We start from the raw sequence: 72089 nt of genomic DNA on the forward strand, positions 1-72089 counted from the left end.
TGGCCAACAGAGTCGAGCTTGGCTCCTCGCCTCCACCTCTGGCCTTGATACAGAGGCCTTTATATGACCCACGAATTCTAGCGGAGGCAGCAGTTGCGTTAAGTGATCCTAAAACAGTACGGAAGGTTTGCATTCTGGAGATGAACGCTCTGCGTTCTCAGTGTCAGCCGGTATGCATCATTTCCATTATAACCCGTCTTTTCCGTTGTAATCCGAGTGTTTTATAAACATATATAAATATAGCAGGGTGTCTCAGGCGTTTGTTCAAACCACCGTAGTAACCTGATGTATTGTACTGTAGCAATTTAATATATTCCACTGTATAACTGCCCCAAAAACCAGATATCATGACATATGTGAGTGATGATAGCCCTGATTATGATGTAAGTCTCTAATGTGGACTGAGGTGGAAAGTTGGCAAGGAGAAGGGTATCATTTCTGGGGGAAAAGAGAAGAGGAAGGGATGGGAATAGAGAGATTATGTAACGATCAATAAGCCAATTGTCTGGAATTAAATTACTTTGCCCGATATCTTGGGGCTAGATCTGTCTGCTTCGGTGTGAACCCCGTCCCAGGTACTCCTTCTTTGCACCTGTAACACACCGCTGCAACAGGTATCCATCTACCGTTTCCAACATCCAATGTCCCAGCAGATTTGCAATCTAGTTCGGCGCTCCACGTTGAAAAGTACAGTGCTGTGCAAAAGTCTTATATACACACACACGTATGTTGAGACATATTTGTGTGTGTGTGTGTGTGTGTGTGTGTGTGTGTGTGTGTGTGTGTGTGTGTGTGTGTGTGTGTGTGTGTGTGTGTGTGTGTGTGTGTGTGTTTGTCTGTGTGGGAGTGTGTGTGTGTGAGCGTGTGTGTGTGTGTGTGTGTGTGTATACAGCACTCTACTTCCGATGAAAAGGCTTTGGGAATATATTTATCTATTTCTCTACGTAATCGCTGCCAATACTGTGAATTGCACGCCTGTTTCACGGTCTGCTGCCTGCCATATTTACCCCATTAGCTCCGCGTGTATCTATGTATAGTCCCAACATTGTGTTGCGTCCTTGCAGGGGATACTGACGTCGCTTTCGCTTTTTCTATCAATGGGTTTGAACGATTTTAGGGCATTTTGGAGTAATGGCCATGGGAATTCCCTATCACTCCTGGACTGTGCAGAACTGGAGGAGGCAATATAAAAAGAGAGAGCGTGTTGAAATTAATTGCCCCGCCGGAGTTTTTGAGATTTTGATTTCTCAAGTGTTGCTTTCAAAAGAAGGGCAACAATAACATTCGGACTCCATTGAAATTCATGGGAGCCACTATAGCGCCCAGGTTATCGAGACGAATGTAATAACGACTCAGGCGCTGGAGTTCAGAACTCAATGTTCTATCGTTATGATCCGACATCAATGAATATATGATTGAGACAGTTTTTTATAACAAATAAAACATTTATTAAACACTGCTAAAAAAAACCCTAAAAGTAAACAAACGACTAACTTAACCGGAAGTCAGCTGCGATACAACAGCTCGAACAGTTCTTAAAGCGCTAATGCAAAAACAGTTCTTAGGAGTAATAATGCGAAATTCCAAATGTTTACCCAGTCGCTTAGGAGAGACTTTTCTTGAAATATTTTAAGAATCTCTTTCGTGGCGTTAATGTTGATCCCAGACGAAGTATGCATTGATCAAAAGATTTACGATGAAGTAAATGAAACGGCTTAAAGGCACTGAACTTTCCTTGGCGAACTCTGCACCCAACACTTTCTGCCCCTTTTAGCAGGAGTTATCTCGGCTTGCAGGTTACTAATTCTTCGCACGAAAATTAAATAAGGTGGTACCGGTTTCACCGTCGAAACCAACTTCCCCGATCCTCCGGGAATTTCCAAACTTCGACGAATCTTCACTCTCCGACTTGATTTTAACTGGCAGTATTGTAGTAAAACTGCCGGCAATAATCTTTCACTTAAGGCAGAAAGTAAAACTCCACTTTAAAGTAAAACTGCGTCATAACATAGAATACACAGCAACATGGAATCGCAGGCCAATTCAGCAACGAACTGCCCACGTCACAGGGAGGGGTTCTCCTTTTATACCCTGTTGAAAAAAACTATCACATGACCTCTCACTGGCGGGGAAATGACGTCACTCCACCATCAAAAGACCATTACCTCATGTCCAGCATAGTCTCAATTACATCATGGTCATGTGACAAGTACAAGATACGCACGGGTACGTAACACTGTAAGTCCTCAACCTGAACCGCGAGTGCTTACCCCAGGCGCACAGATTTTTTTCCTGCAGAGCAAAGACGTGCCAGGTCGGTTATTTGATCATTGTAAATTGTACCGTGATTAATTTTGGGTTACGTCGGGATTGTCGTGGAGTGATGGGTAGGCGCGTACCCAAGGGCGTAATTCGCGCTGCATCACTAATAAATAAATAAACATATCTACGTTTGCCTAATCCAAGTGTGATCTACAAAAGCAAAATTGTTTTCTCGACCTGACGATGTTCATCAAGACCAATGTTATGTATCGTGTTTGTTGAGTGTGAGGGTCAATCTCTCATAACTTTCCAAGAAAGTTATGATAATAATCATAATCATTAATATTGGAGACCCCTTCTCAGAAGCAGAATGGATTCTTTTGGCAAATTGAGGACCAGGACCAGGTGGTTAACAAAAAATACATGGTAATACATAAGAAGAGATCAACAGATCCCAGACGACAAATGCAGAAAATGTGAAAACAAATGCCAAGAGAAATCACAGGACCATTAGACAAAAATGCATAGCAGCAGAATTACAGCACCTCGAGTTCGCTCCGCCATTCCATCACTGCTGATCCTGGATCCCTCTCAACCCCATATACCTGCCTTCTCACCATACCCAATGATGCCCTGGTCGATCAGGAAACTATCAACTTCCGCGTTAAATATACATACCTACACCGTAGTCTGTAGCACAGCATTCCACAAATTCACTACTATCTGTCTAAACAAAATACTCTTTACCATTATTCTAAAAGGTCGTCCCTCATTCTTGAGACTGTGACATATCGGTCTGAATACCCACACATTAGTATCAATCTTTTCCACCTCCACCCTATCTCGTCTTTTCACATTCGGTAAGTTTCATGAGATGCCCCCGTATTCTTCCAAATCCATTAGTACAGGCCCAATGCTGCCAGATGCTCCTCACATGTCAACGTATTCATTCCCGGAATCATCCTCGTGTACCTCCTCTGGACCCTCTACAATGACAACACATCCTTTTGAAATATGAAGCCTAAACTCTCGACAATACTTCAAGTGTCTTCTAAAGTCTCAGCATTATCCCTTTGCTTTTATTTTACATTCCCCTTAAAATAACTGCCAACAGTGCAACTGCCTTCATTACCGCAAAAACTGCAAACTGAGTCTTGCACAAGAACCCCTAAGTCTCTCTGCATGCTTGTTGTTTGAACCTGCTCCCATTTGGATAACAGTCCCAACTATTGCACCATTTACCAAAATGCGTTATTGTACATTAACCAATACTCTATTCGCTCTTTGAAAAGTAGCGGTTCCAAAACTAACCCCGAAGGAACACCACTAGTCGCTGTCACCCAACCAGAACAGGTCCACTTTACTCCCACTCACTGCCTCCTGCCTATCATCATTTTCCAACACTTGTCTTCTTTCTTTGAAAAGTAGCGGTTCCAAAACTAACCCCTAGGGAACATCACTAGTCGCTGGCACCCAACCAAATAGGCCCACTTTATTCCCACTCACTGCCTCCTGCCTATCATTCATCACTCTATCCATTCAAGTATCTCTACTGTGTCGCCTTGGGATTTTATCTTTTTCAAGCAGGCTCAAATGTGGCACCATATTAAATGTCTTCTGAAAATCCAAGTAAGTAACAACGGCTGCCTCCCCTTTGGCCGCCCTGCTTATTTCTTCCTCGAAGAACTAGAACAGATTTGTCAGGCAAGACTTCCCTTCACTCAAACCATGATGACGTGGACTTACATTGTCACTATTCTCCAAGTACCTCAAAACCTCATCCATAATAATAGATTCCAACACTTTCCCAATAACTGACGTTAGATTAACTGGTCGATACTTCCCTTTATTTTGCCTTCTTCCCTTCTAAAAGAGTTGGCTGATATTTGCAATCTCCCAGTTCTCCAGGACTATGACAGAATCCAGTGATTCTTCAAAGCTCAGGACCGGTATATCAGTTATCTCTTCAGCAATATTTCTCAAGACTCGGTGATGTAGTCCATCTGGTCCAGCTGACTTATCTAACTTAAAACCTTGGCGTTTGGCTCGCACCTTTTCCTTTATAATAGCAATGCACGCACACCTGCTCCCTGGCACACTGCTAGTGTCTTACACAGTGAAGAATGATGTAAAGTACTTATTGTTCATCTGCCATTTCTTTCCCCCATTACTACATCACCAGCCTCATTTTCCGATGTCTCACCTCTCGTGTACTCTTTATACAATTAAAAAAAAACTTTCAGTATCCTCATTCATATTCTCTTCCAAGTTGCCCTCATATTTCCACTTTTTCCTCCTTATAGCTATTTTACTTGTATTTTGTTGTATTTTAAAAGGTTAGATTCAAACATTTTTGCTGCCTTATGTGCAGATGTGGCCATCGGGAGGAGTGGTGAGATTGGAAATCACCTTGAAATCCTACATCTGGCACCCAGAACGGAAAACTAGCTATCTAGGCGTACCCTATATTCTCGCAAGAATAAATATGAATATGAAAAAGAAATAAGAAATAATCAATGAACTTACCTACTTATCAAAACATTCCAACACATTACAGGCTCCTGCAGCATTTCAACTCAATCTGATTACCTACATAGGCAGAATTAATCGGAAAAATTCAATCGTCAATAGCCTGATTTAAAATATAGCCTTATATCAGAAACCATAACATTCTGTAAATGCTGAAAGTCAGGGTCCCAGAGATTATATAATGACGGATCTCATTTGTTCTCCATTCTGATAACTGGTCTGAACAACAATTGAACCTGTTGACCATGTCAGCATTCTTTTATTAATTTAGCTCCTGCCATACGAATGGCTGATTACATATTTACATCAACCGGCAGGTGTACCGATGTACTGAATAAAGTGACCATTCTTTAGAGAACGTCACGCACAGAAACAATAAATAACAAAATAACAGCCAGAACCTTCAGGCTCCTCTTGACTAATTTATTACAGATTGCTATAGTGTCATTACACCAGTGGTAGCCATGACGAATTCCCTCTGACGACAGTTTAAGACCAGACAGCCTTAAACTTCTTGGCCAGCGTCTTGGAGGTTGGGCTCCACTGTAGCATAGCGGTTAGGCGACGCTATTACAACCCGAGGCGTCGGGTTTCGGAGTTCATTTGCCGGCGCCATTGTCTTTGTACGTCCATCCTGACAAAACGTGGGGTTCCCCCTGTTACTCTGGTTTTCTCCCACAGTTCAAAGATTTACCGGGTAGGTTAATAGGGCAGTGTGAGTTGTCCCGTGGCTAGCTGAGGCTTAAATCGTGGTTATCCGGAATTGCCGGAGTGGAGAGGTCGCAGGATTTGAAAAGCTTCCTCCACGTTGTTCAAAGAAATAACTGAATGAATGAATGAATAAATAAATAAGAAAATCAAAGATAAATAGAATGGTAAATAAATAGATAGACCGTAGATAGATAGATAGATAATAAATGAAGAGCTAAAGAATTTCAAGCTAAAGACGACTACTGTTAGGAGCCAGTTTTTAATGGTATTTAATTTTGCATTAACATCAGCTTTTGGAAGAAGGATCACCCCGTTATTTTTTTCCCCATCCAAGTAGTTATTTTACGCACTTTAATCAAATAAGAAAGATAACTGCTTTTTCATTTTTGACAGGTCGTCGATCTATCTTCGGCCGATTATGTTGTACCACCCTATCGAAATCTAGTCCACGACCAATGTAACAGTCCCCATCCCCTACAGGGCTATAATCCTCCATTATTATTTCATATTCTTAATGCGCCAAGTGCGAGTGTCTTTTATCTCTCCAGTGAATATGATAGAATACCTCCCTCGAAGGTACGTTCCAGATATTTATTACACTCTGTGTAAAAAAAAATACAACCTTTGATATCTCCACTTACTTTGAACGGATTTCCTCTGACGTTCTCCATTGTCGTTCTGGGATAGAGTCCTTTGTTATCTATTGTATCTGCGCCTGTCATGATGACATGCAGCACTATAAAGTCACCTCTCACGCTTAAAGAGAAAATACTTAAGTGAGTACACTTCTCTGAATACTACATGCTCTCTAACACAGGCATCATCGAGGTAACTCTCTGCAAACTCTCTAAAGCTTTCCCTTCTGTCTCATAATGAGACTACCAGGGTGGTCTGACCAGGATTTTGTAGGACTTCAACATTAAATCGTGGCTCCTGAACTCAAAATCTACGACCATCTATATGGCTATGATACAACAAACATAGGAGCAAAATCAAACCATTTGTCCCATAGACTCTGCTTCACCATTCCATCATGGCTGATTTATCATCCTTCTCAGCCCAATTCTTCTGCCTTCACAGAGTAAACTTTGACTCCATTGTTAATCAAGGAAGAAAAAAGCGACGATTTAACAGAACCATCACAGGAGTTCATGGCAAAGAAATCCTCAGGTTCGCCACCATCTGGATGAAGAATTGACAGAGAGAGTGTCGGTAGTGATAAGCGTTACAAGCATTGATCAGAGCATCAATGATGTTAGTTATTTGTATTTCATACAGCGATATAACGTGGAATAGGCTCTTCCAGTACAACCAGTGTCGTAGCCCAGTAACCCAATTAGATAACAATCGCTTAACCACAGGTGTACTAAACAGGGAAAGGTTTCCCTGCTGATTTAATGGGTTTTTTTTCTGTAGTGCAGTGTTAGGGTTATGTCTAGAGATAACGAGGGCTTCTTTTGCTTGGCAGAAGGTGGAGAAAGAGGATGCCAGATCGGGGAAGTCGCACACTGCAAGAGGAAGTGGATTTGGAATGAAGTCGGGAGTCGACGCCCGCGGAGAAATTCGGTGGAGAACAAAACAGACGGAAAAAACGTGAGCTCCAACGTAGCACATTAGACAGTTTCAAAGGCCATTCTTTCATTTTTTGTTTTCTTAACCAGCCCGATAGTCTAATTAATAACAATAAAACTCAGTCGTTTAATTGCATGCTGCGTGTTGTTTATTATCTCGTGGTACTGATTTGGAACAGGGGAAAACACCACTCAGCATCCACCCAAACAAGATTTCTTAAGTTTGGCCTGGCCGGAGGCTGTCTTCCCCAAAATTAAGCCGCTAGCCGAATCTAGGGTGATACAGGTAAATTCACAATGACCAATTAACCTACTGACCGGTGCGTCTGTGGACTTTGGGATGCAAATTGCAAAACTCGAATGAAACCTATGCAGTCAGAGGGTGGCAGGAGCTCCACGTGTCGGTACACCACCATTTGTGAATTCCTCTCTTATTCAGATTCGTAAGCCAGAGAGTCATAAAGCAATAGAGAAGTACAGTACAGAAACAGGCCCTTCGGCCCATCTAGTTCATGTCGAAGCATTAAAATTGCCTACTCCCATCGACCTGACACCCATAGCCCTCCATGCCCCCATATCCCTGCCAGCCACTTTCCTATCGAACCTTCTGTTAAACGTTGAATTCGAGCTTGCATGCACCATTTGTGCGGGCAACTCATTCCACACTTTCACGACCAACTGAATGAAGAAGTTTCTCTTAATGTTCCTCTTAAACTTCTCACCTTTCAAACTTAACCAACGCCCCCTGGCTGTAGTCCTACTGGACCTCAGTAGAAAAAGCCTGCTTTGCATTTACCTGTATATACCCCTCATATTTGTGTGAACCTCTACCAATCTCCTCTCAATTTTCTACGTTCAAACGAAAGCTCTTGTGCTTTCTCTTTAATCTTGTCAAGAAAGTTTACTTCAGCTGACATGCGTTTTCGGCGTACTGTGGTTATTTAATTTGGAATCCCAATTATCACTTGTATGAAGCTTGAGTTAGGTGCAGCGTATACAATTTATTGAGTTTCTTTATATGTATAGCATCTCCGAACTCCGAAGCCCCATGCTGTAGGAGTATAATAAGGTATATAAGCAGTGTCAAACTAACTATTGTGCGGTAGTGTTCATGGGTTGCTCCATAGGCTGTTCAAAAATCTGATGTCGGAGCAGGGATGTGGGGTGTAGGGGTTCCTAAAACAATGAATATGTCTCTTTCGCCAAATTTGGATTGTTTTTTGGGGAGGCGGTGTGGATTGAAGGGTGGCCTGGTAGAAGTATAATCAATGGCCACTTCATTAAGTACACCTGCACATCTGCTCGTTAATGTAAATATCTAACACCCCAATCATGAGGTAGCAATTCAATAAAAACACATATCAATAAGAACACATGCCGATAAGGCTAAGAGGTTCAGTGGTTGTTCAGAAGGAGCATCATAGTGGGGTCAAAATGTGTTTTGTGAATGTGACACTGGAACGACGGGTGGTGCTACACTAGTGTTTTGAGTATATTAGGAACTTCTAATCTCCTGGGAAGCCTATACAAAATGCTGGACGAACATAACAGGTGAGGCAGTGTGATTGGAATAAACCGATGACACTTCCCTCCGAAACAATTCAGCAGGTCCCTTGAGTTTAGAGGGTATGGACAAACAAATGGTGACAAGGCCTCATTACTGAGAGATCTCAAAGGAGAACGCTCAGACTGTTTGAAAGAGATAGGAAAGCAAATGTAACCTAAGTAAACAGCCGTTACAAAAATGGTGTGAAGAAGAGCATCCCTGAACGCACTACACTTCTAATGTTGAAGTTGGCAGCGGCAGAAAACGACGAACAGTTTATAAAATGGCCATTGAGTATATAGCTAGTGAGCCTAAGACGTCTGCATAGTATTGTAGTACTTTCATGCATTGCACTGCCTTGCTCCCAGAAAAAAAAGAACACGTGAGTGAAAGTAAACCTGATTCTGATAGAGGTCTCCCTCGTGGATTGAAAGTGTGAAGGGGCAGGAAGAGGGGAAACATCGTTGGGAAAAGGGGAAGGAAAGGAAGAGGGAAGGGAGCATGAAGTACGTGAGAGATGTTTTATAATTATTAGGAGACCACTGTTTGGACTGAAATGACCATATCTGATATCTCGGGGCTGGGTATCAATGAACCCGCGCCACCACCCGCCCGGCACTCTTTCTTTGCCACCTTTTACAAACTCGCTGTCTGCACCACATTGACAAATACACTAGTGTGCAGAAGCATCAAGCACCCTCGCAACATGTATGCGCCAAAGACGTTTGCAGAGGCCTCTATGTAAAATTATTACTGGAAAGAGTGACCTGTTTGTGTGCCGTTTATGTCAACTGCTCCATGGATCTATGATTAACCTGTGTAGAATCTCTGAGTCTTTTCCTCAGTTTGGACTTGTCAAACTGGAGTATTAAATCTGAGAGGACATAATATTTAAAGGAAGTGCCTTGATAAAGAAAAGCCTGGTGACATTTACTTATCTTCTCAATATGCAGGCTCAAATTGGAATCATGCAAAATGTCCTGTGATCATTGTCCAATTGCATTTTGTGCGTGAACGCTCAGTTTTATTATTCAGCGAATGAAAACATACTGTGAAACACTTTATTGGCTTCGAACAGCAACAGACAGTTCACGGACGCAGGAGTTACCTCAGATGTTGGAAAGTTTGAGCAAAGCACACAAAATGTAGAAACACGCTAGTTCAAGCAGCATCTATGGAAGAGAATAAATAGTTGACATTTAATGCTGAGGCCCTTCATTAGGACTTGAAGGTAAGGGGGAGGAATGCAGAATATTACGCCAGAAGAGGGAAAGGAGAGAAGCTCGATAGTGATCCGTCAACTGGAGTGAGTGTGAAGGTAAGTGAGCTGGGGAGGACGATAAAGTAGGAAGCTGAGAGGTGATAGGTGCAAAGGTCAAGGAGAAAGGGCACCAAAGGAAAGTGATAAGAATTTAAGGAGAAAGAAAAGAGTTAAGAGTAGATTAGATAAGAAATGGGGAGGATAGAAGGGAACGGGAAGAGATTATCAGAAGTTAGAGAAATCCTTATTTATACCTTCAGGCTGGAAGCTATCCATGCAGACTATGAGACGATCTTCTCTAGAGAATGGGCACATCGTGGCAGCAGATGAGGCCATGAATCGAAATTTCGGAATGGGACTGGGGGCTGGATTTTAAGTGGTTGGACAGCGGGAAATCCTGCTTGTTGCGGACGGAGTGAAGGGCATCCCACTCTACGTCGGGACTCACCGATGTAGCGGAAGCCGCAGCTGGAGGTCTGAGTACAGCAGATGATCCTGACAGACACACAGGTGAAGTGTTAAATCAACTGGAAAGGTGGGTTTTGAATGGGAATGCAGATGAAGGAGGAGGTGAATGTGTAGTATTTCGTTCGATCACAGATTTAAGTGCCAGGAGGGAGATCAGAAGGGATGGACAAATAGACAAGGAAATCATGGAGAGAGCGATCACTGCAAAAAGTGAAGGGAGGGGGCAGTGGGTGGTATAGATGCCTAACTTTTCCAAAGTATCTCAAAACAGACTAATAAGTTATGATTTTCATTAATTAATGACGGGCTAACATGCAATTAAAATTTGCGCCTGAACTTTGGTTCAAATTTATATGTTGTTCAAATGGAACGGGTTTGCACATTTAATAAATGTTTTCTGTTTTTCAGGAATCTTCCACTATTGCGACTTAGCTAAAGAATGTCAAATGTTTCGCATACAGTTCATCAGGACCTTCAACTCTTTCCGGAATTTGTTTTGAGTCACTGCGTAGATAAACGTGTTGGTGCAACAACTCAACATCTGAAGCATATTGGCAACTTCCATCAAGATGAATCTGGGGTCGCTGTATCCATTAATTGTATAACCAACTTGAAATCGCCGTACAAAGAAATGGACAACAGACGGCATCCACAGAAGGATGAAACATCCCGAGATTGTAAAGAGCAGGATAATCGACTTTCTCCGGCTTTCCATCTCCGGGTCGCTCTGCATCTCTCCCGTGGTGCAGCTACGAAGTCTCTTACGGGACCGACTTGCCGCCAAAATGTGCCTCACAGTCAGAGTGTTAAACGAGAGAATAAGCAGGAACGGAAGACAAGGAGTCAGAACGCGATCGGTCCAATCAAATAATGTCCAGAGGATAAAAGAATATCGATCGTCCTTCTGTTTGCAATACCAGGGCACGTTGTCAATGACGTACATTGGTTCGTGCAAAAAGTACCAGGGAATGTTGATCACGCAGCCCAAAGTGCAGACGACAGACACAACAATGCCAGCGGTTCTATGGGTGCAATACTTTGCTTTGAGTTTCTGCCAGCAGATGGCGACATATCGGTCAAAGGTGAACATCACCGTTAACCAAACCGAAGTGACCCTGGCGGCATAAATTAACGTAATGCTCAAACTGCATACTGGTGTGATGGAAAGGGAACTTCCGGGAAAATAAATAGCGGGGATCCGGTTTAAAATCACGGCGGTGATAATTACCAGAAGATCCGTCGCTGCCATAGACACGAGGTACCGGCTGATACATCTGGACAAACCGCAGTTTCCTCGGGACAGGATCACAATGGCCACTATATCAACTGTAGGGGAAACAATTGCAGATTAGTGATAGAACACAGTCGCAGTAGAAGCAATTCGAAAGTTCTGGCGTCGAAATTTGCAGAATTTCGTAATGTCTCCATCGAACTTTGACACACTTCTGTCGATGCACTGCAATGGAGATTTTCTTAACTGCTTGTATTACAACCTGGTATGGAAACCATAGTTAACAGGAGATAAAATGTGTCCAGATAAAGCCCCTTGGGCTTGATTAATTAATACATAGTTAGCAAATATAGACTCTGAGTCCTCCTTATTAAGTACACCTGCGCAAGTGCACACATGATCAGCTAATCACGCGGAAACAGCTCAATGCATAAAAACATGCAGAATTGTCAAGCGGCCGTGTTCCCAACACGGGGTCAACGGAACCGACGCTTAGTGGTAAGGACAATGGCATAAAAAAATTGGGCATTGCAGGTCAAGAGGTTCAATTTCTGTTCAGACCAAATATTAGAATGGGGAACAATGTGCTCGCAATGATCTTGACGGTGGAGTGATTGTTGGTGTCACACGGTGTGGTTTGAGTATCTCAGAAACTGCTAATCTTGTGGGATTTTCACACTCAATAGTCTCCAGAAGAACAAAAAAAAAACATCCATTGGGCGTCAGATCTACAGACGAAAACGCCTTGGTAATGAAAGTTCACAGGTCAGAATGGCGGGACCGGATCAAGCTGACTTGAAGGCAACTGAAACTCAAATAACCATGATTACACCCAAACTCTCAGAGAAGTGTTAATGCTCTATTTCTACTTAATGTGGAGAATATTCGCACCAGAGGTAACACACTTCAGAAAATGTCAGCTTTAGGCCGAATTTAGCCGAAATCAGTGCATGAAGAGTTAAAAATTACGTCAGACATTTATATAGCCTAGTAAAGGCAGTGGTGAAGCCGCTTTCACTTCTGTAACTGATACTGCGGCACGTTCTCAACATTTAAAAAATGTCATTTAATTGCTTAATGATCTGCGAAATAGCTGCTGCACGTTTCGTGTGTCAAGAAAGTCGTCCAGTTAAATGCTTAATATAATCCAGTCAGATTACTCTTATCATTCCCAACCCTCTATAAATTGTCACGCCGTTCGTATGGACCTTGGCATGACGAACATAGCGGTATGAATTTATGTGACTTGATGAAAAATCATATCTATAGATTATAAACATCTCTGTGGAAACGTCTTAACAACACACACACACATATATATATAGTTAGGGCACCTTTACAGCTCTATTTAAATGATACAGTTCTCTGCAAAATCCTTAGGAATCCTAGACTATGCGCCAAAGACTTCTACCAAGTGCTGTATATGTATTAAATATTATGTACTCCTTTAAACATACAATGCTTGAAAGCACTCAGTGGCTACTTTATTAGGTACACCTGTATCACTTGCTCTTTGATATAAATACCTGCTCAGCTAATCACATGGCAACTCTTCAATTCATAAAGATCACAAGAACATGAGGCGTAAGACAACAACCCTCAAAATAGGAAGAAATGATTCACCTGGAACCGCGATCACTGCAAGAGCCATGTAGTAAATTGCGTACACCAGCCCTCGAGGAGGTGAGTGCATTTTCCTTCAGGATATGCAAGACCAGTTCCTAGCATCAATCGCGCTTTTGTCATTTCGGAACGAGTCCTTAATATACTTGATGTTCAACCGCTAAGGTCAGTTAAATATACTCATTTTGTTTACAATTCAGTCATGGGGAATAACATTAAAATAATATACAGTCAAGGGAATACACATAATGACTGACGTCACAATTACCATTGCTAACATGTAACGAACAAACAGACTTGGTAACATATTCATTAGAGTGACCTGGGAATTAGAAAGACTCTCATTCACGTTGGATTGCAACGTTCCTATCAAAGTTGAAATTAGATCTTGTTGTTGGAGTATGTATACGTCACCCTGAGATGCATTTTCTTGCCGCCATGTTCAGCAAAGCTGCAGAGTAGTATCCAAACAAGATCAATAGAAAATCAACAAGTGTGCAGATGACAAAGAACTTGAAATACAAATACAACGACAGCAAGAAAAATACAAGATAAAGAAACTTCAAATTGGGATCATTGGTTGTGGGAACATCTCAATGAATGGACAAATGAATATAGTTATCCACTTTTGTTCGAGAGCGAGATGATTGTGTTGCAGTAACTCTTTCTGAACCTGGTTGTCTGAATCTTAAGGCTCTTATGCTTATACCTGATGGCAGCAACGAGAAGAGCGCATGACCTGGGTGGTGGGGATCCCTGATGATGGATGCTGCTTTCCTCTGCCCGAGTTTCATGTAGGTGTGCTCAATGTTTGTCATAGCTACATCCATGATGTACTGGGCCAAATCCATTTCCTTTTCAAGGATTTTCCATTCAAAGGCATTGGTATTTCCATACGAGGCCGCGATGCTGCCAGCCTGAAAAGGCGCTGGTTACAATTTTATATATATATATATATATATATATATATATATATATATATATATATTAATCATCGGAGCAAAAGAAACAAAGATCTTGAGTGAGTGTACATGGGTTATTTGTCCATTCAGAAATCTGCTGGCGGAGGGGAAGAACTGTTCTTAACTGTGTCTATAGGCTCAGGTACCTTAGTCCCCGATGGTAGCAATGAAAAAAGGGTAAGTCCTGGGCGACGCCATGTCACTACGGGGGCGAGATGTGTGATGGCGTCGGGGCTCGGAGTTCAATGCCCTCTGTCCCTCTTCCCCGTGGAAATTGTGGGTTGTCTCTGGGTGCTCCGGTTTCATCTTACAGTCCAAAGGCGTACCATGTAGGTTATTTGGTCATTAGTTATTAGTTAGGGTTAAATTACCGTGATTTAGTTAGGGTTAAATTGCAGGTGACGGGGATTGCTGGGTCGGCAATAGCCCGAAGGTCCGGAACGGCGTACATCCGCGGTGCATCACTAAAGACAAAAATTATAAACAAGTGAAAATCTCTACGTTTTCCTGATCCAAATGTGATTTACAGAAGGTGATCCAGATCTATCTGTAATTTTATTTTCTGGGCCGGATGTTGTTCATCAGTACCACTTTTTTGTTTGGTGTTTGTTAAGTGTGAGAGTCAATCTCCCATAACCTGCTACGGTGATGATGATATCATTAACCACAAAAACAATAATCACAATAATATTAGAAACCTCTTCCCAGAAAGAGCAAGGTTCCTTGTGGAAACATAAGTCCAGCTGGTTAATAGAAAGCCACAAACTCAAATACAATACGAGACCAACAAATTTAAGGCGACAAATGCAGAAGGTGTCAAGAGAAACCAAAGAAAATATACAGCACATTACAGAATCCTGCAGCAGTTTAACTCAGTCTGATAACTTATACAGGCACACATCTAGAGGCACGCGTCATTCATCAAAATATTGCTTTAAGATGCAAACTCATCATAAAACATAACTTGCTATAATTTCACAATTATAGAAATTCTATACCAGAAATTCTATTAGGACGGATATGTTGTTACAGATATGACAATCCATGCTGATCATCGGGATAGAATAATAAAGGAGAAGCACACAATAACAGCTCAGTTCATCGATATAGTCATTTCAAACACACATTCTAATTCAGAAGTCAACAAAAGTAAACACCAGACCTATGCTGTTTTAACAGAGGAAATTAAAACTCTATGAAACATGAAAAGGGCATACATTGTCACGAAACTGATATCTCCAACTAGTATCATCGAAAAGGCACTACACGATGCTTTTAAGCCATTAGGGCTGCACGGTAATAAACATGTAAATCTTCAAAAGGCACAATATGAAACACCATGAGATTAATATGAAAGTTCCTAGCAATTGAAATTTAGCGTGCTTGGCTATGCCCGTACCTCAGCTTTTACCAGCTGGAACTGAGAAAAAAATAATTATTTGATGACGAGGAAGATGGAGCAAGCTGGATTATAGAGGAAAAACAACTCACACACGATTGAAGAAATGCAAATTCCTGAAGTTACAATGGATATGCAAAAAGAGGTTATAAAATACGAACAACTGAAAAGTGATAATATTCATGTGTTGATATAAAATTTGCTTGCCTTCATCAGTAAATATGAATACGCTTTACCAATTTTCTTAAAAATCCAGAAAATGTACCTGAACATTTTTGTTATAAGGAAAATATATCTCTCACACAAAGTACACTGCAGATGCTGGGGTCAAAGCAACACGGTCAACACGCTGGAGGAACTCAGGTGCTCCCTAAAGAAGAAATCAGAAACAATTCACACAACTATCTTCTTATTACTTGTTTAAAAACGAGACATCAAAATATAACATCATGCATCTCGCAAGTAACCACAATACACTTAAAGAAGAACTGAAAGGTTACAATAAGGGTATGAAAGGACGTGAAGAAAAACCAATTCGAAATCAAACCTGGCGGAAAAGCAGAAATATTTCATGTTGATATATTGATTGCGAAAAATTATTTGACTCTGTCTCACAATCATGGTTAATGGAGTTTCTTCATCTATATAAAATACGAACAATACTTGCGATATGCAATACTTGCGAAGCATTGACGTATTATAAGTACCCTATCTACTAACAACAAAAAGAGAACAAACACAGTCATCAAAATAAACCGAGCCATTTTCGAAGGCGACTCTCTAAGCGCATTGTTGCTCTCTCTAGCTTTAAGGCCGCTCTCTCATTCACTGAATCAGACGGACATCGTGTCTCAAATCAGAAAAAAAATGAAATTAATTTCACCTTTACACACGTTACATACATTGTTGAATTGAAATTATATGCACCTTCATCAGTAAAGTTAAAGTAATTAATTCAGACATCAGAACTTTAGATTAGATATGTGCAGAGCACGGCATAAGAACCATGCGGATGTAATAATACAAGATTAACAAGCACGAAGAACTTTTTTAATAGATGCAGCTGCTCCAAACATCCATACCATACTGAAATCAATAAATCAAAGCAGCAGAAATATGCTGAATTAAAAGAGGAAATAGAACGACGATGGAACATGAACATTGACCTGACAGTAATACCGATAAATAGTATCACCCCAAAGACACTACACAATAGCATTAACTAATTTGGGCTAAACAGCAATAACTATGAAAGGCTTCAGAAAGCTACTATAATAAACACAATAACGTTGGTAGCAATTGAGAAATGGGCGCGCTTGCCTATGATCTTACTTCCGGTTTTACCAGCTTGAGCCGAGAAAAAAATGATAATAATAATGTTATCCATGTTGGCGACGGCTGAAACCAATACCTGGCTGTAGGTATAGTAAAGGAATATACTTTCACTTCAAAAATGGAGAGATGAGTACTGAATAGACTGATACAGCTGGTGGCTCTCGATATCCAGTGCATTCTCGTAGCTGATGTTGGGAGTGGCAGCAAGCATATCGCCAGTGGTACACTGCGAATTGGCGGTCAGTTACCGGGAAACCCGAAATAGATACTGCCAACATCCTAAGCAGACCATCGATACCAGAGGCTGCGAATGCTGCAGGTGTTCCGGGCAGAGCAGTGCAATTACAACTAAGCCCACTCAAGCAGTTAAGAGATGAAACATAAGCACGAAGTCATTAAAATTAAGCATGTTCATAAGGCGATACATTATATCGGACAACAAAGGTTTTGCTTTCTGAATACCTTTAGGTGCTTAGGCATGCTTAGGCATCGCGGCTGCTGCATGGCAGGACAAGATTAGTAATAATTATTGGACTGTAAGGTTGGAATTTGCCATCACCAGGCACAAAAATCTCAATGAAGGATTTTGATATTTGAAACAGATGCTTCCCAGAATAACTGGTGCCAAGATTAAGGAAAGCATTTTTGTTGGTCCACAAATTAAACAGGTCATCAGTGACAGGCGATTTGAAGAATTCCCAGTGGGACCGGAGAAAATCACATGGAAGGCATTCAAGGAAGTTGTGGAAATTTTTCTCGGCATCTACAGAGCACTAACTTACATGGTTTGGTTGAAAGCATGCTTCAAGCATATAAAACAATAAAATGCAACATGTCACTCAGCTAGCGCACTATAAAAGAAGTTTCGTCTAGTGAAGCTGACATAATCAGAGCTTAAGAAGGAGAGGATTCGCAGGCTTTTTGAGTTTTTTTTAAACGGCCAACCAATTGGGAGTGGAGGAGCTGAGGACAGCCGGTCAGCTAGCGCACTATAAAAAAAAGTTCTGTCTAGTGAAGTGACCTCCGTCGGTATGGACTGAGTCAGAGGGCGACGGCTTCGTTTCAACAGGCTTTCAGCGTGAACAGGCAGAGACGAGAGTAAATTCTGGTAAGTTGTTGTTGCTGCTGCTGTTGTTGTTGTTGTTGTTGTTGTTGTTGTTGTTGTTGTTGTTGCTGTTGTTGTTGTTGTTGTTGCTGTTGTTGTTGCTGTTGTTGTTGTTGTTGTTGCTGTTGTTGTTGTTGCTGTTGTTTTTATCGCATTCAACTTCTTTCTTAACCAGCAAGTTCAGAGAGAATGCCAGGCAGGATGTTGGAATGCTCCTCTTGCAGAATGTGGGAAGTGAGGGAGACCTCCGGTGTCCCTGACAACAACACCTGCCAGAAGTGCATCCAGCTGAATCTCCTAAAAAGCCGCGTTAGGGAACTGGAGCAGAAGCTGGGTGACTTCCGCATCATTCGGGACAATGAGGAGTTTATAGATAGCATTTTCAGGGATTTAGCTATGCCAAAGGAGCAGAGCACGGGTAATTGGGTTACCGACAGCTGAGGGAAGGGGAAAGGGCAGGCAGAGCAGGGTTCCCCTGTAGCTATTCTCCTCAACAACATGTATCCGGATTTGAAAACAGTTGGAGTGGATGACTTACCTGGGGCAAACTGCGGCAGCCGGATCGCTGGCACTGAGTCTGGTTCTGCAGTGCAGAAGGGAGGGTGGAAGAAGAGGAGAACGGTAGTGATAGGGGACTCAATAGTTGGAGGTACAGACAGGAGGTTCTGCGGTGGTGACAGAGACTTCCGGATGGTTTATTGTCTCCCGGGTCCCAGGGTCAGGGATGTCTCTGATCACATGCACCGCATTCTAAAGTGGGAGGGTGAGCAGCCAAATGTCATGGTACATATCGGTACCACTGATGTAGGAAGAAAGAGTGAGGATGTCCTGAAGGGTGAGTATAGAGAGCTTGGTAGGAAGTTAAAAATCAGGACCTCAAGGGTAGTAATCTCAGGATTGCTACCTGTGCCACGTGCCAGTGAGGGTAAGTGTAGGATGTTCTGGAGGATGAACACGTGGCCGAGGAACTGATATAAGGGGCGGGGTTTCGGATTTTTGGATCATTTGGACCTCTTCTGGGGCGGGTGAGACCTGTACAAGAGAGACGGGTTACACCTGAACTACAGGGGGACCAATATCCTTGCAGGGAGGTTTGTTAGTGCTATTGGGGAGGGTTTAAACTAGATTTGAAGTGGGATGGGAAGTAGAGTGCCAGAGCAGATAGTGGAGCGGGGGTGAAAATAAATGATGTTAAAAGTTCATGCAAATTCAGAAATAGAAGAGTTGTGTGTGGTGGTAATAATCTTCTGAGGTGTGTCTATTTTAATGTGAAGAGTATTGTGGGGAAGGCAGACGAGCTGGGGGCGTGGATGAACACATGGAATTATGACATTATAGCCATCAGTGAAACTTGGCTACAGGATGAGCAGGAATGGGAGCTTAATGTTCCAGAGACCCGATGTTTCAGACGTGATCGAGGCAGAGGGATGAAGAGTGGTGGGGGAGTGGCATTGACAGTCAGGGAAAATGTTACAGCAGTGCTCAGGCAGGACACATTAGAGTGTTTGTCTACCGAGGCCATATGGGTGGAGCTGGGAAACAGGATAAGTATGATCACATTAATGGGGTTGTATTATAGACCACCCAATGTTCAGCGAGAATTGGAGGAGTTGTGATAGTAGGGGAATTGAATTTTCCGTAAATTGATTGGGACTCCCATACTGTTAAAGGTCTAGACGGGTTAGAGTTTGTAAAATGTGATCAGGAAAGTTTTCTAAATCAACATATATAAGTAGTAACTGGAGAGGATGCAATATTAGATCTCCTATTAGGAAACGAGTTAGGACAAGTGGCGGAAGTGTGTGTAGGGGAGCACTTTGGGTCTACTAATCATAACGCCATTAGTTTCAACTTGGTCATGGATAAAGATAGATCTGATCTGGATACAGACATGGGATCTACAAGTATTTGAATAGACAGGGACTTATTAGGGAGAGTGAACATGGCTTTGTGCGTGGTAGGTCATGTTTCATCAATCTATTAGAATTTATCGAGGAGGCTACCAGGAAAGTGGATGAAGGGAAGACAGTGGATGTTGTCTTCATGGACTTCAGTAAGGCCTTGGACAAGGTCCCGAATGGGAGGTTAGTTAGGAGGATTAGTCGCTAGATATACATAGAGAGGTAGTAAATTAGATTAGACATTGGCTCAATGGGAGAAGTCAGAGAGTGGTAGAGGAGGATTGCTCCTCTGAGTGGAGGCCTGTGACTAGTAGTGTGCCACAGGGATCAGTGCTGGGTCCATAGTTATTTTTCATCTATATCAATGATCTCGATGATAATGTTGTAAATTACATCAGCAAATTTTCTGATTATGCAATTATCGGAGGTGTAGTGGACAGTGAGGAAGGTTTGCAAAGCTTGCAGAGGGATTTGGACCAGCTGGAAAAATGGGATGACAAATGGCAGATGGAGTTAAATACAGACAAGTATAAGGTATTGCACTTTGGAAGTACAAACCAAGGTGGAACATAGAAGGTAAATGATAGGATACTGAGGAGTGCAGTTGAACAGAGGGATCGGGGAATGTAGATACATAATTCCATAAAAGTGGCGTCACAGGTAGACAGGGTTGTAAAGAGAGCTTTTGGCACATTGGCCTTTATAAATCAAAGTATTGAGTATAAGAGCTGGAATGTTATGGTAAAGTTGTATCAGACATTGGTGAGGCCGAATTTAGAGTATTGTGTGCAGTTTTGGTCACCTAATTACAGGAAGGATATTAATAGGTTTGAAAGAGTGCAGAGAAGGTTTACAAGGATGTCGCCGGGACTGAAGAAACTGAGTTACAGAGAAAGTTTTAATAGGTTAGGACTTTATTCCATAGCTGGTAGAAGAATGAGGGGAGATTTGATAGAGGTATATAAAATTATGTTGGGTGTAGACAGAGTGAATGCAAGCAGGCTTTTTCCACTGAGGCTGGGGAGAAAAAAAAAAGCAGAGTACATGGTTTAAGGTGAAAAGGGAAAAGTTTAACGGGAACATTAGGGGTAGCTTCGTCACACAGATAATAGTGGGAGTGCGGAATGAGCTGCCAGTTGAAGTGGTGAATGCAGGTTCATTTTTAACATTTAAGAAAAACTTGGACAGGTACATGGATGAGAGGGGTATGGAGGGATACGGTCTAGGGGCAAGTCATTGGGACTAGACAGAAAAATGTTTCGGCACAGCAAAGAAGGGCCAAAAGGCCTGTTGCTGTGCTGTGATGTTCTATGGTCCTATGGTTTTATTGTTCTATTTGTTTTCTGCAGTCCCGTTTGGACTTCTTCCCTGCAAATCTTGGTGCAGATAGTGAAGAGCATGGTGAAAGGTACCAGGGCAACTGGAATGCATCAATGCATCAATGCATCAATGCATCAATGCTGGCGAATTATTGTTGTACACTTAAGCGAGAAGCCTTGGACACGGAGTACAAATGAAAATCATTAACAAAATATGTTAACTTAGTTGAACTATTGCAAAGCATCAGCACCATTATGCTACTGAACACATTATATTTAATAACAGTTAATTTGCTGTTTCGCCAGTACTACGTAATACAAGTAGTCTGAAATTATATTTGTGTTCATCTTCAAGCAGTCTGTCATAAACAAAAAAATTCTGAGGAAGTAACACTTCTGAAAAACAAGTTGTTGTCCAGTGTTATCAAGTAACAGAACTTGAGATTGGCATTGTTATATCACTTTTTGACTTATTTCCCACTGCCGTCGTTGGCAATGAATTCAGCAGATGGGACACCTTCTGACTAAAGATGTCTGCATTAAATGGAGGTCCTACAATTCTGAAGCTCTGCACTCTGATCCTAGACTGCACGACTATAGGAAATGTCCTCTCCATATCTACTCGATGCGGCACTTTTAATATTCCATAAGTTTCAATGAGAGCTTCTTCCCCTCACCCTCACTATTCTTTAAACCAGTAGAGAGTACAAGCCCATTTTCAGTAAACGCTGCTCATACGTGAACCTTTGTCACCACAGATAGCTCTGGAGCAAGTTGTTGGGCGTATTTAAGGCAGAGGTTGAACGGTTCTTGATCAATCACTAGCTCAGAGCAAAGATTACGGGGAGGAGGTAGAAGAATTGAGTTGGGATTTTTTAAAAAAAAATCAGTGATGATGGAACAGTGGAAACATGATGGGCCTAATGACCTAACCATGCCTCACGGTCTGATTTTCTTATGACGTTCTTACATTCGGTAGTAACAGAGAAAAGGAAAATCCTTTGTACACATCCTCTGCTAATGTATTCATGCGGATTTCAGAAAGATGAGACACATCAGGAAGAATACAGCGTGTGCTCAATGGTGCGTTAATAATACCGCTTCAGCAGTCAATAAGAATATATTGCAACTTAGACACAGCAGGAGAGATACACAGGAATGGCAACGTTTCATGGTGGCTTGGACACTCGAAGGTAGATAGATAGATAGATAGATAGATAGATAGATAGATAGATAGATAGATAGATAGATAGATAGATAGATAGACAGACAGATAGATAGACAGATAGACAGATAGATAGATAGATAGATAGATAGATAGATAGATAGATAGATAGATAGATAGATAGATAGATAGATAGATAGACAGACAGATAGATAGATAGATAGATAGATAGATAGATAGATAGATAGATAGATAGATAGATAGATAGATAGATAGATAGATAGATAGATAGATAGATAGATATATAGATAGATAGATAGATAGATACTTAGACACGATTCAACATGTTGCCGGGATAATAGCTATGTTGCAAACCATATATCCCTGGACCAGAATGGAAGGCACAGATTCAAACTCGATTGCAACATTCATATCAAAGTCCAAAGAAAGCCAATTTTATTTTAATGCATGTGTGCGTCACCGCATATATCCCTGAAATTCATTTACCCTCAGCCATACTCAGCATATCTTCAGAATACTAACTGTAACAAAATCAAAGACAGATCAACAAGTGTGCAGATGACAACAAACTTAGTACATCCTAAACAAATAAATATCAACAAATAACGGCAATATTAAATAACAAAATAAATATTCCTCAACATGATAACATTGTTTGTTGCAACTTCGCAATCGATGAACAAGTAAATGCAGTGATTTGACTAAGAGCCAGATGGTTGTGGAGTAGTAACTGTTCTTGAACATTGTATTGCGGGTCCAAAAGCTCTTTTAACATGGTTGCAACAACGGGGAGAGAGCATGGCATGGTTGGTGAGGGGATCTGCTTTCCTACCACAACGTTTCATGTAGCTGTGCTCAAAGGTAGTGAGGGTTTCGAATCCAATGCCTTTTTTCCGATCTTCAGTTCAAAGTCAACATACATAAAATGGTAGGTGGCAGAAGAAAACAATCCGATCCATTGAAGCCACAATCCTCCAAAACTATTACTGGAACAACTTCGTCTCCCTATCAGTTAATGATGGCGCTTCAGGAGCACGACTGGAACGTTCTTGGAATGCTGTGAACATCAGAATCAAAATCAGGAGTAATATTAGTGGCATATATCGTGAAAGATGCTGCTTTGCGGCAGCAGTACATTGCAACAGATAATAATAAGGTATAATTACGATAAGAAATACATTTAAAAATAATTATTAGAACAATAGGATCAATCATTTCCTTGGGTCTGGGATTCCTTCATCACGGATGCCGCCGTTTTGAGGTATCGCTGGTTGAAGATGTCCTCGCTGCTGGGGACTCTATTGCCCATGATGTAGCTGTGGTGATTTCGCAATATTTTGCCCTCTGGGGCAGATAATTCAAACTCTGTATTCTCCTGCATTATTTCTCAGTTATCTGTCCTCTCTTCTTCTTTGGTATTGTTTCCTCGGTTGCAGGACGTGTCTTCATTTTATTCTCTGGGACACTCTCGTGGACTCGAGTATGGCTCGTTCGCCTCCAGCCCTGGCGTTGATACTGAGGCCTTTATATGATTAACGAATTCTAGAGGAAGGTACGGAAGGTTTGCATGCTGGAGATGAAGACTCTGCGTTCTCAGTGTCATCCGGCATGATTCATTTCGATAATAACCCGTCTTTTCCGTTATAGTCCGAGTGTTTTGTGAACATATATAAATACAGCCAGGTGTCTCAGAAGTTTATCTACAATACTGTAGTAATTTAATGTATTCCAACGTACAACTGCCTAAAAACCAGATTTCATGACATATGTGAATGTTGATTGCCCTGACTATGAAATAAGTCTCTAATGTAGACTGAGAAGGAATGTTGGCACCGTGAAGGGTGTCATGGCTGGGAACAATGGCTGAGAGATTCTATAATGAACAATAAGCCAATTGTCTGGAATTAAATTACTTTGACCGATATCCTGGGGCCGGATGTGTCTGCTTCGGTGTAATCCCCCGCTTCAGACATTCCTACTTTGCACCTGTAGCACACCGCTCCAGCAGATATCCACCTTTGCCGTTTCCAACATCCATTGCTCCCTCCAGATGTACAAGCTCGTTCTCCGCTCCACGTTGAGAAATACAGTGCTGAGGAGAACAAGAAGGGGGCATGAGAAGGCCTTGGCTAGTAGGGTAAAGGAAAACCCCAAGGCATTTTTCAATTATTTGAAGAACAAAAGGATAACAGGAGTGAAGGTAGGACCGATTAGAGATAAAGGTGGGAAGATGTGGAACTGAGCGAGGTCCTCAATGAATACTTCTCTTCGATAGTCACTAGTGAGAGGGAACTTGATGACGGTGAGGACGATATGAGTGAGGCTGATGTTCTGGAGCATGTTGATATTAAGGGAGAGGAGGTGTTGGGGTTGTTAAAATACATTAGGACGGATAAGTCCCCGGGGCCTGACGGAATATTCCCCAGGCTGCTGCACGAGGCCAGGGAAGAGATTTCTGAGCCTCGGGCTAGGTTCTTTATGTCTTTGTTGTCCACGGGAACAGTATCGGAGGATTGGAAGGAGGCGAATGTTGTCTCCTTGTTCAAAAAAGTTAGTTGGGATAGCCCGAGTAATTATAGACCAGTGAGCCTTACGTCTGTGGTGGGAAAGCTGTTGGAAAAGATTCTCAACGATAGGATCTATGGGCATTTAGAGAATCATGGTCTGATTCTTCGGCAGTTTAACGGGGGCACGACTGCGCAAGCTCGTGCAAGTCGGAAAGTGAGGCACCGGGAGTATTTAAAGAGAACAGTAGACGGAGCGGGCGACGTTGCAGCGGGCGACGGAGTAGAGGAGGACAGAGTAGGAAGGCTTTGTCTCGAGACGCTTCGGCGAGCAGAGGCTGAGGACGAGCTTCACTCCAAGTGAGGTAAGGCCGGGTAAGTTCCTTACCAAGGAGAAAGTTTCAAAAGTTGAGACAAGTATTGGGTAGGTTATGGCAGCTGAGATCGGCCCCGTGGTTTGTTCATCCTGCAGCGTGTGGGAAATCAGGGATACTTCCAGTGGCCCTGACGACTATGTGTGCAGGAGGTGTGTGCAGCTGCAGCTTCTGGCAGACCGCATTAAGCGTCTGGAGCTGCGATTGGATTCATACTGGAGCATCTGCAATGCTGATAAAGTCGTGAATAGCACGTTCAGTGAGTTGGCTACACCGCAGGTAAAGGCTACACAGGCAGAAAGGGAACGTGTGGCCACTAGACAGCGTAGCAGTAAGCAGGTAGTGCAGGAGTCCCCTGAGGTCATCTCCCTCCGAAACAGATATATTGTTTTGGATACTGTTGGGGGAGAGGTCTCATCAGATGAAGGCAGCAGCAGCCGAGTTCATTGCACCATGAGTGGCTCTGAGGCACAGGAAGGAAGGAAAAGGAGTGGGAGAGCTATAGTGATAGGGGATTCGATTGTAAGGGGAATAGATAGGCGTTTCTGCGGCCGCAAACAAGACTCCAGGATGGTATGTTGCCTCCTTGGTGCAAGGGTCAAGGATGTCTTTGAGCGGCTACAGGACATTCTGGAATGGGAGGGTGAACAGCCAGTGGTCGTGGTGCACATAGGTACCAACGATATAGGTAGAAAACGAGATGAGGTCCTACAAGGTGAACTTAGGGAGTTAGGAGATAAACTAAAAAGTAGGACCACAAAGGTAATAATCTCTGGATTACTACCAGTGCCACGTGCTAGTCAGAGTAGAAATAGGAGGATATTTCAGATGAATACGTGGCTTGCAAAATGGTGCAAGGGGGAGGGATTCAAATTCCTGGGGCATTGGAACCAGTTTGGGGGGAGTTGGGACCGGTATAAACAGGAAGGTCTGCACCTGGGCTGGACTGGAACCAATGTCCTAGGGGGAGCGTTTGCTACTGCTGTTCAGGAGGAATTAAACTAATGTGGCAGGGGGATGGGAACAAGTGCAGAGAGACAAAGGGGTGTAAAATGAGGGCAGAAACAGAAAGTAGTAAGGTGAAAAGTATAAGTGGCAGGCAGGCAAATCCAGGGCAAAAAGCAAAAAGGGCCACTTTTAAACATAATTGTATAAGGGCTAAGAGTGTTGTAAAAACAAGCCTGAAGGCTTTATGAGTCAATGCGAGGAGCATTCGTAACAAGGTGGATGAATTAAATGTGTAGATAGTTATTAATGAATATGATATAGTTGAGATCACAGAGACATGGCTCCAGGGTGACCAAAGATGGAAGCTCAACATCCAGGGATATTCAATATTCAGGAGGGATAGACAGGAAAGAAAAGGAGGCGGGGTAGCATTGCTGGTTAGAGAGGACTTTAATGCAATAGAAAGGAAGGACATTAGCCTGGAGGATGTGGAATCGATATGAGTAGAGCTGCATAACACTAAGGGGCAGAAAACGCTAGTGGGAGTTGTGTACAGGCCACCTAACAGTAGTAATGAGGTTGGGGATGGCATTAAACAGGAAATTAGAAATGCGTGCAAAAAAGGAACAGTAGTTATACTGGGTGACTTCAATATACATATAGATTGGGTGAACCAGATTGGTGAGGGATCTGAGGAAGAGGATTTCTTGGAATGTATACGGGATGGTTTTCTGAACCAACATGTCGAGGAACCAACTGGAGAGGAGGCCATTCTAGATTGGGTATTGAGCAATGAGGAAGGGTTATGTTGTCGTGCGAGGCCCCTTGGGTAAGAGTGACCATAATATGGTGGAATACTTCATTAAGATGGAGAGTGACATAGTTAATTCAGAAGCAAAAGTTCTGAACTTAAAGAAGGGTAACTTTGAAGGTATGAGTCGTGAATTAGCTAAGATACACTGGCAAATGATACTTAAAGGGTTGACGGTGGATATGCAATGGCAAGCATTTAAAGATCGCATGGATGAACTACAGCAATTGTTCATCCCAGTTTGACAAAAGAATAAACCAGGGAAGGTAGTGCACCCGTGGCTGACAAGGGAAATTAGGGATAGTATCAAGTCCAAAGAAGAAATATATAAATTAGCCAAAAAAGGCGGCACACCTGAGGACTGGGAGAAATTCAGAGACCAGCAGAGGAGGACAAAGGGCTTAATTAGGAAAGGGAAAAAAAGATTATGAAAGAAAGCTGGCAGGGAACATAAAAACGGACTGTAAAAGCTTTTATAAATATGTGAAAAGAAAAAGATTGGTCAAGACAAATGTAGGTCCCTTACAGTCATAAACAGGTGAATTGATTATAGGGAACAAAGACATAGCAGACCAATTGAATAACTACTTTGGTTCTGTCTTCACTAAGGAGGACATAAATAATCTTCCGGAAATAGTAAGGGACCGAGGGTCTCGTGAGATGGAGGAACTGAGGGAAATACATGTTCGTAGCGAAGTGGTGTTAGGTAAATTGAAGGGATTAAAGGCAAATAAATCCCCAGGGCCAGATGGTCTGCATCCTAGAGTGCTTAAGGAAGTAGCCCAAGAAATACTAGATGCATTAGTGATAATTTTTCAAAACTCCTTAGATTCTGGATTAGTTCCTGAGGATTGGAGGGTGGCTAATGTAACCCCATTTTTTAAAAAAGGAGGGAGAGATAACCCGGGGAATTATAGACCGGTTAGTCTGACATGGCTGGTGGGGAAAATGCTAGAGTCGGTTATCAAAGATGTGATAACAGCACATTTGGAAAGAGGTGAAATCATAGGACAAAGTCAGCATGGACCTTTGAAAGGAAAATCATGTCTGACGAATCTGATAGAATTTTTTGAAGATGTAGCTAGTAGTGTGGATAGGGGAGAGCCAATGGATGCGGTATATTTAGATTTTCAATAGGCTTTTGACAAGGTTCCACACAGGAGATTAGTGTGCAAACTTAAAGCACACGGTATTGGGGGTATGGTATTGATGTGGATAGAGAATTGGTTGGCAGACAGGAAGCAAAGAGTGGGAGTAAACGGGACCTTTGCAGAATGGCAGGCAGTGACTAGTGGGGTACCGCAAGGCTCAGTGCTGGGACCCCAGTTGCTAACAATATATATTAATGATTTAGACGAGGGAATTAAATGCAGCATCTCCAAGTTTGCGGATGCCACGAAGCTGGGCGGTGGTGTTAGCTCTGAGGAGGATGCTAAGAGGATGCAGGGTGACTTGGATAGGTTAGGTGAGTGGGCAAATTCATGGCGGATGCAATTTAATGTGGATAAATTTGAGATTTTCCACTTTGGTTGCAAGAACAGGAAAACAGATTATTATCTGAACGGTGGCTGATTAGGAAAAGGAGAGGTGTCTTTGTACACCAGTCATTGAAGGTGGGCATGCAGGTACAGCAGGTGGTGAAAAAGGCAAATGGTATGTTGGCATTCATAGCAAAAGGATTTGAGTACAGGAGCAGGGAGGTTCTACTGCAGTTGTACAAGGCCTTAGTGAGACCGCACCTAGAGTATTGTGTGCAGTTTTGGTCCCCTAATCTGAGAAAAGACATTCTTGCCATAGAGGGAGTACAAATACGGTTCACCAGATTGATTCCTGGGATGGCAGGACTTTCATATGAAGAAAGACTGGATCGACTAGGTTTATACTCAATGGAATTTAGAAGATTGAGGGGGGATCTTATTGAAACGTATAAAATTCTAAAGGGAATGGACAGGCTAGATGCAGGAGGATTGTTTCCGATGTTGGGGAAGTCCAGAACGAGGGGATAAAGGGGAAGCCTTTTTTGGACCGAGATGAGGAAAAACTTCTTCTCAGAGAGAGTGGTGAATCTGTGGAATTCTCTGCCACAGGAAACAGTTGAGGTGGGTTCATTGGCTATATTTAAGAGGAAGTTAGATATGGCCCTTGTGTTTAAAGGGATCAGGGGGTATGGAGAGAAAGCGGGTACACTGTTCTGAGTTGGATGATCAGCCATGATCATACTGAATGGCGATGCAGGCTCTAAGGGCCGAATGGCCTACTCCTGCACCAATGTTTCTATGTTTCTATTATCAGGGACAGTCAGCATGGCTTTGTGAAGGGCAGATCATGTCTAACAAGCCTGAAAGAGTTTTTTGAGGAAGTGATCAGGCATGTAGATGGGGGCAGTGCAGTGGAACTGACCTACCTGGATTTTAGTAAGGCATTTGACAAGGTTTCACGCGGTAGGCTTATTCAGAAAGTCAGAAGGCATGGGATCCAGGGAAGTTATGCCTGGTGGATTCAGAATTGGCTTGCCTGCAGAAAGCAGAGGGTCGTGGTGGAGGGAGTACATTCGGATTGGAGGGTTGTCTCCAATTGGAGTGGTGTCCCATAAAGATCGATTCTGGGTTTTCCTGATTTTTGTTAACGAACTGGATGTGGGGATAAAAGGGTGCGTTGGCAAGATTGCAGACGACACAAAGATTGGTGGTGTTGTGGATAGTGTAGAGGATTCTCGAAGATTGCAGAGAGACATTGATAGGATGCAGAAGTGGGCTGAGAAGTGGCATATGGAGTTCACCCCGGTAAAGTGTGAGGTGGTAAGCTTGAAAGGAAAATCTCCAAGACAAAGTACAAATTGAATTGCAGGATACTTGGTAGTGTGGAGGAGCAGAGGGTTCTGGGGGTACATGTCAACAGATTCCTAAGAGCTGCCTCACAGGTAGATAGGGTACTTCAGAAAGCTTATGCGGTGTTAGCTTTCATAAGTCGAGGGATAGAGTTTAAGAGTTGCGAGGTAATGATGCAGCTCTATAAAACTCTGGTTTGGCTACACTTAGAGTACTGTGTCGAGTTCTGGTCGCCTCACTATATGAAGGCTGTGAAAGCATTGGAAAGGGTACAGAGGAGATTTACCAAGTTGCTGCCTGGTTTAGAGAGTATGCATTATGATCAGAGATTAAGGTAGCTCGGGCTTTACTCTTTGGAGTGAAGAAGGAAGAGAGGAGACATGATAGAGGTATACAAGACATAAAGAGGAATAGATAGAGTGGACATCCAGCGCCTGTTCCCCAGGCCACAACTACTCAATACAGCCGGACATGGCTTTAAAGTGGGAAGTTCAAGAGGGATATTAGAGGAAGGTATTTTAGTCAGAGAGTGGTTGGTGCGTGGAATGCACTGCCTCAGTCAGTGGTGGAGGCGGATACATTAGTGAAATTTAATAGTGAAATTTACTAGACAGCTATATGGAAGAATTTATGGTTAGGGTTTATATGGGAGGCAGGTTTTAAGTGTCGGCACAACACTGGATCGAAGGCACAGATGTACGGTGCTCTACTGTTCTATGTTCTATCTCCTAAAGGTCTTAGGCGCCCGAGCTAGAAATATGCACAGAACTTTTCTTCCGATGAAAAAGTCTTTGAGAATTTATTTATTTATTTATTCATTTATTTATTTATCTATTTATTTATTTATTTATTTATTTCTCTACGTAAACGCTGACAATACTGGGAAATGTGCGCCTGTTTCAGGGTCTGCTGCCTGCCATAGTTACCCATTAACTCCGTGTATATCAATGTATAGTCCCGACGTTGTGTTGTTTCCTTGCGAAGGATACTGGCGTCATTTTCGCTTTTTCTGTCAATGGGTTTGAACGATTTTTGGGCATTTTGGAGTGAAGGCCTCAGGAATTCCCTACCTCTTCTTAACTGTGCAGAACTGGAGGAGGCAATATAAAAAGAGAGAGCGTGTTGAAAGCAAATACCCCGCCGGAGTTTTTGAGATTTTAATTTCTCAAGCGTTGCTTTCCAAAGAAGGGCAACAGTAACATTGGAACCCCATTGAAATTCATGGGATCGACGGTATCGCCCTGGTTACCGAGACGAATACAATAACGGCTCGGGCGCTGGAGATCAAAGTTTAATGTCCTCTCTGGTTCCTCACAGTGAACCTCAAGTATTTCCCCCGGTGCACCAGTTTCTTCCGGCAGACCAAAGACATGCCAGGTACGTTATTTGGTCATTGTAAATTGTACCGTGTTTAAGTTTGGAGTTACGTCGGGGTTGTCGTGGATTGAAGGGGCGGCGGGTCCCCAAAGGCCGGAAGGGCCTCCTTCGCGTTGCATCACCACGAGATAAATAATAAATTAAAAAAAACTTATCAAAGTTTGCCTAATGCAAGTGTGATCTACAAAAGGTTATCCAGATCCATATGAAACTTTATTTTCTGGACAAGATGATGTTCATCAAGACCAAGGTTAGGTATCGTGTTTATTGAGGGTCAGGGTCAATCTCTCATAACTTTCCAAGAAAATTTTGGTAAGAATCATAATCACATTAAGATTGGATACCCCTTCTCAGAAGCAGAATGGATCCTTTTGCTAATACAGTACCAGGGACAGGTGGTTAACAAAAATCATGATAATAAAGAAGAAACCAACAAATCAAACAGTGTTGTGAACAAAGTGAATGAGCTTAGGACGTGTATCAACACTTCGAGATATGATGTGGTTGCCTTTACAGAGACTTGGATGGCTCAGGTACTGGACTGGTTACTTCAAGTGCCGGGTTTTAGATGTTTCAGAAAGGGCAGAGAGGGAATCACAAGAGGTGGGGGCGTAGCACTGTTGATCACAGATAGTGTCACGCCTGCAAAATATTTTGGACGCCATGGAGGGTGTTACGGATTCAGCAACAATAAATATATAAGTGAGGCAGGGTTTTTTATAACAAATAAAACATTTATTAAACACTGAAAAAACAAACCCCCAAAAGTAAACAAACCACTAACGTAACCGGAAATCAGCTGCTGTGCGACAGCTTAAACAGTTCCTAAAGGAGTAAAGCGAAAACAGTTCTTAAAGCGATGTTGTAAAAACAGTTCTTCAAAGTAGTACTGCAAAAGTTCAAAATGCCTACAGTCCATTAAAGGGGAGACTTTTTAGACGATTTAAATTCTCTTTCACGTCGTGTTGTTGCGGTTCCCAGTCGAACTATACTTTTCCCGGAGAATTTACGAAAATGAAAATGAAACGGCTTAAAGGCACTGACCTTTTCTTTACAAAACTGTACGCAACCCTTTCTGCTATTATTCGCAGGGGTTACCTCGGGGATAGCCAACGAATTCCTTCCGAATAAGGATCAAACAAGGTCGAACCTGTTTCACCGTCGAAATCGACTTTCCTCGATCTTTTAGCTCCCGATTCCCGATCTTCACTCTCCACGGATTTTTAACTGCTAGTATTATAAAGAAACTGACAGCAATGACCTTTTAGACTTTAGGCATTAAATAAAACTCCACCTTTCAACCAAACTGCTTCATAATATTGGACCACGCAGTGGCATGGAGTCAAACTGGCAAATCCAGCCACGAACTGCCCCTCCTCACAGGGAGGGGTCCTCCTTTTATAACCTGTAAAAAAAACTGTCACATGACCTCTACTGGCGGGGAAAATGATGTCACTCCACCATCACAAGACCACTACCTTAAGTCCAGCATAGCTTCAACACCACTGTCATGTGACAAGTACAAGATACCCATGGGTACGTAACAAGAGATTGTCTATGGAGTCTCTGTGGGTGGAAGTGAGGAACAGGAAGGGGTAAATAACTTTACTGGGTGTTTTTCTATAGGCCGCCCAATAGTAATAGGGATATCAAGGAGCAGATAGGGAAACAGATCCTGGAAAGGTGTAATATTAACAGAGTTGTTCTGATGGGAGATTTTAATTTCCCAAATATCGATTGGCATCTCCCTAGAGCAAGGCGTTTAGATCGGGTGGAATCTGTTAAGTGTGTTCAGGAAGGTTTCGTATCACAGTATGTAGATAGGCCTACAAGACGAGAGCCTGTACTTGATTTGCTATTGGGAAGTGAACCTGGTCAGGTGGCGGAGCTCTCAGTGGGAGAGCATTTTGGAGATAATGATCATAATTCTATCTCCTTTACAATAGCATTGGAGACAGCTAGGAACGGACAAGTTAGAAAAGCGTTAAATTGGAGTAAGAGGAATTATGAAGCTATCAGGCAGGAAATTGGAGGATTAAACTGGAAACAGATGTTCTCAGGGAAAAGTACGGAAGAAATGTGGCAAATATTCAGGGGAAATTTGTGTAGAGTTCTGTATAGGTACGTTCCAATGAGACAAGTGAAGTTACGGCAGGGTACAGGAACAGTGGTGTGAAAAGGATGCAATCAATCTAGTCAAGACGAAAAGAAAAGCTTACAAAAGGTTCAGAGAGCTAGGTAATGTTAGAGATTCAGAAGATTATAAGGCTGCTAGGAAGGAGCTTAAGAAGGAAATTAGGAGAACCAGAAGGGGTCATGAAAAGGCCTTGGCGGGCAGAATTAAGGAAAACCCCAAGGCATTCTGCAAGTATGTGAAGAGTATAAGACGTGAAAGAATCAGACATATCAAGTGTGACAGTGGGCAAGTGTGTATGGAACCGGAGGAAATAACAGAGGTACTTAATGATTACTTTACTTCAGTACACACTATGGAAAAGGATCTTAGTAATTGTAGTGATGACTCTCAGCAGACTGAAAAGGTTGAGCATGTAGATATTAAGAAAAAGGATGTGCTGGAGCTTTTAGAAAACATCAGGTTGGATAAGTCGCCGGACCCGGACGAAATGTACCCCAGGCTACTGTGAGAGGTGAGAGGGGATTTGCTGAGCCTCTGGCGATGATCTCTACATCATCAATGGAGACGGGAGAAGTTCCAGAGGATTGGAAGGTTGCAGAAGTTGTTCTGCCTTACGAACCTGATTGAATTTTTGAGGATGAGACTAAACACATTGATGAATGAAGAGCAGTGTATATGATGTCTATAACGTATATGGATTTCTGCAAGGTATTTGATAAGTTCCCCCATGCAATGCTTATTGCGAAAGTAAGGAGGCATGAGATCCAAGGGGACATTGCTTTGTGGAACCAGAACTGGCTTGCCCACAGAAAGCAAAAAGTGGTTGTAGACGGGTCACATTCTGCATCGAGGTCGGTTACCAGCGAAGTGCCACAATGATCTGTTCTGGGACCCTTACTCCTCGTGATTTTTATAAATGACCTGGATAAGGAAGTGGAGAGATGGTTTAGTAAGTTTGCTGGTAACACAAAGGTTGGAGGTATTGTGGATAGTGTGGAGGGCTGTTAGAGGTTACAGCGGGACGCTGATAGGATGCAAAACGAGGCTGAGAAGTGGCAGATAGAGTTCGAACCAGATAAGTGTGAAGTGGTTCATTTTGTTAGGTCAAATATGATGGAAGAATATAGTATTAATGGTAAGACTGTTGGCGGTGAGGAGGATATAAAGGTACTTGGGGTCCAATTCCATAGGACGGTCAAAGCAGCTGCGTAGGTTGACTCTGTGGTTAAGAAGATGTATGATGTATTGGCCTTCATCAATCGTTGAATTGGATTTAGGAGCCTAAAGGTAATGTTGCAGCTATATAAACTCTGGTCAGACCCTATTTGGAGTACTGTGCTCATTTCTGCTCGCCTCACTACAGGAAGGATGTGGAAACCATAGAAAGGGTGCCGAGGTGATTGACAAGGATGTTGTCTGGATTGAGGAGAATGTCTTATGAGAACAGTTTGACTGAACTCCGCCTTTTCTCCTTGGAGCGACAGAAGATGAGAGGGGATCTTAAGAAGTGTACAAAATAATGAGAGGCATTGATCGTGTGGATAGCCAGAGATTTTCCCCAGGGCTGAAATGGCTAGCACGAGAGCGCACAGTTAGTGTGTTTGCCTTCATTACCGCAGACTCAAACTGTGAATAAACCTTCTGGAGTCTTGCACAAGGACCCCTAAGTCTCTCTGCACGTCTGATGTTTGAACCTTCTCCAAATTTCGATAATAGTCTCCACTATTGCTCCTTTTACCAAAATGCATTATCGTACATTTTCCAACACTTGTATTCTTTCTTTGAAAAGTAGCGGTTACAAAGCTAACCCCTAGGGAACACCACTAGTCGCTGGCACCCAACCAAATAGGCCCACTTTATTCCCACTCACTGCCTCCTGCCTATCATCCATTACTCTATCCATTCACGTATCTCTACTGTGTCGCCTTGGGATTTTATCTTGTTAAGCAAGCTCAAAAGTGGCACTATATTAAATGCCTTCTGAAAATCCAAGTAAATGACAACGACTCGGTGATGTAGTCCATCTGGTCCAGGTGACTTATCTAAATTAAGACCTGAGCGTTTGGCTCGCACTTTTTTCATAATAATAGCAATGCACACACTCCTGCTCCCTGGCACTCACAGACCTCTGGCACACCGCTAGCGTCTTACACAGTGAAGAATGATTTGAAGTAGCTACTGTTCATCTTCCATTTATTTGCCCCTACTATAACATCATAACTATAAAGAGGTTGCCCTTATATTTCATCTTTTTTCCTCCTTATACCTATTTTAGTTGTACTTTGTTGTATTTTAAAAGCTTCACAAAGCTTCACCCAACTTTCCACCCAATTTTGCTGCCAACTTTCCTTGTTGCCTAACTCTGGTATTTGAGAACTTCTGTCGGAGATATCCAACATGCACCGAGTAAACTACTCCCAGAAACTTCAGTCATCTCTGCTCTGCCGTCATCCCCGCAAATATCCTCCTACAATACAACAGGGCAAGCTCCTCTCTCGTGCCTCTTTAATTCCCTTTATTCCATTGTGATACTGATACATGTGATCTGATTTTCCTATTCGTTTAGATTTTGATGTCCCCCATTACAATTATATCATTACCCTTATTAGACGCCTTTTCCAGCCCCCTTTGCAATCTCAACCCAGCACCCTGGTTATTATTTGGAGCTCTACATATGATTCCCAAAATGGTATTTTACGCTTGTACTTTCTAAGCTCCAGTCACAATGATTCAGTTTTCTGACCTTGTGTCACCTTGTGTCATTCTAGAGATGCAATTCCATCTTTTACCAACAGAGCCACCCACCGTCTGTCTTCCGCCTGTCCTTTCGATACAAAGTATATTATTTGATGTTAAGCTGCTAACCATCGTCTTCTGTCAGCCACAGCTCACTGATACCCAGAACATCATACCGACCAATCTGTAATTGCGCCATGAGTTTTTTTATTTCTTATTGCGAATGCTGTGCACACTTAAATACCGTACCTACAATCTTGAATTTCTCACCATTTTGCATTTTGCCTCTGTACTACAATATAACTACTTCTTCTGGCCGCATTTGTACCCAATCATTGGCTTGACCTTCCTTGCATTCATGTTACATGTATCATCTGCTTGTCAACCTGCTGGCTCATCCTCAGTTCCACCATACTGGGTCCCATTCTCCATCCCTATTACTTTAAACCACTCGCAACAACTCTCGTAAACATACCCGCAAGAATATTTGTCCCCCACGGATTTAAATGTAACCTACCCCTCTTTACAGGTCACATCTGCGCCAGAGGAGGTCCCAATTATTGAGTAATCTGACACCTTGACCCCTGCTACAATTCTTTAGCCAGCCCTTTATTTGCCTGTTTATTCACCGCCACGGGGTAGAGGCAGTATTCCCGTGATTACTACCGTTGAGATCCTGCTTCTACCTTGTTTCCTAACTTCCTGTATACTTTTTTCAGGAATCCCTATCCTTTTCTACCTATGTCGTTAGTACCACGAATTTCTATAGAGGGCGTCTGCGACAGGAGTGTTCCCCACCTTGTGACATTCTGCCTTCCCTCTCCTGACAGTCACGCATTTGTCTATCTCCTGTAGCCTTGGGGTAACTGCCTCCCTGTAGCTCCTGTCTGTCAATGCTTATCATTCCCTAACAAGCCGCAGGTGGAAGAGCTGCAGCTCCAGCTCCTCACACGGTCTCCACGACGCTGCAGAGATGGCCATCGGGAAGAGGAGGGGGTTTAGAAATTATCTTATCATGCACCCATAACGGAACACTGGCTCTCTAGACGTACTCTGCATTGTCGCAAGAATAAATAATAAAAAAAGAAATAAAGAAGGTGCAAAACCGTTATGCCGGCAGTTTCGTCAATCGCTGCCAGTTTTTATTTGTTGCACCTTGTTTTACCTCTACAGTCTAGTATTAGAGAGTAAAGACCTTACCAATGTACGGGAACTCGAAGGATTGAGTAAAGTTGGTGTCGTTCGGCAGTTTTATAAAGGATCGACCTTGTTGAATCTTCGTTCATCGTTCATTTGTTTAATAAAAATTGCTATACTATCATTACACCAGTGGTAGCCATGACGAATTCCCTCTGACTACTATCAGATGGTATATTTTCATTAATTCGACGTAGCACTGAGTTGAACAGTCAGGAAGTTATGCTTACCTGTGTAGAGCTGAAGTTAGGTGCACCGTATACAATTTATTGACATTCTTTAGAGATTCTGTAGCACTAAATAATCCACCAAGCCTCGCCACATGGGTCCCAAAAATCTTCGATTTAACCTTTGCCGTATTGGCACGCCCTTGGAATGTGGGAGGATGCCAAATCAACCAGAGGAAACCTACGCTACAAAGTCTCCTAGAATAGGAAGTCGGAACCGAACTCCAAACTCAGACGCCTCATGCTGTAGGAGTATAATAAGGTATATAACTAGTGCCAAACCAACTATTGTGCGGTAGTGTTCATGGGTTGCTCAATTGGCTGTTCATATATCTGATGTCGGAGGAGGTATGTATGTCTTTATCGCCAAATTTAGGTTGCTTATTGGGGAAGCGGTGTGGATTGGAGTTTGAAGGGTGACCTGGTAGATGTACAATCAATGGCCAATTCATTAAGTACACCTGTATATCTGCTCGTTAATGTAAATATCTAATACGCCAATCATGAGGTAGCAATTCAATAAAAACATATATGAATAAAACCAATGCCGAAATGGCTAAGTTTCAGTGTTTGTTCAGTCGGAGCATCAAAACGGAGCAAAAATGCGTTTTGTGAATTTCACCGTGGAATAATGGGTGGTGCTACACGGGGTGTTTTAAATATCTCTGAAACTGTTAATCTCCTGGAAAGCCTATACTAAATACTGGACGAACTTAACAGGTGAGGCAGTGTGATTGGAATAAACCGATGACGCTTCCGTCCGAAACACTTCAGCAGGTCCCTTGAGCTTAGAGGTTATGGTGCAAAGAAATGGCGACAAGGCCTTGTTACTGAAAGAGCTCAAAGGAGAACGGTTAGACTGGTTGAAGCTGTCAGGAATGCAAAAGTAACTCAAGTAACCTGCTGTTACTAAAGTGATGTGCAGAAGAGCATCTCTGAACGCACAGCACTTGTAAAGTTGAATTTGACAGTAGCAAAAACCCGCGAAGTGGAGCTAGCTAATAAAAGTGAAGATAAATGTGATTCTGATAGAGGTCTCCCTCGTGGATTGAGAGTGTGAACAGGCAGGAAAAGGGGAAGCATGGTTGGGAAAAGGGTAAGGAAAAGAAAAGGAAAGGGAGCGTCAAGCAAGTGAGAGCCGTTTTGTGATCATTAAGAAACCACTGTTTGGACTGAAATAACCTTATCTGATGTCTCGGGGCTGGGTGTCTCTGAACCGGCGCCACCACCTCGCCGGCACTCTTTCTTTGCCACCTCTTAGAAACTCGCTCTCCTCTACATTGACAAATACACTACTGTGCAGAAGCTTCAAGCACCCTAGCAACATATATGTGCCAAAGACGTTTGCAGAGGACTGGACGTAAAATTATTACAGGAAAGAGTGGCCTCTTTGTGCGCTGTTTATATATATCACTACTCTGTGGATCTATGCTTCGCCGGTGTAGACGCTTTGAGTCTTTTTCTCAGTTTGGACTTGTCAAACTAATGTATTAGACCTGAGAGGACAAAAGGTTTAAAGGAAATGCCTTAGTGAAGAAAACACTGATGACATTTCATCATCTTTTCAATATGCATCCAAATCTAGAATCATGCAGAATTACCCGTCATCATTGTCCAATTGCATTTTGTGCGCGAACGCTCTGCTTTATTATTCAGCGAAAAAAAATCTTGTGTGAGAGACTTCGTTGGCTTCGAGCACCAATAGACAATTCACCAACACAAGAGTTTCTTCAGATGGTGGAAAGTTCGAGCAAATCGCACAAAATACAGAAACACTGTAGTTCAAGCAACATCTAATGAAGGGAAGAAATAGTTGACATTACAAGCCCAGACCCTTCATCAGGACTAGAAGATAAGAGCGTAGAATGCGTAGAGGGCAGGGAAAGGAGAGAAGCCCGGAAGTGATTCGTCAACTCAGGTGAGGGTGAAGGTGAGTGAGTGGAGGAGGGCGATGAAGTAAGAAGCTGAGAGGTGATAGGTGCAATGGTAGAAGGCTGCGAAAGAAAGAATCTGAGAGGAGAAAGGACTGGACCATGGAAAAAAAGTCAAGCAGAAAGGGCACCAAAGGGAGTTGATAAGAATTTGAGGAAAAGAGAAGAGTTAAGAGCAGATTCGATAAGAAATGGGGGAAGAGGTTATCAGAAGTTACAGAAATCCTTGTTTATACCTTCAGGCTGGAAGCTAGCCATGCAGTATGAGGCGATCGTTCTCTATCTTGTGAATGGACACATCGCGGCAGTGGAGGAGGCCATGAATCGAAATTCAGGAATGGTACTGGGGATTGCACTATAAATGGTTGGCCGGCGGGAAATCCTGTTTGTTGAGAATGGAGTGAAGGGCATCCCAGTCTCCATCGGGTCTCACCGATGTAGCGGAAGCCGCAACAGGAGCACTGAATAACCCAGATGATTCTGACAGACTCACCAGTGAAGGGTTAAATGAACTGGAAGGACCTGAATGCCGATCAGGGAGGAGGTGAATGGGCAAGTTCAGCATTTCGTTCGCTCACAGAAATTACTGCCAGGAGGGAGATCAGAGGGGATAGACAAATTGACAAGGGAATCATGGAGAGCGTGCTCACTGCGGAAAGTGGAGAGAGAGTGAATAGTGGGTGGGCATAGATGACTAATTCATTCCACAATATCTGAAAATAGTCTATTACGTCATTATTTTAGTTAAATAATGACTGGCTAACATGTAATTAAAATTGCGCCTGAACTTTTTTCAAATTTATATGTTGTTCAAACGGAACGGGATTGCACATTTAACATATTTTTTTTCTTTTTTTCAGGATCCTGCCGGTTTTCCGACTTGCCAAAGAATGTCAAATCTTCCGCGTGAATTTCATCAGAACCTTCAACTCTTGCCGGAATTTCTTTTGAGTCACTGCATAGATAAAAGTGTTTGTGCAGCAACTCAACATCTGAAGCACATTGGCAATTTCCATCAGGATGAATCTGGGGTCGCTGTAGCCATTAATTGTATAACCAACTTGAAATCGCTGTAGAAAGAAATGGACAACGTATGGCATCCACAAAAGGATGAAACATCCCGAGATTGCAAAGAGCAGAAGAATGGACTTTCTCCGGCTTTCCATTTCCGGGTCGCTCAGCTTCTTTCCCGTGGAGCAACTACGGAGTCTCTTACGGGCCCGACTGGCCGCCAAGATGTGCCTGACAGTTAGAGTGTTGAACGAGAGAATAAGCAAGAACGGGAGGCAAGGAGTCAGAACGCGATCGGTCCAATCAAATATTGTCCAGAGTGTAAAAGAATATCGATCGTCCTTCTGTTTGCAATACCAGGGCACGTTGTCAATGACATACATGGGTTCGTGCAAAAAGTACCAGGGAATGTTGATCACGCAGCCCAAAGTGCAGATGACACAGACAACAATTCCAGCGGTTCTGTGGGTGCAATACTTTGCTTTGAGTTTCTGCCAGCAGATGGCAACATATCGGTCAAAGGTGAACATCACCGTTAACCAAACCGAAGTTACCCTGGCGGCGTAAATTAACGCAATGCTCAATCTGCACACGGGTGTGATGGATAAGAAGCTACCGGGAAAGTACATAGCGGGAATCCGGTTTAATATTACGGCGGTGATAATTACCAAAAGATCGGTCGCTGCCATGGACACGAGGTACCGGCTGATACATCTGGACAGACCGCAGTTTCCTCGGGACAGGATCACAATGGCCACTATATTAACTGTGGGGGAATCAATTGCAGATTAGTGATAGAACACACTCGCAGTAGAAGTAATTCAGAAGTTTCATCGCAGAAGTTTGCATGATTTCGGCATGCCACCCATCAGACATTGACAAACTTCTATATATGTTCTACAATGGAGATTCTCTTAACTAGTTGTATTAGGTCCTGTTATGGAAACCACAGTGACCAGGAGCAAAAAGGAGTTCAGAAAAAGCCACCTGTACTTGATCAATTAAAGCGCAGTTATCAAATATAGACTCTGAGTCCACTTTATTTAGTGCATCTGCGCAAGTGCCCGCCTGAACAGCTAACCACGTGGAAACAACTCAATGCATAAAACACGCAGACATGTCAAACGGCGGTGTGCCCAATATGGGTTCAACGAAACCGTCAGTCAGTGATAAGGACCATGGCATAGAATATAATTGGGCATCGCAGGTCAAAAGTTTCAATTGCTGTTCGGACAAAATATTAGAATGGGGAACCATATGATCTCGATGATCTTGACGGTGGAGTGATTGTTGATGCTACATGTGGTGTTTGAGTATCTCAGAAACTGCTGATCTTTTGGGATTTTCGCACTCAATAGTCTCCTGAAGAACAAAAATAAAACATACAGTGGGCGTCAGTTCTGCAGACGAAAACGCCTTGGTCATGAAATGGTACATGTGAGAATGGCTGGACCGATTCAAGCTGACAGGATGGCAACAGGAATTCAAATAACCATGGTTATGCCCAAACTCTCAGAGAAGTGTCAATTCACTATGTGTACTTCATGTAGAAAATATTTGCTCCAGCGTTAAACCACTTTAGAAAAATGTCAATAATAGTCCTAAATAAGGCGAAATCAGTGCATGAGGAGTTAAAAATTAGATCAAACGTCAATACAGCATAGCAACGACGCTTTCACTCCTGTTACAGATACTGCGGCGTGTTCTCAAAATTTAAAGGATGTCATTTAATTGCTTTATGATCTGCTAAGTAGTCACTGCACGTTTGGTGTGTCAAGAAAAGCGCTCAGTTAAATACCGAAAACTCATGCAGTTTGATTGCTCTTATCATTCCCTACCCTATACATTGTCACACCGTTCCTATCGACCTTGTCATGACGAGTATAGCGGTATGAATTTATATGACTTTATGTATAAGTCATATCTATAGATTATAAACAACTCTGTGCATAAGCCCTACGAACATATATATATATATATATATATATATATATATATATATAGGGTACCTTTGTGGCTCCATTTAGTAGCTACAGTACTCTGCAAAAGCCTTAGGCACCCCAGACTGTATGCCGAAGACTTTTGCGCAGTGCTGTATATGTAATAAATATTATGTATTCGTTTTAAGCATATAGTGCATGAAAGCGCTCAGTGGCCACTATATTTGATACACATGCTCTTTCATACAAATATCTATTCAGCCAATCACGTGGAACTATTCAATTCATAAAGATCACAAGAGCATGAGGCGTAAGACTACAAATGTTAAAATGGTAAGCATTGTTTACCTGGAACCGCGACAATTGCAAGAGCTGTGTAGTAAATTGCGTACACCAGACCTCGAGGAGGTGCGTGCATTTTCCGTGAGGGTATGCTAGATATATTCCAAGCATCAATTGCTCTTTTGTTGATTTCGGAAGGAGTCCTTCATACACTTGAAGTTCAACCGCGAAAGTCAGTTAAATAAGCTCATGTTGTTTACAATTCAGTCATGAGGAAATACATTAATTTAAGATACATTCAGCAAACAATTATAATGACTGACGTCATAATTGCCATTGTTAACAGCTAACGAACGAACGGATTTGATAACATCCCCATTAGCGTGACCTCATGAATTAGAAAATCGCTGCAATTCTTCTCGCTTTACGATGAGATTTGTCTTGGGTGGGGGAGGGGTGGTGTTTACACATTTAAACCTTAATCTGCAATAGTCAACAGTCGCTATTCACTTTCCGACCATGTCATGCCGAAGACACCAATATGATATGTCATATGCATTGATTATATAAATGATATTTATATTATATATAAGATATGTCGTGTATATGTATATACATATACATAAATATATAGAATAAATACACTCAGTGGCGACTTTATTAGGTACACCTAAAGTCCTGCTCGCTAATACAAATACACGATCAGCCAAGCACGTGCCATATAATCAAATGTCAGAGAAGCAAGTTTAGGCCATTCAGCCCATTGAATCTGCACTCCCTTTCCATCATGACCCCGTTCTCCTGCATTTCTCTGGTAACCGTTGACGCCGTTACAAGTTTGGAACCTATCAGTCTTCGGTTAACTTACAATGTGACTTGTTCTCCACAGCCGTCTGAGGCAATTAATTCCACAGATTTGCCACATTCTGGCTAAAGATATTCTCCGCATCTCTGTCCAAATTGGACATCCTACAATTCTAATGAGGTGCCCACAGGTCCTGGACTCCACTACTGAAGGAAATATCCTTTCCATTTCAACTTAATGTAGGCCTTTCAATATTCGATAGGTTTCAATCAGATCATTCTCCGGCTCCATTCTTCAAATCTCCGGGGAATACAGGCCCAGAGCCATTAGGATCTATTCATACTTAAATCTTTCCTTGCCACAAACCACTGTAGAGCCAAGTCATCAATGCAGAGGTTGATCGGTTTTTGATCACTCAGTGTATCAAACATTATGAGCAGAAGGCAGGAGAATGCAGTTGGGATAACAAATCGGCGATGATGGAATGGCGAGCAGACGATGGGTTGAATAGCCTCAGGATCCGCAGACTTATGTTTGTATGACGTTCAGACTTTCGGCAGGGCAAAAATCCCCCTGCACACAATCCAAGCTCATGCCGACTTCAGAAATCTGAGACACATTGTTAAGAGCAGGGATAACTCAGTGATAGTTGAATAATGCTGGATCAACAGTTAGTGCAGTCAATAAGGGTAGAAAGAACCTCAAACACAGCAGGAGAGGTACACAACAAGTGAATTTTAACGTTAACTTTAACTTGGGCAGGTATAAGAAGGGCAAATGTTCAGAGGTGTTTAAGACCCGTGTTGGTAAACGGGGAAACCTTAGGTACACCAACCAGGCAAATTTCAAAGTTGATTTATATTCAAGGTACGTACATTTATTTACATTTACACGCGAGCGTCCACAGTAAATGCAATGAAAAAATATATATAATCAAAGCCAAGCTGTTCAGCAACATGGACTGAAAAACAACCAACGTGCAAATACTATCTAAATAAGTACATATGTAGGTAAATCCTATAGGCATTGGTGTTTCCATACCCGGCCGCAATGTCGCCAGCCAACATACATAGAGAGGTAGGTGGCAGAAGAAACCCATTCAGACCATTAGATCTATACTACTCTAAAATAATTGCTGGAACAACAACACCTTCTCTCTATCAGTTAATGCTAGTGCTTCAAGGACACGGCTGCAACGTAATCGAAATTCTGTGACCATTGGAATCAGAATCAGTTTCATATCACTACTATATGTGATCAAATTTGTTGCTTTGCACAAGCAGCACCTTGAATCATTGTCTTCACTTTGTTCTCTGAGATAGTCTCATGGAGTTGACGTTGACTATTTTTGCCTCCAGCTCTGGCCTATTTATGATCAGCAAATTCCTGAGAAAGCGCTGGTTAAAATACGATATACATTTTATTTTTTTTTCAAATCATCAGACCAAAACAATCAAAGATGTCGAGTGAGTGTACATGGGTTAATTATCCATTGAGAAATCTGATGGCGGGGGGTGGGAAGAAATGTTCCTACATCGCTGAGTGTCTCTAGGTTCGGGCACCTCCTTCCCGATGGTAGCAATGAGAAAAGGGCATTGGGGTGTGTGCGCAGGAGTTCGGAGTTCAATGCCCATTGTCCGTCCTCCCAGCGGAACGTCTGGGTTGTCCCTGAGTGCTTCGGTTTCCTCCTGCAGAACAAATGTGTACCAGGTAGTTTATTCGGTCATTGTCCATTCTACCATGATTTGGCTTGGGTTAAATTGGAGTTGACGGGGATTGCTCGGTCGGCAATAGCCCGAAGATCTGGAACGGCATACTCCGCGCTGCATCACTAAAGACATAAATGATGAATAATTTAAAATCTCTACGTTTGCCTGATCCAGATGTGATTTACAAAAGGTGATCTAGATCTATGTGGAATTTTATTTTCTGGGCCAGATCTTGTTTATCAACACCGCGGATTTGCATGATGTTTGTTGAGTGTGAGACTCGATCTTTCATAACCTGCCATGAAGGTGACGATGGTAAGAACAATAATACTAATCACAATAATATTGCAGACCTCTTCCCAGAAAGAGAAACGCTCCTTATGGGAGTACAGGTGGTTCACACAAAACCACAAACTAAAATACAATAGGGGAACAACAAATTTAAGGCGACAAAGGCAGAAAGTGCCAAGGGAAACCAAAAACAATGTAACATATTACAGGATCTTGCAGCAGTTTAACTCAATCTGATTACTTATACAGACACACATCAAGAGGCACACATCAGTTATTAAAACCTTGCTTTAAATGCAAACTCATCATATAAGAGGACATGGATTTAAGGTAAGGGCAGGGAAGCTCAAGGGGGATATTAGAGGACGGTTTTTCACGCAGAGAGTGGTTGGTGCGTGGAATGCACTACCCGAGTCAGTGGTGGAGGCAGATACACTAGTGAAATTTAACAGACAACTAGACAGGTATATGGTGGAATTTAAGGTGGGGTGTTAGATGGGAGGCAGGGTTTGAGGGTCGGCACAACATTGTGGGCCGAAGGGCCTGTAATGTGCTGTACTATTCTATCTAACATAATTTGATATAAAGGCGGAAAGTCCGAATCCCAGATATTATATGACGATGTATCGATGATTACAGGTATGACAATCCATACGAATCATCCGGATATAATAATACAGGATAAGCAAACAAGAACAACTTACTTCATAGATATCGTCATTTTAAAAACACATTCTAATACAGAAATCAATACGAGAAAAAACACCAGACCTCTGCTAGATTAACAGAGGAAAATGAAAGTCTATGGAACATAAACAGGGCATACAATGTCCCGATAGTAATATCTCCAACTAGTATCATCCAAAAGACATTACATAATAATTTTAAACCATTAGGGCTGCACAGTAATAACTATGTAAATCTTCAGAACATACAATACTAAACACCACTAGATTAGTCCGAATGTTCCTAGCAATTGAGAAATGAGCATGCTGGGCTATGCCCGTACCTCAGCTTTCACCAGCTGGAACTGAGGGAAAAAAATATTATTTGATGACGAGGAAGATGAAGCAGGCTGGATTATAGTGGAAAAACAACTCACACACGATTGAAGAAATACAAATTCCTGAAGTTACAATGTATATGCGAAAAGAGGTTATAAAAATACGTACAACTGAAAAGTGATAATATTCATAAGTGTAGGTATAATGATTACTTTCCTTCATCCGTAAGTATTAATACATATTAATAATTTTATTTAACATCCTGATAGAGTGCCTGAATATTTTTGTTATAAGGAAAAATGTATCTTTTACCTGAAGAAGAAATCAGAAACAATCCATTCAGATATCTTCCTATTACTTGCTTAAAAACGAGACATAAAAGCATAACTTCATGCATATCGCTACTAACCACAAAATACTTACAGAAGAACTGAAAGGTTACCATAAGTGTATGAAAGGCCGTGAAGTAAAACTAATTCGAAATCAAACCTGGCGAAAAAGCAGAAATATTTCATGTTGCTATATTGATTGTCAAAAATTATTTGACTCTGTCTCACAATTATGGTTAATAGAGATTCTTCATATGTACAAACTACGCACAATACTTGTGATAGGCCATCAACATCTGATGAAGCAGTGGCGTACTATAAGCACCCAATCTAGTAACAACAAAAAAAGAACAAACACCTTTATCAAAATAAACCGAGCCATTTTCGAGGCCGACTCTCTGATGCCATTGTTGTTGTCTCTACCTTTAAGGCTACTTCACTAAATCAGACGGACATTGTATATCAAATCAGACAGAAAACGAAATTAATTTCAACTTGACACACCTTCTATCCAAGGATGAATTGAAATTATACGCATCTTCATCAGTGATCTTAAAGTGATTACTGCAATTCAAACAGCAGAACTTCAGACTAGTTAAGTGCAGAACAACCCACAAGAACCATGCGAATGTGATAATACAGGATTAAGGAGCTAGAACAATTTACAATAGAGATACAGCTGCTTCATACACACAAAACATACGGAAATCAATATACGAAAGCACCAGAAATATGCTGAATTAACAGAAGAAGTAGAACGTCGATGGAACATGAACATTGACCTGATAGTAATACATATAAATGCTAACAGCCCAAACACAGAACATAATAGCATTAATCAATTAGTGCTACAGAACAATGTCCATGTAAAGCCTTAGAAAGCTACTACAATAAACACAATAACGTTGGGTAGCAATTCAGAAATGACGGCGCTTGTCTATGACCCCACTTCCGGTTTCACCAGCCTGAGCCGAGGAAAAAATTGATAAGAATAATGCTATCCTTTTTGGCGACCACTGAAACTAATACCTGGCTGCACCTATAGTAAAACAATGCACTTTCGCTTCAGAAATGGAGAGTTTTCAGAATTGGAATATCTAGCTCTAGTTTATACTCTTTTATAATAGTTTTCACTATTTTAAGAGTCCATTTCACCCATGGTTTTCAAAAGTATTTATGTACCTTTGTAGGTTGTTGTCACTCAAGATTGCCTGTATGGGGATGGTAAGTATCCCCTCCTCAATGTTTTTCCATTGAGCGTTACACTAACATCTTACAGCTCTCAACTCTGCTGCAAAATATTAATCTCTAAGAGTAGGTAGGCCTCTCTCCCCTTTTTCTTTTGCTAATTGCAAAGGTTTGAGACAGACTCTAGGTATTTCATCTTGCCAAATATATCTTGATAACATTTTGTTACATTCATTGAATAGATTTTGATTTTTTTTTTATTTATAGGGTCTGAAAGTGATATAATTGTGTGGGCAGTATATTCATTTCAATTGGCCCAAATCCTTGAACTGAGGCTAAAATAAGGAATTACGCACACACACACATACATACACACACACACACACACACACACACACACACACACACACACACACACACACACACACACACACACACACACACACACACACACATTATATATATATATATATAGGCTAATAATTGAATTCTGATAATTTTGCCAATCTTTTCGCATAAACGATGGCTAAATATTTGAAAGACTCTGTTTGCCTTGCCCAGGGATATCCACTTTCAATTTCTCTTGGTGGGCTATAGTTATACGAAAGTAATTGGGTTTTCTCTCTGTTGATCTTGTATCCTGATAATTGACCATATTGTTCAAAGAATTACATGAATTTAGGTTCAGAGTATGTTGGTTGCCCTAGATAGATCAAAATGTCATCCGCGTAGCAGGCCAATTTATGCTCTGTCCCTTTAATAGTAAATCCCCTGGTATCTTCATTTTCTCTGATGTTTTAAGCTAATGGTTCCAGGTATAATGCGAAGAGTAGCGGTGACCATGCACAACCCTGTTTCGTGCCCCTTTCTAGGGCAAAACTATTGGAAAAATATCCATTGATTTTAATCCTAGCGGTAGGGTTGTCGTATGGTGCCTGTATAAGTTTAATAATTGTGCCATGGAAACCAAATCCATGTAAAACTGTTAAAGAAAATTCCAATTAATCGAATCAAATGCCTTTTCAGCGTCCACGCTTAACACCTTTGTTTCGATTTTATTTTTTGTATATGATCCATAATGTGAAGTGTCCTTCGTATATTGTCTTGTGTCTGACGTTGTTGTATAAAACCTGTCTGATCGTTATGTATCAGTAGGGGTAGAAGCTGTTCTAATCGTTTGGCCATGATGGAGGTAAATAATCTACTGTCTACGTTAAGAACGGATATTGGTCTAAATGTCCCATATTCCATTTTATCCTTGCCTTATTTCGGTACAGCTGAGGTTATCGCTTCCTTCCAGCTGGGTGGCAATTGTGCCTTTTTTAGAGCCCAGTTGAGTGTGGGGAATAAAACAGGAATTAAATTATTTCAAATTCTTTGTACCACTCCGCCGTATACCCATCTGATCCCGGTTACTTGCTTAATTTAAGCTCAATCGTTGCAGATTTTAGTTCAACTTCAGTTATGTCGGCAGTCATCGTTCTATTTTGTTCTTCACTTAAAGTGGGTAACTCCAGAGAATTCAGGAAGGTGTCAATTTGGGTTATGCTTCCCCCTGGAACTTTAGAATATAGAGTTTTGTAAAATACTTAAAAACTTTCGTGAATTTCACTTAACATTTTTTGTAAATCGTTTTTGTTCTTGGTTCCCTAATTCTATGAATTGTATTTTCTGATATCTTTTTTTTCTCAATTTCCACGCCAGTATTCTCATAAACTTAGATCCACTTTCATAATGTCTCTGTTTAGGAAACATTAAATTTTTCCTCATCTTTTGCGTAGCCAAACTATTAATTTCATTCCATATTTTTTTAATTTTCTCTAATGTATCCTGTGCCAAATTCAATTTGTGTTTTTATTCTAGTTCCTGCAGCCTATTTTGTAATACCCCTAATGTTTTATTCCTTATTGAAGTATCGCTATAATTTTCCCTCTTAAAACAGAATGGGAGTTGAAACCTCTCTATTATCATTGAATTCTAAGTAAAGACAATTTTCTTCTTTCAATTTGTTCAATCAAATAGGGATCATTGAATAGTCTTGAATTTAGTTTCCAAATAGTATTCTTTGCTTGTACGTCAAAATCAACAGATAAATATATAGGTGCATGGTCACTTGCATCTATTGTCCCAATTCCACGGGTGTTTATTTTGTCTTTGACTTTTCCAAATGTTATGACGTGGTATATTCTTGTATATACAGAATGGTGCGGGGGGGGGGGCAGAATAACAAGTGTAATCCCTTCTGTTGGGGAAAAGGTCCCTCCATATATCAATTCGACCAACATCCTCAAAAAGTGTATCAACTTTCTTATGTAAGGATTTTGTTTCATGGGTTTTTGTATTGGAAGAGACTATCTTTGGTTGTAATTGTAAATTTAAGTCTCCCCCACATATCAGGAGAACTTCTGTTTCCGTTACCATAATATTCGTAGTTTCCTGAAAGAAACTAATATCACTTCCCGGGGGTGTGTATATATTATGTGGAAATTTGCGGCATATATGACTATATGATATATATGTTCAATATCTGAAATACATCTCATGGAAATGTTTGTTTGATGATGAACTTCAAAAAAAATTACAAAAATATAAATGGAGAGATACGTACTGAATAGACAGATACGGCTGATGCCTCCGGATAGCCAGGGCATGCTCGGAGCTACTGTTGGGCATGGCAGCCAGCATATCGCTGGTGGTACATTGCGCATAAGCGGACAGGTACCAGGAAATCCGAAAAAGTCACTGCTGACGTTCAAAGTAGACCATCGACACAGAAGCTGCGAATGCTGTCGGTGATCTAGGCAGAGCAGTCCAATTACAACTGAGCCCAACCAAGCAGTTAAGAGAAGAAACATAAGCACGAAATCTATAAAAGTAAGCATGTTCATAATTCGATACATTATCAAATAACGGAACTGAAGATTGGCATTACAATGTTGGCCTTAAAGAATGACAATCTACAAATCAGTGAATTCAGATGAATCAAGGACAGTGGAAGCAGACAGACTAATTGCCATTGTTCTTGCCGCAAGCTTGGGGATGGCGGCTGCCGTTTTGAAAAGACACTCTATTCTCCATTTTGTGACCTTGAATGCTGGGCTTGATAATTATTTTAAAGTAGACACGATGATACCTCTGGTAATCTGCTGGGCTGGAAGTGATTTCCAAATAAGAAGCTATTTCTGAGTTTTTCTTTGGTTGGCTATAACATGCAGGATTATGAATGTTGCAGTTGATGCCTGCCTGAAGTGATTCGAGCTTATTGCTGATTGAGAACAAAGAGTCATAAATTATTCACTATCCTTTGATGGGAAGAGGGCGATAAATGGATGCTGGCTTGGTGCAAAGCCAATAAAAAGATGTTAAAGAACAGACACATGACCTGTGGCCAATGACACTGGATTGCAATATTTTTATTGAAAAGGAATGGATATAAAAGTGGATGCTTCGTGTGTGCTTTCAGCGGTAACTTGGAGGAATAAACGTCGCAGATGCAAGCGTGAGCAACCCGACGTGAAGACGTGGCGTGTGAATCGGCACAACGTAAACTCCTTTGCCCCGATAATACCTTTGCTCTTCTTTGACTATTCAGGAGAGTCAGGGATACTTCGCGGGTATACCCACAAGGTATTTTCAGCATGAATTCACGTACTTGTTAGTTTAAACAAAAAAGGTTCTTGTCAGTAAATACAGAACTCTCTGTGCCTCACTAATCATCATTATAATTGGGTTTTTTTTTTAAACTACAGTATACAGAGACAATCTTCATCAACGGTTTCTCTTTAAGCAAGCAAATGGGCAACTAATACCGGATCAAAGTAGAGTGTTCGCAAAAAATAACACGTCAAACCAAATAAAGCATGAAATTGCTCAAGGGCTAGAAAGAATCCAACCGAAAAACCACAACAATGCTATGCAATACATTAGTGAGGATGCAACCCACCCTGCGCTTTTATTTCAAGTGCTTCACATATGGAGAGAGTAATGCCTTTGCAGAATGCTAATGACGAAGACGAGCTCAGAGACAAAATTATCCCTACTGTTGTTCTACTGTTTAACACCATACTAACAGAATATATGGGCATTGTTCCAACAAAAAGACACAACATACCAAAGCAAAATAATGTGAATACTTTTAACAATATATATATATATATATTACCACAATATTTAGGAAAATTGCAAACATTTGAAGAACTACACACAATAACGGACGATGAAGCATTAACAATAGTGTAATTCAGTGTCTCCAAAATTCAGGTTCTCATTAATAGAAACCCAAAACGAGCAAGGGAATTAGAACACCGCAACAGCAGAGGAGATTAGAAACAAGACAGAAACCTTAAGAGCAGAAATAGCTCGCCTAAAACAGTTGAAAATGGATAACCCATCAAGAATGTTAAGAGAAAAGCTAAGGAAATACTGAAAATTACAAGGTCCATAGATGATAGGATCAATGAAACGAAAGCGTTGTGGACTTGATAGATCCGTTAAAACAAAACTTTGGTGTACAGAAAGCCAGACTATATACTGCAGATACAAAGAATACGCCAGATTAAGAAAACAAATTCATGTACATTTGAAAAGGTTTATACAGGATACTGAAACTACATTCGACGCGCCAAAATGTCACCAACCCGTGGACAAAATTCCCAACAGACACGGATAAAATGAACTTTTGATCTATCATCTGATCAAAGAGGGTGACGCCCAATCAAGAAACAAGCTGAAGTAGGGTGGTAACGGAAGGCACACTGACCACTGAGGAAATGTAAATTCTTGACGTTACAATGGATATGCTAAAATTGTTTATAAAAATGCCCAGGCGGTTTTGCGCAGAGAAAAAAATAGAAGGCTTTTAACCCAGATAAATGCGAAGTGTTGCAACTCGGTAAGGCAAATACAAGGAGATAGTATATTGTTAAGGGCAAGACCTTTAAATGCGATACTGAGGTGAGAGATCTTGTAGCCCCATGGAAATGGCTACACAGGTCTATAGCGTGGTTAAGAAGGCTTTTGGAATGCTTGCTTTATCAGTCGAGGCATTGAGTTCAGAGAATAAGAAGTTTGGTTGCAGGTTTTTAAAACTCTGGTTAGCCACGTTTGGAGCATTACATGTAACTCTGTCGCCCTACTATAAGAAATATGCTGAGTCTTTGGGGAGGAACACATGAGGTTTATCAGAATTCTGTCTGGTTTCGAGGGCATGTGCTATCATGAGAGTCTGGGCGTACATGGGATGTTTTCTTTGAAGCAGCGGAGGCTGCGCCGAGATCAAATAAAGGATCATTAGATTATGAGGGGCACAAGCAGAGTAGACAGTGAGTATGTCTGAACGAGTTAGAAATGTCTAATACCAGAGGGCATGCATTGAAGGTGAAGTGATACTTTGGTTCAAAGGGGATGTGAGTGGCAAGTTTCTTGTTCACAGAATAGTGGATGCCTGCAATGCGCTGTCTGGTATGGTGGTAGAGGCAAATACGTTTTTTAAGAGGCGTTCAGATAATCACATAATTTTTGGCAGGTCAAATATGATGACAGATTAAAATATTAATGGTAAGGCTCTCGGCAACGGGGAGGATCAGAGGGATCTTGGGGTGCGGGTCCATAGGACGCTCAAGGCTGCTGCGCAGGTTGACTCTGCGGTTAATAAAGCATACCGAGTATTGGCCTTCATCAATCGCGGGATTGCGTTTAGGAGCCGAGAAGTAAAGTTGCAGCTTGATAGGACTATGGTCAGACCCCACTTGCAGTACTGTGATCAGTTCTGGTCGCCTCACTGTAGAACTGATGTAGAAACCATACAAAGAGCGCAGACGAGAATTACATCGACGTTGCCTGGATTGGGTAGGATGCCTTGTGAGAATAGGTTGATGGAACTCGGCTTTATCTCTTTGGAGCGACGGAGAGGTGTCCTGATAGAGGATTATAACATGATGAGAGGCATTGATCGTGTGGATAGTCAGAGGCTTTTTCCCATGGCTGCAACGGCTAGCACGAGAGGGAAGAGTTTAGGGTGCTTGGAAGGTGGTATAGAGGTGATATCAGAGGGGTTTTTTAACGCAGGGAGTGGTGAGTGCGTAGAATGGGCTGCCGGCGACGGTGGTGGAGGATGATAAGATAGGGACTTTTATGAGGGTCCTGAACATGTACATAGAGCTCAGAAAAATTAAGGGGTATACGTAACACTAGGTAATTTCTCAGGTAAGGACATGTTCGGCACAACTTTGTGGACCGAAGAACCTGTTTTGTGCTTTAGGTTTTCTCTATTTCTATGTTTCTAAATGTGAGTAAGAGGGAAGGTATGGACATTGTGTTGGTAGGAGAGATTCGTCCTCGAGGGTTTTTGATTTACTTTTCGACAAAACATTTTGGGCCGAAAGGCCTGTTTCTGTGCTGTACTCTTCTCCCGCTCAGTGACTGGACACAATCCAACTCCGAAGAACTATCACACTATGCTTAAGGTGCTGTCTGACCAATGCCTTCTGAAATTCTTCCTCATCAGTAATTAACAGGACCCCTCTTTAATCCGTAGCTATGGCCTCTGGTCTTAGACTCTCCCACCAGAGGAAACAACCTCTCCACCATTAACGCTTTTCACCATTGGGTAAGTTTCAATTAGGTCATACCTCATTCTTCTAAATTCTAGAGAATACTGGCTCAGAGCAAATGAACGTGCTTCATATGTCAAGTCATTCGGTCGTGGAAACATTATCGTGAACCTCCTTTGAACTGTCTCCAGTTACCACGTATCCTTTCTAAGATAAGGGTCCCAAATCAGCTCACAATACACTAAATGAGGTGTCATCTGTACCTTATAAAGTTTCAAAATATATCATTGCTTTTATCTTCTAGTCCCACGGAAATGAAGGCTATCAATGAGTTTGCCTACCTCACCACAGACTCAACAAGTTCTTTTGTGCCTCAGAGACTTGGATTTTCTCTCCATATAGAAAATAGTCAACCTTTCATTATTCCACCAAAGTGCATGACCAAACGCTTCCCGACACAGTTTTCCATCTTCCACCTTTTGCGCAATAATCCTCCCTACTTTCTCAAAACTGCCTACCTTTCATTTATCGCCTGAAAACCTTGCAACAAATCCATCAATTCCATCATCCAAATCACTGGCATATAATGTCTAAATTATCGGCCCCAAGACAGACTCCTGTGGAACACCAGTAGCCAACCAGAAAGTGTTCCCTTTATTCCCATACTTTGCATCCTTCCAGTCAACCATGCTAGACTCTTCACTGTAATACTATGGGCACATAGCTTGTAATACAGCCTCATGTGTGACACCTTGTCAAATGCCTTCTGAAAATCCAAATGCACAACATCTACTAATTCTGCTTTGTCTATCCTGCTTGTTATTTCTTCAAAGAATATCAACAGATTTGTCACTCAAGATTTTTCCTTGAGGACACTGTGCTAACTATGGCCTATTTTATGATGTGCCTCCAAATACTTTGGGGTCTCATCCTTAATTATCCAAACTAATGTCTTCCCAACCACTAAAGACAATCAAAATGGCATATAGTTTCCTCTCTTCTGCTTCTCTCCCTTCTTGAACAGCGGTGTGACATGTGCATATTCCAGTCTTCCTGAACCATTTCAGAATCTAGTGATTGTTGAAAGATAATCTTTTCAGCCACCTCTTTGAGAACCCTGGTGTATATACCTTTCGATGCAGGTGACTTACCTACCTTCAAACCTTTCAGTTTCCCAAGAACCTTCTCACTAGCAATGGTAACTTCACACACTTCATGAACGTTGAGACGTGGAACTTCAGCATACTGCTCGTGTCTTCCGGTCAGGACGCTGGAGCAGTGAACCAATCGCAGACCCAGTACAGTGCACAGAGTGATATTAATTGAAAAATAAATCCCGAAGTGCAAACAAAGTCGGCGTCAAAGTTCAGACAGAGATCAAAACATCCATAGAAATCCAAAAACCAGAATCGGGAAACAGGCCGAGTCGATATTCAGACAGACAGAGTACAGATTCGAATGCTGGAAAGACTCAGGAAAATTCACTGCCGCAATCTGGGCACAAGCAGGTAAAAACACAGGACTAAAATACACTGAGCAATAAACAGAAAGACAGACGATAGGTAGTGCGCAATTAGACAGCGGTGGCAGCAAAACAGGTAATAATGAGAAACAGGTGAGAGGCAGAGTATTCAATAACACAGAGGCCGGAGGAAAGCAGAAGAGGGGAGAGGAGCACTTCTGCAATGAAATCAAACAAGAGCACATGGCGATACAAAACCACAGACTGACGGCTGGGGGAAAATTACAAAAACATAAAGTTCAACTGGAGGTACTGACACTTCCACAGTTAAAGCCGATTGAAAATGCTTCTTCAGTTCATTGTCCATATCCTTGTCCCATTACTACCTCCCTAGCATCGTTTTCCAGCGGGTAGACATCCAGCGCCGTCTGTTTCACTTTATTATCTGAAAAAAACTTTTGGTAGCCTCTTTAATATTATTGGCTAGCTAACTTTAGTATTCCACCTTTACCTTCTTTTATTTCCCTTCTGTTGGTTTTTCACCCCAATCCCAATCCTCTAACATCGCATCTGAAGAAAACACTTGTGTAACTCACCGTATTGTCTTCGAACAGCAATAGACAGTTCTGGAACACAAGAGTTTCTTCAGATGGTGGAAAGTTTGAGCAAAGCGCACACAATGTAGAAACACTGTAGTTCAAGCAGCATCTATGGAAGGGAATAAATCGTTGACATTACAGGCTGAGGCCCTTCATCAGGACTGGAAGGTAAGTGAGAAGATTGCAGAATATTATGGCAAGGCAGAGAAAGGAGCAAAATCGAAATTGATGCATGTCTCAGGTGAAGGTACAGGTGAGTGAGTCGGCGAGAGAGATGAAGTCAGAAGCTGAGCGGTGATAGGCGTAAAGGCTGCGAAAGAACGAATCCGATAGGAGAAGGGAGTGGAACATGGGAAAAGTCAAGGACAAAGGGCACCAGAGGAAAGTGATAGAAATTTGAGGAACAGAGAAGTGTTAAGAGCTGATTAAATAGAGAAATGGGAGAAGAGAAGGGGAGGGAAAGAGGTTATCAGAATTTAGAGAAATCCTTATTGATATCTTCAGGCTGGAAACTATCCATGCAGACTTTGAGGCGCTCTTTCTCTTTCTTGAGAATGGACACATCGCGGCAGTACAGGAGGTCATGAATCAAAATTTCGGAATGGAATGGCGACTGGACGTAACATGGTTGTTCAGCGGGAAATCCTGTAAGTAGCAGATTGAGTGAAGGGTAGCCCACTCTATGTCGAGTCCCGATGTAGCGGAAGTCGCAGCAGGAGCCCTGGATTCCCCAGATGATCCTGACAGACCCACCGGTGAAGTGTTACATCAACTGGAAGAATCTGAATGGTGATAAAGGAAGAGGTGAATGGGCAGGTGTAGAATTTCGTTCGCTCCCAGAAATGAGGGCCAGGAAGGCGATCAGAGGAGAGTGAAAATGGATAAGGAAATCACGGAGAGAGCAATCACTGCGGAACGTGGAGAGAGGGGATAATGGGAGGGCACAGATGACTATTTTTTTCCACAATATCTGAAAACAGACTATCAAGTCATTATTTTGGTTAAATAACGACGGGCTAACAGGGAATTAAAATTGCGTCTGAAGTTTGGAGCAAATTGATATGTTATTCAAACAAAACGGATTTGCACATTTAATGCAATTTTTCTTTTCTCAGGAACCTGCCACTTTTGCGACTTAGCCAAAGAATGTTAGATGTTCCGCGTAAGTTTCACCAGCACTTTCAACTCTTTCCTGAACTTGTTTTGAGTAACTGCATAGATAAACGTGTTTGTGCAGCAACTCAACATCTGAAGCACATTGGCAGTTTCCATCAGGATGAATCTGGGGTCGTTGTAGCCATTAATTGTATAACCAACTTGAAATCGCTGAATTAGGAAGTGAATAACATACGGAGTCCAAAGAAGGATGAAACATCCCGAGATTGCAAAGAGCAGGAGAATGGACTTTCTCCGGCTTTCCATTTCTGGGTCTCGCTGTTTCTCTCCCGTGCAGTAACTACGGAGTCTCTTACGGGCCCGGCTGGCCGCCAAAATGTGCCTGACAGTCAGAGTGTTGAACAAGAGAATAAGCAGGAAAGGGAGGCAAGGAGTCAAAACGCGATCGGTCCAATCAAATATAGTCCAGAGGATAAAAGAATATCGATCGTCCTTCTGTTTGCAATACCAGGGCACGTTGTCAATGACGTACATGGGTTCGAGCAAAAAGTACCAGGGAATGTTGATCACGCAGCCCAAAGTGCAGACGACAGAGACAACAATGCCGGCGGTTCTGTGGGTGCAATACTTTACTTTGAGTTTCTGCCAGCAGATGGCAACATATCGGTCAAAGGTGAACGTGACCGTTAACCAAACCGAAGTAACTCTGGCGGCGTAAATTAACGCAATGCTCAAACTGCACACGGGTGTGATGGATAGGAAACTACCGGGAAAGTAAATAGCGGGAATCCGGTTTAAAATCACAGCGGTGATGATTACTAGAAGATCCGTCGCCGCCATGGAGACGAGGTATCGGCTGATACATCTGGACAGGCCGCATTTTCCTCGGGACAGGATCACAATGGCCACTATATTAACTGTAGGGGGAACAATAGGAGATTAGTGATATAGCACACTCACAATAAAAGTAATTCAGAACGTTCAGCGCAGTAATTTGCGTAATTTCGGAACGTCACCCATCAAACTTTGACAAACATCTATCGATGCTCTGCAATGTAGACTTTCTTAACTATTTGTCTTACGGCCTGGTATAGAAACCACAGTGACCAGGAGCTAAAACAAGTACAGAAAAAGCCCCCTGGGCTTGATTAAGTAATACGCAGATATCAAATTTAGACTCTGACTTTATGTACTTTATTAAGTACACCTGCACAAGTGCAAACCTGATCAGCTAATCACGTGGAAACAACTCAATACATGAAAACATGCCGAATTGTCAAGCGGCCGTGATCCCAAAATGGGGTCAACGTAACCCTCGGTTCGTGGTAGAGACCATGACATTAAAAAATTGTTGTTCAGACCAAATATGAGAATGGGAAACCGTGTGATTTCAATAATCCTGACGGTGGAATGATTGTTGGTGCCACACGGGGTGATTTGAGTATCTCAGAAACTTCTGATCTTGTGGGAATTTCACACTCAATGGTCTTCAGAAGAACAAAAATAAACATCGAGTGGGCGTCAGATCTGCAGACGAAAACGCCTTGGTAATGAAAGGGTACAGTTGAGAATGGCTGGAACGGGTCAAGCTGACAGGAAGACAACAGAAACTCAAATAACTATGGATTTTCCCAAACTCTCGGAGAAGTGTTAGTTCTCGATGTGTGCTTAATGTAGAGAATATTTGCTTCAGAGTTAACCCACTTCAGAAAATGTCAGCAATAGTCCTAAATAAGGCGAAATCAGTGCACGAAGAGTTAAAAATTAGATCAATCGTCAATACAGCGTGTTAAAGATGCTTTCACTTCTGTTACCGAGACTACGGCGTGTTCCCAATATTTAAAAAATTGTTCTCAATATTTTTTTTAAAACCTAACATTTAATTGCTTTACGATCCGCCAAATAGCTGCTGCACGTTTAGTGTGTCAAGAAATTCGGCCAGTTAAATGCCTAAAACTAATGCAGTCAGATTACTGTTATCATTCCCTACCCTCTATATATTGTCACGTTGGTCCTATCGACCTCGTCATGACGAGCATAGCTGTATTAATTTATATGATTTGATGTATAAGATTTGTGCAAAAGTCTTAGTTATATATGTAGCTCCATTTTGTAGATACAGTACACCGCAAAAGCCTTAGGCACCCTAGACAATGTGCCGAAGACTTTTGCATAGTTCTGTATATGTCATAAATACTATGTAATCGTTTTTTACATAAAATGCATGAAAGAACATTGGCCACTTTATTAGGGACACCAGTTGAATTGCACTTTGATACAAATATCTGCTCGGCCAATTACGTGGCAGCTATTCAATTCATAAAGATCACGAGAGCATGATCCGTAAGACTACAAATGTTAAAATAGTAAGATATTCTTTACCTGGAACCGCGATCACTGCAAGAGCCGTGTAGTAAATAGCGTACACCAGGCCTCTGGGAGGGGCGTGCATTATCTGTGAGGTTATGAAAGACCCGTTACGAGCATCAATCGCTCTTTTCTCGATTTCGGAAGGAGCCTTTAATATACATGACGTTCTACCGCGGAAGTTAGTTAAATAAGGTCATGCTGTTTACAATTCAGTCATGTGAAATAACATTAATTTAAGATACAGTCGGGGAACAAACAAACTGACGTCACTATTACCATTACTAACAACTAATGAAAGAACAGATTTGGTAACATCCCCATTAGAGTGACCTCGTGAATTAGAAAACTGCTGCAGTTCTTCTCGCCGCACTATGAAATTTGTGTTGGATGGGGGAGGGGGAGGTGTAGGGGTGAACCATGTGTACACTTTTAAACCTTAATCTGCTAAATTCAACAATCGCTATTCACTTTCCGGCCTTGTCATGCCGAAGACACCAATATGATATGTGATATGAATTGATTATAAATGATATTTATATATTTTATAGGTAATCCATGTTATGTGTATGTATATGTACACATATATAAATAAATAAACAGAATACATACACACAGTGGCGACGCTAAGACAAATACCCGGTCAGCCAAGCACATGACATATGATCAGATGTCAGAGAAGCAGAATTAGGCCACTCAGCCCATTGGAATCTGCTCTACCTTTCCATTATGACTGATTTATTATCGCTCACCACTCCGTCCTCCTGCATTCCTCTGGTAACAGTTGAGGCCCTTAGAAATAAGGAACCTATCAATCTCCGCTTAAAAAACACCTTGTGATTTGTTCTCCACGGCCGCCTGAGCCGATTAATTCCACATATTCGACACCGTCTGGCTGAAGATATTCTCCGCATCTCTGCCCAAAATGGACAACCTGTAATTCTAATGCTGTGCCCGCTGGTCCTGGCACAAAGTCATGCCGACTTCAGAACTCTGAGGCACATGGGTAAGTACATAGGGATAATTCACTGGCAGTTTAATCATGCCGGATCAACAGCTGGTGCGGTCAATAATAGAATGAAACTCAAACACAGCAGGAGAGGTACACAACAAGTGAATATTAACGTTAACTTGAACTTGGGCAGGTATAAGTATGGCAAATGTTCAGAGGCGTATGAAACCCGTGCAAGTAAACGGGGATACATTAGGTACACCAGTCAGGCAAAGTGCAAAGTTCAAAGTTGAGTTATATTCAAAGTACCTACATGCCACCTGGAGATTCATTTCCATGTGGGCGTCCACGGTAAATGGAATGAAAAACAATATAATCAAAGCAAAGCTCTACAGTAACAGGGATTGAAAACCAAGTAACGTGCAAATACTATCTAAATAAGTAAATAGATAGGTAAATAATTAACCCTAACATACTGTTTATATTCTATAACTTCACAATATGGTGCGGATCAATTTTAACCCGGCCCAAGAATCCTCTCATAATAAGTGGCTATACCAATTTTAGAACCACATATCTATTTAGAATGTATGCATAGACTATCTGACAAAAGAAATGGGTGGTTAATCCTTAATGGATGTTTCAGACATGTAAAATCCATTTCAATACATGCGGGTCGAATGTGTGTGTGTGTGTGTGTGTGTGTGTGTGTGTGTGTGTGTGTGTGTGTGTGTGTGTGTGTGTGTGTGTGTGTGTGTGTGTGTGTGTGTGTGTGTGTGTGTGTGTGTGTGTGTGTGTGTGTGTGTGTGTGTGTGTGATTTTGAACCTGGTGGTCTTAATCCTAAGGCCTGATTACTGAGGGCCTGTGCGACTGAGCTGGGAGAACCACTACAGCGCATCTTCAACATGAGCCTGGAGCAGAGAAGAGTACCCAGACAGTGGAAAACATCCTGTATTGTCCCGGTACCGAAGAAACCACAACCAAAGGAGTTGAATGACTTCAGACCTGCTGCCTTGACGTCGCACGTGATGAAGACCATGGAGCGGCTGATAATACAGAATCTGAGGCCACAAACCAGGCACACCCAGGATCCTCTTCAGTTTGCGTATAAGGAGAAGGTGGGAGTGAAGGATGCTATCATGTATTTGCTGCACAAATCACTCTCTCACCTAGATGGGGCCAGTTGTGCTGTGAGGATTACATTCCTTGACTTCTCTAGTGCCTTTAACACCATCCAGCCCAAGATCTTAAGGCACAAACTAACGGAGATGGGAGTAGACTCTCACATGGTGGATTGGATAGTGGACTACTTGACAGATAGACCTCAGTATGTGCGGTTGGGAGACTGTAGGTCTGACACGGTGGTCAGCAGCACAGGAGCGCCGCAGGGAACCGTACTCTCTCCGGACCTGTTCACCCTGTACACATCAGACTTCCAATATAACTCGGAGTCCTGCCATGTGCAGAAGTTCGCTGATGACACGGCCATAGGGGGGTGTGTCAGGAATGGACAGGAGGAGGAGTATAGGAAACTGATACAGGACTTTGTGATATGGTGCAACTCAAACTACCTGCGTCTCAATATCACCAAGACCAAGGAGATGGTGGTGGACTTTAGGAGATCTAGGCCTCATATGGAGTCAGTGATCATTAATGGAGAATGTGTGGAGCAGGTTAAGACCTACAAGTATCTGGGAGTACAGTTAGACGAGAAGCTAGACTGGACTGCCAACACAGATGCCTTGTGCAGGAAGGCACAGAGTCGACTGTACTTCCTTAGAAGGTTGGCGTCATTCAATGTCTGTAGTGAGATGCTGAAGATGTTCTATAGGTCAGTTGTGGAGAGCGCCCTCTTCTTTGTGGTGGCGTGTTGGGGAGGAAGCATTAAGAAGAGGGACGCCTCACTTCTTAATAAGCTGGTAAGGAAGGCGGGCTCTGTCGTGGGCAAAGTACTGGAGAGTTTAACATCGGTAGCTGAGCGAAGGGCGCTGAGTAGGCTACGGTCAATTATGGAAAACTCTGAACATCCTCTACATAGCACCATCCTGAGACAGAGAAGCAGTTTCAGCGACAGGTTACTATCGATGCAATGCTCCTCAGACAGGATGAAGAGGTCAATACTCCCCAATACCATTAGGCTTTACAATTCAACTGCCAGGACTTAAGAACTTTTTAAAAGCTATTATTAATGCTTTTTGAGATAGTGATTTAGATGCATATCATATTTTTTACTGAGTTAAGTATTGTATGTTATTAGTTTTGCTACAACAAGTGTATGGGACATTGGAAAAAAAGTTGAATTTCCCCATGGGGATGAATAAAGTATCTATCTATCTATCTATCTATCTATCTATCTATCTATCTGATGGCAGCAGCGAGAAGAGCGCATTACCTGGGTGATGGAAATCCCTGATGAAGGATGCTGCTTTCCTACGCCAATGTTTCATGCAGATGCGCTCATTGGTTGTGATAGATACAGTCGTGATGTACCGGGCCGAATCCATTACCTTCTTTAGCATTTTCCGTTCATAGGCATACTAGGGAGCGATGCCGCCAGTCAACATACATAGTGAGGGAGATGGCAGAAGAAACCCATCTGTACCATTATATCTATACTGCTCTAAAGTAATTGCTGGAACAATACCTTCTCTCTATCAGATAATGCTGGCGTTTCAAGGACAAGGTCGCAATGTAATTAAAATTCTGTGAACCATATAACTATATAACAATTACAGCTCGGAAACAGCCATCTCGGCTCTTCTAGTCTGTGCCGAACGCTTACTCTCACCTAGTCCCACCGACCTGCACTCAGCCCATAACCCTCCGTTGCTTTCCTGTCCATATACCTATCCATTTTTTTAATGACAACATCAAACCTGCCTCTACCTCTTCCACTGGAAGCTCGTTCCACACAGCTACGATTCTGAGTAAAGTTCCCCTCGTGTTATCCCTAAACTTTTGCCCCTTAACTCACAACTCATGTCCTCTTGTTTTAATCTCCCCTATTCTCAATGGAAAAAGCCTATCCACGCCAACTCTGTCTATCCGCCTCAAAATTTTAAATACTTCTATCGTCCCCCCTCAAGCTTCTACGCTCCAAAGAATAAAGACCTAACTTGTTCAACCTTTCTATGTAACTTAGGTGCTGAAATCCAGGTAACATTCTAGTAAATCTTCTCTGTGCTCTCTCTATTTTGTTGACATCTTTCCTATAATTCGGTGACCAGAACTGTACAAAATACTCCAAATTTGGCCTCGCCAATGCCTTGTGTAATTTTAACATTACATCCCAACTCTTATACTCAATGCTCTGATTTATAAAGTCAAGCATACCAAAAGCTTTCTTCTCCACCCTATCCTCATGAGATTCCACTTTCAGGGAACTGTGCACTATTATTCCTAGATCACTCTGTTCTACTGCATTCCTCAATGCCCTACCTTTTACTATGTATGTCCTATTTTGATTAGTCCTACCAAAATTCAGCAACTCACACTTACCAGCATTAAGCTCCATCTGCCATCTTTCAGCCCACTCTTCTAACAGGCCTAAATCTCTCTTCAACTTTTGAAAACCTACTTCATTATCCACAACGCCACCTATCTTCGTATCATCTGCAAACATACTGATCCAATTTACCACCCAATCATCCAGATCGTTAATGTATATGACAAACAACATTGGACCCAGTATACATCCCTGAGGCACACCACTAGTCATCAGCCTCCAGCCTGACAAACAGTTATCCCCCACTACTCTTTGGCATCTCCCATCCAGCCACTGTTGAATACATTTTACTACTTCAATATTAATACCGAACGATTGAACCTTCCTAACTAACCGTCCGTGCGGAACCTTGTCAAAGACTTTACTGAAGTCCATATGGACAACATCCCTCGTCAACTTTCCGAGTAACCTCTTCAAAAATTCAATAAGATTTGTCAAACATGACCTTCCACGCACAAATCCTTGTTGACTGTTCCTAATCAGACACTGTCTATCCAGATATTTATATATACCATCTCTAAGAATACTTGACATTAAATTACTCACCACTGACGTGAAACTTACAGGCCGATAATTGCTAGGTTTACTCTTAGAACCCTTTTAAATAATGGAACCACATTAGCAATAAGCCAATCCTCCAGCACCATCCCCGTTTCCAATGACATTTGAAATATTTCTGTCAGAAACTCCGCTATTTTTACACCACCTTCCCTCAAAGTCCTAGGGAATATCCTGTCAGGATCCGGAGACTTATCCACTTTTATATTCTTTAAAAGCGCCAGTACTTCCTCTTCTTTAATGAACATTAGAATCAGAATCAGTTTTCAATCACTGCTATGTGTATCAATTATTTTGTTTCGCGCAAGCATACCAAAAGCTTTCTTCACCACCCTATCCACATGAGATTCCACCTTCAGGGAACTATGCACCATTACTACTAGATCACTCTGGTCTCGCACAAGCAGCACATTGAAATATTGACTTCACCTTGTTCTCTGAGATAGTCTAATGGAATCGACGTTGACTAGTTTGCCTCCAGCTCTGGCCTACTTATGAGCATCAAATTCCTGAGAAGGCGCTGGCTACAATCCGATATGCATTTTTATTTTTTTATAATCATCAGAACAAAAGAACCAAAGATGTCGAGTGTGTGTACATGGGTGAATTATCCATTCAGAAATCTGATGGCGGGGTGGTCGGGGAGGACAGTTCTTAAACCGTTAAGTGTCTGTAGGCTCGGGCACCTCCTTCCCGCTGGTAGCAATGAGAAAAGGACATGTCCTGGTCGATACCATACCAATCCTGGGGTGTGGGGGGGGGGGGCGTGGGAAGTGGGGAGACTGCGCCGGAGTTCGGATTTCAATGCCCTCTGTCCGTACTCCCGGTGGAATGTGTGTGTTGTCCATGGTGTTCTAGAAACCTCATGCAGACCAGAGGTGTACCAGGTAGGATATTTAGTCATTATCCATTGTACCGTGATTTAGTTTGGGTTAAATAGGACTTGACGGGGATTGCTGGGTCGGCAACAGCCCGAAGGTCCGGTACGGCATACTCCACGCTGCATCACTGAAGACAGAAAATAATAAATCTCTACGTTTGCCTGATCCAGATGTGATTTACAAAAGGCGATCCAGATTATGTGAAATTTTATTTTCTGAGCCATATGTTGTTCAACACCGCGGATTTGCATGATGTTTCTTGACTGTGAGAGTCAATCTCTCATAACCTGCCTCGAAGATGATTATGGTAATAACAATAATAATTATTACAATAATATTGGAGATCTCATGTCAGAAAAAGAAAGCTTCCTTGTGGAAATACAGGACCAGGTGGTTAACACAAAACCACAAACTAAAATTCAATACAGGACCAACAAATGCAGAAAGTGCCAAGGGAAACCAAAAACAACATATTACAGGAACCTGCAACAATTTAACTCAATCTGATTACTTATACAGGCGCACCTCTAGAAGCACGCTCCATTTATTAAAATCTTGCTTTAAATACAATCTCAACATAAAACATAATTTGCTATAAAGGTGGAATGTCCGAGTCCCAGAACTTATATACCGACGTATCCGTGACAATCCATACTAATCATCCACATATAATAATATAGGATAAGCAAACAAGAACAAATTACTTCATAGATATCGTCATTTCAAACACACATTCCAACAGAAATCAATAACAGAAAAACAACAGACCTTTGCTGAATTAACATAGGAAAGTGAAAGTCTATGGAACATGGACAGGGCATGCATTGTCCCGATAGTAATATCTCCAACTAGCATCATCAAAAAGGCACTACACAATAGTATTAAACCATTAGGGCAGCACGATAATAACTATTGTGCCTTCAGAACGCACAATACTAAACACCACTAGATTCGTCCGCAAGTTCCTAGCAATTGAGGAATCAGCGTGCTTGGTAATGACCGTACCTCAGCTTTTACCAGCCGGAACTGAGAAAAAATAATAATTTGATGACGAGGGAGATGAAGCAAGCTGGATTATAGTGGAACAAAGCAACTCACACACGATTGGAGAATTTCAAATTCCTGAAGTTACAATGGACATGCAAAAAAAGAGGTTATAAAAATCCACACAACGGAAAAGTGATAATATTCATATGTGTTGGTACAATTATTACTTGCCCTCAACCGAAAATGTTAATATCTATTAATAATTTTCTTTAAAATCATGATAAAGTGCCTGAATATTTTTGTTATAAAGAAAATGTTTCTTTTACCTGAAGAAGAAATCAGAAACAATCCATCCAGATATCTCCCTATTACTTGTTAAAAAACGAGACATAAAAATATAACACTGTATCATGTATCCCGCAACTGACCACAATTTCTTTACTGAAGAATTGAAAGGTTACTATAAGGGTATGAAAGGACGTGATGAAGAACTAATTCGAAATGAAACCTGGCGGAAAATCAGAAATATTTCATGTTGCTGTATTGATTGCCAAATATTATTTGACTCTGTCTCACAATTATGGTTAATAGAGGTTCTTCATGTGTACAAAATGCGCACAATACTTGTGCTATGCCATCAACATCTGATGAAGCATTGGCGTAATATTAGCACCTTATCTGCAAACAACAAAAAGACAACAAACACCTTTATCAAAATAAACCGAGTCATTTTCGACGGCGACTCTCCAATGTCATTGTTGTTCTCTCTACCTTTAAAGCTGCACTCTAATTCACTGAATTAGCCGGACATTGTGTATCAAATCAGAAAAAAAAACGAAATTAATTTCACATTGACACACCTTCTATCCATGGGTGAATTGAAATTATACGCACCATCATCAGTAAAAATAAAGTAATTAATTCAAACAGCAGAACTTCAGACTAGATAACTGCCGAAAAACCCATAAGAACCATACGGATGTAATAATATAGGATTAAGAAGCAAGAACAATTTACTAAAAAGATTCAGCTTCTCCAAACACATGCTGAAATCAATAAATGAAAGCAGCAGAAATATACTGAATTAAAAGAGGAAATAGAACGACGATGTAACATGAACCTAGACCTGATAGTAATACTTTTATATACTAACACCCCAAAGGGCGCTAGACAAGAGCATTAAGCAATTTGGGCTACACAGCAATATCTATGTAAAGTTTCAAATAACTACTAAAATAAACACAATAACGTTGGTAGCAATTGAGAAATGTATTGAGAAATACACAAAGTACACGGCAGAGGCTGTGGTCAAATCAAAACGTACAAGAAACGCTGGATGAACTCAGCAGGTCGGGCAGTATCCGTTGAAAGGAACAGTCAACTTTTCGGGCCGGGACCCTTCGTCAGGACTAAAGAAGGAGGGGGCGGGGGCCCTATAAAGCAGGTGGGGGGAGGGTGGAACGTGCCAGGTAAAAAACCAATCAGAGGAAAGATCAAGGTGTGGGGGAGGGGAAGCAGGGAGGCGATAGGCCAGAGAGGTGAAGAAGGAATCTAAGGGGAAAGCACTAGGGGTAGTAGAAGAAGGAAGAATCATGAGAGGTGATAGGCAGCTAGAGGGGGTGGCTGAGTGAAAGTCGGATGGGGGAAGGGAGAGGGAGGGAATTCGTCGAGCACCTACGCTCCGTCCGCCACAGCAGACAGGATCTCCGGGTTGCCACCCACTTCAACTCTCCTTCATATTCCCATTCGGACATGTCCATACATGGCCTCCTCTACTGCCATGATGAGGCCAAACTTCAGTTGGAGGAACAACACCTCATATACCGTCTGGGTTGTCTCCAACCCCTTGTTATCAACATTGAATTCTCCAACTTGCGGTAGTTCCCTCCCTTCCCTTCCCCCACGCAGCAGGATTAAACCAACAGAATAGCAGAGACCGATACAGTTTGGCACACAACAGCGTCAGCAAAGTTATCAGTCAGCTCTGAATTCCAGATATGACTGTCTGGGGACTACTTCTCCATATATTTCCTCGGGGTGTAATTATGAAGCTTTTCCTATGAAAGGGTGAAATCATATTGCAGAGAAATATTAAAATCAGAGTTAGGGTTTTATGACAGTTTCCTTTTCCTACACGAACTGCCAACCACGGCTGACAAGCCCCATCGGCCCGAGGGGACGTGTTATGGCGTCAGAAATCCATCTTTTCTTCTTTGCCTGTTGGTACTGCTGGGATCAGTGGCGAAGATACCCGTGGAAGCCAGGATGTGGGCTTGGTTGTCAGAGGTTATGAGCGATCCACGCCATTGGGAGATTTTGATATGCAGTGGAAGCTTATACCCACTACACTCACTTCCAGCCATAACAACCCTAAAGGAACATTCCATGGGTCACAGTTCTGCTGGATTCAGGAGCAAGAACCTTGCTGGCATAATTCCCACTCTAAGACATATGTCAGTCTAAAGGTCGCAACTGCAAAGACAAGGAATGATTCAGCCCCTCTTCCACTAACCACATGTCAGAGGAGATGTATCAGGAGCAAAGAACCACCCACGACTCCAACGCAACCCTGCACGACTCTTCGCTTCACCAAGCGAAATCCGTGCACAGAGACAAGATGCCTGAACGGAGACGTATACGAATATTGAAATGCCTAGATAGAGTGGAGAAGTTGTTTCCCATTCTAAATGAGTCTAGGGCAAGTGGGCATAGCTTCAGAATAGCAGGACAAAGAGGAGAAAGAATTTCTTTAGTGAGAGAGTGGCGAATGTGTGGAATTTGTTGCTAGACAGCTGTGGAGACCAAGTTTTGAGTGTATTTGATGCAGAGATTGATAGGTTCTTGATTAGTCAGGGCGTCAAATGTTACTGAGGGAAGTCAACAGAACAGGGCTGAGAGGGATAATGAATCAGCCTTGCTGGATTTGTTGATCAGATCCAATGGGCCGAACAGGCTACTTCTGATCTTCTGCTTTCTGCACTTATAAGTTCAGGTTTTCCTAATCTAGGGGCCAGAATCGTTGATGATTCATCTCTTCTAGTGAATCTAGGCGTCAGAATTTCAGGACGACACTGGCTGGTTAACCCCTTCACTTTCAAACCCGGGTTAGGAATGCAGGCTGACTTTATCCCTCAACAAATGGAACAGAGAATGGAAGGAGAAATCTGAGAGGATTTCTTTGCCGCCGTTCCAGTTACGGAGGTCAGTAGGATTCAGTAGGAACCTTTACTGATTAACATCCTTCCATCCCTAAATCAGGAGTTACGAGATAGGTACAGGAGCAGGAAACCAGTTGATCTCCCTTCCCTGTAACGCAGTTGATCACTGGGCATGGAAGGGATTCTAGCTGCCTTACATGCTGTTCCACTGGTCCCTGATTCCGATCTGTCAAGGTGTCTGAGGGCTGGTTGCGTTTGCACCCACGCCAACCCCCTCCTACCACCCCCCGCGGCATTCATCTGTTGCCTGTCCCACACCTCTCGCGCGGCGTTCCACTCTCGCCATTCCCAACTTCCTTTGCTCCCATCAGATTCAAAAACTCGCTTTCCATTGCACATTAATAAAAACAATACTGTGCAAAAGGCTGAAGCGCCCTATGTATACACACACACACACACACACACACACGCACACACACGCACACACACACACACACACACGCACACACACACGCACACACACGCACACACACACACACACACTCACTCACTCACTCACACACACACACACACTCACTCACTCACACACACACACACACACACACACACACTCACTCACACACACACACACACACACACACACACTCACACACACACACACACACACACACACACACACACACACACACACACACACACACACACACACACACACACACACACACACACACATATATATTCCAAAGACTTTTGCAAAATATTGGACACAGAAGTATCACAAGCAAGAGTGGCCTGCTTCTCTGCTCGTTATATCAAATTCTCTCTGAGTCCATGCTTAGCTTCTGTAGAAGCTGGGGATCCTTCCCCCGGGCTGGAAACATCAAGTTCAGCCATGAAATCTCTGACGACGACAGTTTGTGGTTTCAGAAGATGATCACCTGGATTTTGATCGAATTAGAGGGCTTAAGCCTTCTTACTGCCCGTTACGCTGCTGCGGAGCGTCTGAGGGGAGATCTGATAAAAAGTTATAAGAGAGGCATAGATAGCGTGAATATTAAGAGACTTTATAATACCCAGAGTACAAATGTTTAAAGGAGATGTGCAAACATTAAAGAAAACTCACATGAGAATCAACATGAAACATCACGTCTTTCTGAAGAAAAGCTTAACATCTTATTAGCTACTCAATACGCATGTTCAGACTGGAAATTACAACGTCACCTGATCATCATCCAATTGCATATTGTGAGTGGACACTGTGTGTTGGATAGTTGTTTCGTTTTCCAGCTACTGTAAACACTTGTATGAGATATTTCATTCGCTTTAAACAGCAGTAGGCAACTCATAAGCACAAGAGCTTCTGCAGATGCTGAGAGGGGTGAAGGAAGAAGCTGCGATATGATACATGGATAGGGTAATAGACAGATGAAGAAAAAATCTGATAGGAGAGGGAAGTGATGCATAAAGAAACTAAACATGCAAGGGCACCAGATGGAAGACGTGGGAAAGTGAGCAGAATTGGAGATGTAAGAATGGACATCATGGATGAGAAAATGTCTAGGTTACCGGAGGTTGGAGTAAGCGATGTTCACGCTTTCAAGCTGGTGGCTCTCCAGACAGAAAGTAAGGTGTTCCTTCTCCATCCTGCGAGTGGTCTTATCGTGGCAGTAAAGAGACGATGGGTAAAGACTTTGGGTTGGGAATGGAGAATGGAATTAAAATGGTTGGCAGATGGAAATGCTGTTTGTTCCAGTCGGAGCGAAGGCTACTTTCTTTCCGTCGGATCTCAGCGATGTAGAGGAGGCCACAACAGGAGCACCTGCTAGAGTTGATCGTCCCTTCAGACTCTCAGGTGAGGTGTCGCCTTACCTGTAAAGACTGTTTGGGGCACGAATGGTAATGAATGAGGTGATG

At 42.1% G+C, this 72089-nt stretch overlaps 3 protein-coding genes across 3 annotated transcripts; all 3 read right to left on the bottom strand.

Moving 5' to 3' along the window:
• Window positions 1-10790: 10790 nt before the first annotated feature.
• LOC140715664 (probable G-protein coupled receptor 139) lies at window positions 10791-37105 on the bottom strand. Its single transcript, XM_073028029.1, has 4 exons — window positions 37037-37105; window positions 24396-24501; window positions 18542-18586; window positions 10791-11674 (listed from the first exon to the last, which is right to left on the bottom strand). Exons 1-4 carry the CDS (start codon window positions 37103-37105, stop codon window positions 10791-10793), a joined length of 1104 nt encoding a protein of 367 aa, XP_072884130.1.
• Window positions 37106-40372: 3267 nt separating this feature from the next.
• On the bottom strand, window positions 40373-42848 carry LOC140715665 (probable G-protein coupled receptor 139). The gene is made up of 2 exons (XM_073028030.1): window positions 42779-42848; window positions 40373-41256 (listed from the first exon to the last, which is right to left on the bottom strand). Exons 1-2 carry the CDS (start codon window positions 42846-42848, stop codon window positions 40373-40375), a joined length of 954 nt encoding a protein of 317 aa, XP_072884131.1.
• A 14951-nt stretch (window positions 42849-57799) lies between these two features.
• LOC140715666 (probable G-protein coupled receptor 139) lies at window positions 57800-60218 on the bottom strand. Its single transcript, XM_073028032.1, has 2 exons — window positions 60149-60218; window positions 57800-58683 (listed from the first exon to the last, which is right to left on the bottom strand). Exons 1-2 carry the CDS (start codon window positions 60216-60218, stop codon window positions 57800-57802), a joined length of 954 nt encoding a protein of 317 aa, XP_072884133.1.
• Between the last annotated feature and the right edge of the window lie 11871 nt (window positions 60219-72089).

This window comes from Hemitrygon akajei, chromosome 24 (genome assembly GCF_048418815.1).
Source record: "Hemitrygon akajei chromosome 24, sHemAka1.3, whole genome shotgun sequence".
Lineage (NCBI taxonomy): Eukaryota > Metazoa > Chordata > Chondrichthyes > Myliobatiformes > Dasyatidae > Hemitrygon > Hemitrygon akajei.

Coding starts and splice junctions, on each gene's coding strand:
- LOC140715666 (XM_073028032.1), bottom strand. CDS start 60,218: ATGCACGCCCCTCCCAGAGGCCTGGTGTACGCTATTTACTACACGGCT. Junction 58,684..60,148: donor TGCAGTGATCGCGGTTCCAG/GTAAAGAATATC, acceptor TTCCCCCTACAG/TTAATATAGTGGCCATTGTG.
- LOC140715664 (XM_073028029.1), bottom strand. CDS start 37,105: ATGGCCATCTCTGCAGCGTCGTGGAGACCGTGTGAGGAGCTGGAGCTG. Junction 18,587..24,395: donor GCTGGAGCGGTGTGCTACAG/GTGCAAAGTAGG, acceptor TCTGCACTGCAG/AACCAGACTCAGTGCCAGCG. Junction 11,675..18,541: donor GCTGCCGCAGTTTGCCCCAG/GTAAGTCATCCA, acceptor TTTCCCCTACAG/TTGATATAGTGGCCATTGTG.
- LOC140715665 (XM_073028030.1), bottom strand. CDS start 42,848: ATGCACGCACCTCCTCGAGGTCTGGTGTACGCAATTTACTACACAGCT. Junction 41,257..42,778: donor TGCAATTGTCGCGGTTCCAG/GTAAACAATGCT, acceptor ATTCCCCCACAG/TTAATATAGTGGCCATTGTG.